General features: G+C 37.9%; 4 protein-coding genes across 4 annotated transcripts; 2 read left to right on the forward strand and 2 right to left on the reverse strand.

Annotated features, from left to right (window-relative positions):
• The first annotated feature begins 33,818 nt into the window (after positions 1-33,818).
• On the forward strand, positions 33,819-37,829 carry LOC143622310 (chloride channel protein CLC-b-like). Its single transcript, XM_077093497.1, has 6 exons — positions 33,819-34,194; positions 34,266-34,466; positions 34,550-34,727; positions 34,830-35,362; positions 36,274-37,417; positions 37,516-37,829. Exons 1-6 carry the CDS (start codon positions 34,010-34,012, stop codon positions 37,621-37,623), a joined length of 2,349 nt encoding a protein of 782 aa, XP_076949612.1. The 5' UTR covers positions 33,819-34,009; the 3' UTR covers positions 37,624-37,829.
• A 2,765-nt stretch (positions 37,830-40,594) lies between these two features.
• Positions 40,595-41,647, reverse strand: LOC143622227 (mavicyanin-like). The gene is made up of 2 exons (XM_077093426.1): positions 41,401-41,647; positions 40,595-40,956 (listed from the first exon to the last, which is right to left on the reverse strand). Exons 1-2 carry the CDS (start codon positions 41,576-41,578, stop codon positions 40,595-40,597), a joined length of 540 nt encoding a protein of 179 aa, XP_076949541.1. The 5' UTR covers positions 41,579-41,647.
• Positions 41,648-48,042: 6,395 nt separating this feature from the next.
• On the reverse strand, positions 48,043-49,806 carry LOC143622311 (uncharacterized). Its single transcript, XM_077093498.1, has 3 exons — positions 49,446-49,806; positions 48,684-48,764; positions 48,043-48,604 (listed from the first exon to the last, which is right to left on the reverse strand). The coding sequence occupies exons 1-3, from the start codon at positions 49,600-49,602 to the stop codon at positions 48,246-48,248; spliced, it is 597 nt and encodes a 198-aa protein (XP_076949613.1). The 5' UTR covers positions 49,603-49,806; the 3' UTR covers positions 48,043-48,245.
• An 8,029-nt stretch (positions 49,807-57,835) lies between these two features.
• LOC143622228 (ribulose-phosphate 3-epimerase, cytoplasmic isoform-like) lies at positions 57,836-59,669 on the forward strand. Its single transcript, XM_077093427.1, has 8 exons — positions 57,836-57,867; positions 57,996-58,118; positions 58,480-58,542; positions 58,630-58,736; positions 58,823-58,920; positions 58,993-59,085; positions 59,167-59,208; positions 59,309-59,669. The coding sequence occupies exons 1-8, from the start codon at positions 57,836-57,838 to the stop codon at positions 59,321-59,323; spliced, it is 573 nt and encodes a 190-aa protein (XP_076949542.1). The 3' UTR covers positions 59,324-59,669.
• The last annotated feature ends 1,333 nt before the right edge of the window (positions 59,670-61,002 follow it).

A 61,002-nucleotide genomic window follows, 5' to 3' on the forward strand; every position in this document is an offset into this window, starting at 1 on the left:
TCATTCCAGTTTCGTTAAAAAAATAAAAAAAAAACAAAAAAACGTCGTATTATACACATATGTATAATTTTATATAATCTTTAGTTACGTAATATACACATACGTACAGTATCATTTATCTTAAATTATACACATGTGTAAAAAAACATGTAAATGTACATATATGTATATATTATACATATGTGTATATAATTTAGCTAAACCGAGTTTTTTTATGAAACCGGGATGATAAAATAAGAATTTTTGTTTTTTTACATTTTTGATTTTTGTGTTTTTTTTATTTTTGGGTTTTTTGTGATCTAAAATGGTTCTCATAGTTCTCAATTTCAAAAAGGTTCTCTCATGATCTTGATCCTATATATATATATATATATATATAGAGGTGGGATCAAGAGAGAACTTGTTTTAAAGAGAGAACTAGAGAACTTCACTTAACACCATTGATTTTAATAGATGAAAGGCTAAAAAATAAAATATTGAAAAAATAAAAAGTGTTGGGTTTTCAATGAGGCAGGGTAAAATTGGAATTAACCAAAATTCTAAATCATCGTTCTCTCTTCCATCATTCATAATACAGATATTCATCCTTGCTTCAACACAGATAACTAGGGTTTCTTCATGTCGTCTAATTTGTCCAAATTTGCTTCAACATCAAGCACAAATTAGAAGAATAATAACAGGTAAACAATTGTAATATTCAATTTACACATTATCTCATCGATTAGCATATTATACACACGATTGAGCAAAACATAGGCTATCATGTTCGATAGGTTCTGTTTTTGTTTTTTTTACTTTAATCGAATAACAATATAGCGTCTGTGAATATTAATTTGTACACTGATTTTGCATAAAAGCCATGAACGATACATAATGTTACATGATTTGCGAAGTATTACATATATGTATTGTTGATGTAATACATGTGTATTCAGTGCTAATGTAGTACATATATGCAGTGATGTTGTAATACATGTATATGCAGCATTGATGCATTACAAGTATGCAATACTGAATAATTTTTAGTTATATTACACATATGTATTGTTAAATGTATCAATATTAATGTAACTGTATACGTTAAGAAACTTTAATCATAATGCATGTGTGTAAATTCACTTGCTTTAGTTATATTGCATATCTTATTGCACAATTTTGGAGATTAAATTATCAGTATAGGCTTTATTTATCATTCGATTCGTTATGCCCTCCAACTGTTTGATGAAATGTCTAAATGAATTCGTTTTTGCAATCACTTGTCTGATTGATTATTGTTGCAGAATTTTTGTTTAAGACTTTAAGCTAATTATTCTTCATGGTAAAACACCTTAAATAAATCTTCTATTGTTATCGTTGTACATTCTAGTTGTTGGCACTTGAACTATAACCTACTATCATGTTAATATTCTTCATGACCGTTACATTTACAATTTTCTAAATATTTATATGTTGTTTTGTGTTGTGACATTGCACATATGATATAGACATGGAAACAAAGGGGATATAAAGAAGCAAAAGTAAAACAGGGGAAGTTATTGGACAATGAAAACGATGTTTATTCAGAAAACAACAGTGAAAATAACATTTCTGATGGTACACTTCAGATATTTCATTACAATTAATGCATGTAGTTTTGTGATTACACACGTTTGTATCAATGACCTTACATGTATTTCATATACATGAAGAACACGAGGTCAAAAAGGTCATAATAAATAAAAAAAATGACGCTGGTGGTTGATGAATACAAGCTTGAAGAGTATGTGATGAAAATAAGGAAGAAGAGGACACCACTTTAAAATACATGGTATATATAAGTTATCCAGGTGCTGATGTATTACATATATGCAGCATTGATGCATTACATACATGTACTGCTTATGTATTACATATACGCTGCACGTTTCTGCAATGCTAATGTATTACATTTATGTAGTACATGAATGACACATTTTAATGCATATTTTAGTTATAATTCTTATATGTAGTGTTGTAGTAGTGTTAACATATATGTGTTACGTTTGCTTGAACAGGGAAATGACAACTTCACGGATATTCGTGTGTTTGGTACGACGTGTTTGGAATGTTTCAAGGTATTGTACTACATATATGCAGTTAAATGGATATGAGCTATGTTGTATTCCACATATGCAATAGTATTGTTTGATATAGTACATGTATGCAATACTTTTGTTTTAATAGGCAAATGACATCTTCATGGAATGATGTGTGTTTGCTATAGATGTGCACAAATCGGGTAATTTTTAAACCGGAACCGGTTCATCTGGGTAGGAACCGGTTCCGGGTATGGTCCACAAAAGTCAAACCGGGTCCGAGTTGGAACCGGTTCCGGGTATAGTCGGGTATTTGACCAGTTCCTTCGGGTTTTTGTTCGGGTTTCGGGTAGGGTCGGGTTTTGACCGGGTATTTCCGGTTCCGGTTCCGGGTCGGTTCCGGTTCTAGGTACGGCTTTGGGGAGAAATCCTATATCTGGTCCTACTCGTGGGTCGGGTACGGGTAGGAACCGGTTCCGGGTTGGGTTCGGACCCAACCTTTTTGTGCACCTCTAGTTTTATATGAGGCACAAGGTAATAATGAAGTTTTTTGCTTTTGGTTTCATTGACGATATTAATCTTCTTTGAACATTATATGATGCGAGTATTTTGCTTTCAGATGCCAACGTATGCAAGCAAGCGGTGATAGAAGATGCAACAAAAAACATAAATGGAAGATCCAACAATGGGACTAGCTCAAAGGGTGTCTTTTTAGCAGTTTTATGTTGTTATTGTGTACATGTAATTTGTGTGTCATGGGTTAGAACATATAATAGGATTTGAGTATGACTGTTATGGTACATTTATGTTGTGATTAATGTATGAAATTTAAAGCCAACTGTTGGTTAAAACTTGTAGTGCATGAATGCATTAAATACGTATATGAAATATAAAAATACATTACATATATGTAATACATACATATAATGCTGAACAAAACTTGTATATTGTGAAGTGCACGTATATAGTGTTTAAAATAAAAGTAAAACAACCAATACATGTATGTAGCTCAAACTTAGAATACAAATATGCAATACCAACATAATGACCAAAGCGTTCCTAACCAAATTCATAACTCTTGTGCAAATACTTAAACAAAAAAAAGTAGTCCTCGTCGACAAATCAATCAGTCTATTTATCGCTGAATTCGTCAGGCTAATCTGATTTTTCCAACACCTGTTTCATGTACATTTGTCTCGAAAGGAATTATCCTCCATTTTGTATCTCCAAATCTTCCCTTATGCCTAGGTATTCCTTTGTCCAAAACTTTAAGAGTATCAATGCATGATCGACATTTATGTAACTTGGCATGTTCTGAAAATGTCTGCAATGCAACAAATTTGTAGCAGCCAAATAAACTACAGCAACCTAATTCAGTACCTAATTCAACCTACCACTTTAGGTCATAAATTTAAAATGTAAACACAACTTAAATAGTGGAAACAAGCCATAAGAGTGGTATGGTAACCAATGAAAAATCACATTTCAGTGTAATACATGGTAACCAACAGGCGATCAACTTATCTATAGTAACAAAAGAAACAGATCATTGCTAAAATGTTACCATGATGTCTACGGCGGAGGCATAAATTCATAAAAAGGAGGGCAATTTAAATATTAAATTGTTTACACTAGGCTCAAGTTTGCAACATGGCTAAAACATAAGTTTCTGCGCCAAAAGTGGAGCATCACACAACCTAAGTGAAAACAATCTCAAGAGGTAGCATCACAATAGCTGTACAAACACCCAAGGTGTGAATAATGAAATTTCAAAATTCTAGTAATACCCTTGTTTGCTAACAATTTGTAGTTGCCACTTAAAACATATCAGATTACCTTTTATAGTTCCCCATTTAAACAAACCTAAAATTGATACATTGACATGTAAAAATCAAACCAAGAGCGCGTAATCCGATATGATCATACGCATACGTTGAGACCGAAATAGGTTATCGAATTGAATCTTTGAGACGCCCTTCGTTTCGTGAATAATAGAGAGAATGTATGCAAACCGATGTAATATTGACCAACTAAAGTCAAGCTAGCATATGTAATTATTCATTATTACATATGACAAACTAATGGAAAACTAACTCCAAACTAACATACAACATTTCAACAAAAGAATTATAAAACCTTAAAATAGATGTAATTCCAAAAATAATGGTAAAATAAGAGTCCCTAAGATAACTACTTTTAATGCCTCAACATATGACAAATGCAACTGTAGAGCTCGGGTCGGTATCATAGCTAGCAATTAGTGTTATCAACACATACAAGATACATACATCTAAAAAGTTATGATTATTCTAATTACTTTTTGTATATTACATAATATGTAATAATAATAGTAATGCATAGATGCAATACACGATATTACACAGTATTACACATATGCAATACTCAATATTCGATATTGAACATATTTAATACCCAGTATTACATGTATAGAACAATGTAATACTATGTATCATGATATTTCTTTTTATTATTACACATACGTAATATTGTTAGTATTACACATATACAATGTTGTTAGTATTACATATATGTAATACTCTGTATTACACATTATTACCCATTCGTAAGACTCATATATCTTCTAATAATGTGTTGCCTCGTGACTAATCAATTAAACCATTATATCAATACATGAAGCATACAAATTATGGTTTTTTTCTTGAGTATTTGACTTACGCTACTTAATTTTGGCCGATTTTGACCTAGAATCGCCTAATTATGGTCGTTTTGACCTAGATCCCCAAAATTCTGGAATTACAGAGTTAATATATAATCTGGTTAAAAGTAAAACGATGAAAATCATTAAAAATACACATGATTAAGGAAGATAAAAGTTTGAATTCAAAAATACCTTTAGATGTCATGCTCAATGGTTGAAATCAGAGACGATTAACGACTATATATGCAGACCCACACACAAACAGAAGATCAATATTCAATATATTTGATGAATTAGGGTTCTTAATCATCAAGTTGTACTGATTAACGATCTGTGGGTGTAACGATTGACGATCTGCATGTGTTTGGGGTCAGTCGCATACATGAAGGTCTCATAGGGGAATGTCGTACAGGGGAAGCCAACAAGTGTTTGAATATTTATTTGGGGTATTTTTACAAAAATAACCCTACACTTAAGAGTTCTCTAGTTCTCTCTCTAACAATGAGTTCTCTCTTGATCCTTCTCTTATATATATATATATGCTAGAATTTAAGCAAATATATCATCTTCAAATTTTAACTTACATAAGCAAATAACAAACCACATAATCCAATCTAAAGAGTCTGAAGAACAGTTCGATTGGCTGAATGAATAACCGGTCGACTGATGAATTGAGTCTGAAAAACCGATCTATTGATTGAATAAATAATCATATCTAATCTCTAGACTTAAATAATGTTGGAATAGTAATCGATAGATGGGGTTGGAATCGGAACGAAATAAGGGACTTAAAAAAGGTATTTGATATGTAGCGATATTCAGTGAATATGCTAAGGCGGGAGATATGATAATTGAATAGAATACTTAGTCAAACGAGTTTTCGGGTTTACTCGAAACCCATTAAAAAGTACTCGGTGCTCGACTCGTATTAGTTCAGGTTGTACTCGGGTCCGGGTTTCATGAGTAGATGTACTATCGAGTTCGGGTCAATAGTTATCTGAGTCGGGTTTCGGGTTGCGTTTAAAATAACATGCCTACTTATAGTGTTTGGTGATTGGTATAAACGAGTGAGAGAAGAAATGCAATAATTTTTTGTGAGAAAATAAAATGTTTGGTTGATTATTAAAATGTAATAAAATGTTATACAAAGAATCTGAATCCTTCTAAGCACATCAAAACTATTCATCCGACCATATTTTTTTCATTCTATTATCTCATTCACTCATTTTCTCGACGCACCACCCAAGCTACCATCACCACCATTTTCGTTATCACCACTGTTGTCCAGGTTCGGCTCCGAGAATACAAAATTTTTTTTTGGGCCAAAAGCAAAAAAAATTTTGGCCCTTAAGTAAAAGAAACATTTTGTTGAGTTTAAACAATTAAATTTTAAGTGGGCTTACTTTGTTATGATTTGAGTTGTGTAAAAAACTTTTGTATAAAAATAAACTTAAAAATGTCTCAAATAAGACTTGACCTGCAATCTCTTGGTTACCTCTTTGCCACTAGACCAAACTAGTGTTTGTGTAATTGTGTAGAAACATTGATTATACATATTTTTTTTCATAAAAATACATATAAATTATTTTTTTAAAAAAATTTCGGGCCTAGCAGGATGTCAAGCCTATGACCGTCGACTACCCTGCCTCACCCTTGGGCCGGCCCTGCTGTCGTCATTTCCACCACCATCACCATCGCCACTTCCACCACTAAGCACCATATCATCACCTTATTTATTTCAATCATTCATCTTTTCTCGTCTACCAAATAACGCAAAGTAATGATTCATTAAATTTCCATATGTTAAACAAGACACTGAAATACTAATGATCCATATTATTCTCTTTGTTCTCTCGTCAATTCCTTTTACTCGTTCTTTTCATTAATATTTACCAAATAGACACTTGATGATTGGAATTTAACTTGAACCAGTTTGGTGTTTCGACTGAATCAAAACTTACAAGTCTTTTCAAATTCATATTCTCAGGGCATTCACCCTTTACATTAGATTCCACATTGTCATCCATATAATTTAACTAAAAAAATACATTTATTCATATAATTTAAACATGTTTAAAGAATTTCACACATCATATTTAGGGCCGTCCAAATCGCTCGTCGCTCGAACTCGCTCGTCGCTCGCTCGGAGTTTGCTCGAAAAATGCTCCCTCATTTTTTCACTCGATTGAAAACGAGCCGCTCGGTTCGGTTCGGTTCGGTTCGGCTCGAATATTTTTAGTTTGTTTTATTATATATATGTACATATAATAGTTATTATTATATAATAATATATACATATGATTATATATAAAGATGTAATTATTTCATAAGTATCTTGAATATTGATAGTGCAATATTGAACAATATTTAGTTTAATATATTTAGTATACTTAAAATATGAAAAAAAATAGAAAATAATAATGTAAGATATAGGGTACAACACGTGAACACACAAACTCTAAATTTCTTTCATAATATGAGCCGCACCTCTTCATCTACAGCGACGCAACCACAAATCCATTCTGGTCCATCATCGCATCACCCTCTCTATCCATGCTGTCACAGTCCATGCCACAGCCACAGCCACAGCCACAACTCCACTCCTCTTTATCCACACCGCACGTTGCTGAACGGAGAACCATAATCGCTCGTCGAAATCGTTATTCAGAGGTTGCTCCCCATCCTAAAGTTGAGTCGTCTCGTCTTCATCATTCCAATTTGAGCGAAAACGAGCCAATCCGAGCCGCTCGTTTTAATTCAGCCGAGTTCGAGCAACGTTTTTTCGCTCGTTTACTTAAATTCGAACCGATCCGAGCCGCTCGGTTTCAATTCAAGCAGAGGCTCGCTCGGTTCGGCTCGGCTCGGCTCGGCTCGTGAACAACCCTAATCATATTCCTTTCATATTTAATCAAATAATACTTATTGTATTTTTATTATTTATTCTCTTTATTCACTTACATCCACTAGCACAAAAATATATATATAATAATAATAATTATTATTATTATAGGAGGTGAATAGTGAAACCCAAATATGAGGTTGTACTGTTCATATCCCATAAACTTTGGAGATGGGAAACAAACAGAGAAGTTGGTGTAGAGTGAAAATGTAAGATTTTTATGTAAATAGAAAAGAGGGTGTTGATGTGAATGGTTTTATACACCATATCTCTCATGTGTAAAATGATGACACATGTAGTGACACCTATGCTCACTTATACCATGTTGGTTTCACATCCTCTAACTCGGAGCCTCCAAGCACGCAGAGCTAGGCTAGCACCCCCCCTATTCAAGTTCAAATTCCATGTTTGTGAACCCGCGCGGTGATGAGCATGCTTTTTATCGTTTAACAGTCATATTTAGTATACTTAAAATATGAAAAAAAATAGAAAATAATAATGTAAGATATAGGGTACAACACGTGAACACACAAACTCTAAATTTCTTTCATAATATGAGCCGCACCTCTTCATCTACAGCGACGCAACCACAAATCCATTCTGGTCCATCATCGCATCACCCTCTCTATCCATGCTGTCACAGTCCATGCCACAGCCACAGCCACAGCCACAGCCACAGCCACAGCCACAGCTCCACTCCTCTTTATCCACACCGCACGTTGCTGAACGGAGAACCATAATCGCTCGTCGAAATCGTTATTCAGAGGTTGCTCCCCATCCTAAAGTTGAGTCGTCTCGTCTTCATCATTCCAATTTGAGCGAAAACGAGCCAATCCGAGCCGCTCGTTTTAATTCGAGCCGAGTTCGAGCAACGTTTTTTCGCTCGTTTACTTAAATTCGAACCGATCCGAGCCGCTCGGTTTCAATTCAAGCAGAGGCTCGCTCGGTTCAGCTCGGCTCGGCTGGTGAACAACCCTAATCATATTCCTTTCATATTTAATCAAATAATACTTATTGTATTTTTATTATTTATTCTCTTTATTCACTTACATCCACTAGCAAAAAAATATATATATAATAATAATAATTATTATTATAGGAGGTGAATAGTGAAACCCAAATATGAGGTTGTACTATTCATATCCCATAAACTTTGGAGATGGGAAACAAATAGAGAAGTTGGTGTAGAGTGAAAATGTAAGATTTTTATGTAAATAGAAAACAGGGTGTTGATGTGAATGGTTTTATACACCATATCTCTCATGTGTAAAATGATGACACATGTAGTGATACCTATGCTCACTTATACCATGTTGGTTTCACATCCTGAAGAGGTAGGTCCCAGCAGAGCCCAGTTGGACCCGCAAGACTCACCTTAAAAAGGGACGTCTGCGCAGAAACCAACTGGATCCGCAGGACCAACCATGGTCAGAGACGTGACGTCCTTACGCGCAGTACGCAAGCTGTTCCCGCAGGAAATGCCTCCCAATGGTGAAGTAATCTGCCTGTTCCCGCAGCTGCGGATACAAGCCATCAGGGAAGGCCACCCGCGCAGCAAGGCTACACGCACAAGGCACTTAGCTCTCAATCACTCAGTGTCACCTGAAGGAATGAGCAAAGCCGGGAACAATCCCGCACAAAGGCGGGAGGGGGAATACTCCCGCCCAACTAAGCCAGTCCGTACGATACGGGAAGATCTTCTGTACTGTACCTGACGAGGTATGGGCAAAAGAGCTGACCAAAGATACGACAGCTTATTGACAACAGTATGGCGAGCAGCATGCTCTTGTACTGTATGTCACTATTAGCCGCTGCCTACTCACCAACTCCTGTCATACCACGTGCATAGCCGGCAGTTGGTGGAAAATGAATAGTACACAGCAAGCCTGGTCACTGTCAGCCGCTGCCTACCCACCAACTACCAGCAGGGCACGTGCGTAGGCCACAGTTGGTAGAACAGGAATACTATTCAGCCGGCCACACCTCCTTGGAAACCTACCTTCGGCTATAAATACCCCAAATGGTATGATCATCTCATCTTATCACATTATCATCATATTATCATATTATACCTGATATCTGCTCTAGCAATCTCTTAATATACATTTATATTTAAAGAGCAATCTAGTCTGATTCTCACGCCGGAGGGTGGTCACAAGGAGGAACCCCCCTTCTCAGTGACAAGCTCACGGTGTCTGTTTTGCAGGTTATCAGAAGAACCATCTTTGCTGGGTCTAACCCCTCGTGGGAAACATCTATCTAACCCCCAGGTTACCCGTAATCTGCCCGGGGTCTGGTTAGTGTTTCTTCATTGGCGCCATCCGTGGGACAAAGCTAGAACTTCATTTCTTTTCAGTTTTTTCAAACTTCTGGAAAGATGGTTAAAGAAACTCTGATAACCACAACCCCAGCTACTGGGGGAATACCGGCGACTACACAGTTTTTACAAACACTACCCCGGTTACCTAAGCCGGGGCAAGTGAAGTAAATTTTACGAACACTACCCCAGTTACCCAAGCTGGGGCAAGTGCAGTAAATAATCGCTCACTGGGATTCACCGATACCCAGTTAGAGAAACGAACAAGACTCCCCCGCCAAACACTCGATGAAGTTAAGGCATGGGCGGAGGCACGTCAGAAGGAATTCCAAGCTGAGTTGGACGAACGCTTGCGTTCCGTCCAACAGGCTGACGAATTCGAAGAATACTTGGACGATGACTCGGAGGAATCCGACACCGACGCGAACCCTCGCCATAGGGCAAAAGGGAAGCGTAAGGAAACGGACTTCCAACCGAGAAGGCGTTTTGGAGAAGCCTTCAAACCAAAAAACACAGGTGGAAATCCACGTGACTTCTCCAAAACATTCAGACCAACTGTGGCAAATGCGGGAACGTCCAAATTTGCAAGGGACATTGCGGAAGCAATCGCCCCAAAAAGTGCCAAACAGATGTCCAACATCGGCACTTACGATGGTATATCTGATCCAGACGATCATTTGAACAGATTCATAGCGGGGGCAACCGTCAGCAATTGGACGGAACCTACGTGGTGTTACATGTTCCAAATGACGCTTGTTGGGCCAGCTAGAGCGTGGTTCGATCGTCTACCGGTCAACCACATCTACGACTGGGCAGACTTCCAACAGAAGTTTAGCCAACACTTCAGCCAACAACGAAAGTATACCGAGGAGCAATGGACAATCCTCAAATGCATTCGAGAGGAAGATGAATCTTTGCTAGACTTCATCACTCGCTTCAACTCAAAGAAGCTTAGTCTGGGTAATATCAGCGAAGATCTTGTTCGCGCTGCTTTCATCCAGGGCGCGAACGACCCAGAGCTCATCCGCACCTTAACGGGTAAAGATGGCATGCCATCCACATGGGATGCCATCATGACAGCAGCTAAACGCTTTGCGGAAACGGAGAAGCAACTGGGTAGAGATCTCCCACAGAGCACAAACCTCTACACCCAGAAAACAAGAGAAGACAACGTCCTTACCGCCCGATTAAACAAAAAGCGGAAGCTAGGCATTTGGCAGTCAAGGGTAAACTTTGACACCTCATCCGGCTTGCAACATCGGTTAGGCGGAAGTGATAACGTACGGTCGAACCAGAACTCCAGATGGACGCCACTCACCAAAAGCGTCACTGAGATATTCGCCACTGAGGAGCTCCCATGGCCAAAGGCTCCAATAATCCGACATCGTCCCAATGCTGATCGGAGCAAATACTGTGACTTTCACAGGACAAAAGGCCACAACACTGAAGAATGCACAGACGTAAAGGACATGGTCGAAGCATTTGTCAGAGATGGGACGCTCGCGCACCTCGTGGCGCAATAAACGCTGAGCAGGCTGATGCGTGTAGAACCCCAGCTGGGGAAAACACGAATAAAATTGCAGCTTCAATGTGGAGACTACATGCTGCGTAAAGAACGAGATCCCGAACCAGGTGCATATCGGCTCGATGGCACTCCCATCCCAACAACATGGAAGGGAGCTCAATTACACAGTTTGCATATAGATCAATTCCAAATTTGTAAAGAAAAGGCCCAGAGCCACTTCTAATGGAAATGATTCTCCTTAGAACATCAAAGCTGATGATTTCACATTTATACTTTTATGAACTTTCAACACTGATGCCGGTTTTCACCGCATACATAAGTGTGAAAGTCGTTGCGTGGGGAAGGCGGCAAAACCCGCATAAACCCAAAAAACGGCAATCACGCAGGTTAGTTGAAGAGTAAAGTTCAGTCATCCCACTAAATGAAAGTGCCGGTCTATCCGCATGAATCATGAGAGGAAACTGCACTAACCTATTAACAACCACGCGTCGAACGGTTAATTTATTCAACACGGATATGCCGGTTTTCACCGCATAATTACATGGAAAGTCGTTGCGTGGGGAAGGCGGCAAAACCCGCATAAACCCAAAAAACGACAAACCTTCACGCAGGTTAGTTGAAGGGTAAAGTTCAGTCATCCCACTAAATGAAAGTGCCGGTCTATCCGCATGAATCATGATAGAGGAAACTGAACACTAACCTATTAACAACCGCGCGTCGAACGGTTAATTTATTCAACACTAATGCCTGTTTTCACCGCATACATGTGTGAAAGTCGTTGCATGGGGAAGGCGGTAAAACCCGCATAAACCCAAAAAACGGCAAACCTTCATGCAGGTCAGTCATAGGTAAACTTTGGTCATCCAACTAAATGAAAGTGCCGGTCCTAACCGCACAAATCATGAGAGGAAACCGAACCTATTGACAACCGCGCGTCGAACGGATAACTTATTCAAAAGAGAATTTCTAACAAAAGGATGAGGAAAACCTACACGCAGGTCAGATGTAGGTAAAGTTTAGCCATCCTACTAAGTGCAAGTGACGGTCCTACCCGCACAATCACGAAAGAGGAAGCAAAACTTCAACCTATTATCTACCACGTTCAAAGGTTAACTTATCCTAAACACTTAGAAATTTCAAAAAAGATGAGGAAAACCTCCACGCAGGTCAGATGTAGGTAAAGTTTAGCCATCCTACTAAGTGCAAGTGACGGTCCTACCCGCACAATCACGAAAGAGGAAGCAAAACTTTAACCTATTATCTACCACGTTCAAAGGTTAACTTATTCTACACACTTGGAAAATTGCTAATTTAAACTAAAGTATGCAAGTCATATAACGTTTATAAAGCAAGGAATCCAGAGAAACTGGCGGTCTTACCCGCACAAAGATTTATATTTCATAATATTCATTACAAGAATGGCCGGGTAACTACCCGCCTACAAGAATATAAATCTATACAAGCTAAATCTATCCTAGCAGTGGGAAGGGATCTTCAGGATCAAGATTCAGGGCCACTTCCACTTGGACCAGCACCATCAGTAGAGCGTGGCAGTTCAAGGAAAGCTTTAAGGATAGCTAGCCCATCATCAGCAGCAGCAACTTCATTTACCTTCTCCACCACCGGATGCGGGAAGGCGGCATACTGATTCACTGCTTGGTCGTATACAGCTTCAGTATCTACATTATACAAAGGGAAGTTGGAAGGCGGGATGCCTTTCTCAACGAACCCTAGACCAAGCAGGAAGCCGGCCTTTTCCCCATCCTCGTGAGAAGCGTTGAGGGCTGCGCTCATAGCATCGTCATAAGACGTATCAGCAAAGACCCGATGCACAACCTACAAGAAAAAATACAAGTATCAAAACCTGTTCTATTTATAAAGAAAAGCGTGAAGACATGAAGCTAAACATACCTGAGACAACGCTTCTCGAAGAAGCCATTCCTTGGCAACCAGAGCTTCTTGGAGGGCGGCTTGAGCTTGGTTACAGGCGCGTTCGGCTTCACTTTTATTAAGGTTGGCAAGCAACACTTCCTTTGCAGCAGCCTCTTTGACGCCCTTTAGCTTCCGCTCAGTGTGGTCAAGCACGCCCCTCTGGTCCAGGATCTCTTGGAGCTTCTTCGCGTCCTCCATCGCCAAGGCATCATGAGCCTGCTGGAGAGCCTCTAATTTGGCCTTAAGTTCCTCATTCTCCACGCGTAGAGGCTCAGCAACAGCTTCAGCCTTGGTGGCCCTTTCAGTTGCGTTCCTAGCAGCTTCCTTAGCCAGCCGAAGCTGTTCATTAACAGCTTGGGCAGCCTTGGAACGGGCCTCGAGACGGGCCTGAACCTCAACTTCAAGGGCCTTGAACGCCTTCTCCTTCTCCGCGGCCGCGGCGGAGAGCCTCCTATTCTCCTCCCGGACAGCCCGCGCCTGAGCTACTTCTTGAATGCGAGCTGCTTTTAACTTGTCGTTTTCACGACAAAGCAGCTCGACGCGCGGCTGCATCCGGGCCAGGAGAACCCGAAGCTCATTGGTTAGCCTACCCTCCTGGTAGCTAGCCATGGCTTCCCCCAACGCACCACTGGGAGCTGCGTGACGAGCCCATTCCACGCACTCCACAGGTGTGCGAAGGGTTGTTCCTCGGCGGATGTTCCATCGTGGAACATACACTTCATTGGAATCCGACACTGCAAAAAACAAAGCAGTTAGGAAAAGATGATAAAAATATGAAAAGGGCCAAAAGAACCCTACGCACCTGTAGGGTCAACAACAGGCCGATAGCCGCCGAACCCATCACCTGAACCCAAGGGAAATCCATCCAAGAGGTCAGGCAGATGGGAAGGAGGTAGAGGTTGGCGATAAGCCCCATGCATACCTGAAGGATCGGCCGTCGTTGCCGATGACGGAGGAGGCATGGTAAAAGCCGCCGCGGTCGCGGGCCGCGGAATCCGCAGCAAAAGTAACCGCCGGCTCAGTGAAAGATGCGGTAAAAATGGCACTGACAGCCGGCGGTGATGTCATCACAGCTGGAACAGTCGGCTCAACGGAGTGAGCAACTGAACCAGCGGAAGCAGGCGCAGGCGCAGCCGCCTGGGTCGTCGCCTCAGGTAGGCTGACCAAGCCTACCGTCATGGGCGGAGGGGTACTCCTCTGCGCTCCACCCTGGAATGCGTCAACATCCACGCCTGCACAAAGAAGATAGTGTTAATGAAAAGCTATGAAGTTAAAAATAAAGTTTGTACTTACGGGTTTTCTTGAGCCAGAAAGTGCAGACAGGCGGGGACAAACCCGATGGAGCCGGCCTTTTTGCGCTGCTCACCGTCGTCATCCGGGGCTCTCCGGAGGTGACAGTCGCAGCCTCCGGAGCAGTGGTCCTATCACCACCCGGGTTCCCCGCCACCTCCTCGCTCTCGGCCTCTGAGTCAGACCGAGGCACCGGATCGGCAGTGGAGGCCACATTCTCCTTCCCCTTCCCGCCGGCAGCCTTCTTCTTCCGCACCAACGGAGGACCATCTGCGGATTCCTCATCAGAACATAAGATTAGAGGAATTCCAGCAGAGGTTTCAACATTGAGGGGTCGAGGGTTTAATAGCGCCTTACCTGGCCGCCTGGCGCTCAGGATCTCGTGGCCTAGGGGATAGACCTCCACGAACCGATCCGCCGTTTGTTCTAGGATGGGCAACTCGTTCTCGTCTAGAGCGCGAGTACCCATCCGAGCGGGACTGTCAGCCTCCCGCGGATACAGGAGCGACTGTAAGTCGTTCCCCTCTGAAATAAACAGGAAAGAAGTTAGAAGAAATTCTAAATCAACAAAAAGAAACAGAGCATACCGTAAGGAACAGAGTTCGAACCGTATTCAAGGACGATTGGGATCTTTTGCGCATCCGCATCCTTCCACACCCGGCTCATCCCGAGCATCACCATCCCGGACTCCGCAAACCGGTAAACCGGAGATTGGATTTGGGATATCTTCGAGAACCATTCCGCCTCCTGGTAGTTGGAGGCGTGAAGGCTGGGAAGTGCTTGCCCATTCTTGAATTTCATGGCAAGGGGGATGGCTCGAGCGAAGATGTAGAAGAACTCCCGCTTCCACGAGCGAAGACTGCGCTCGGTTGCGCAAATCTTCAAACCCTTAATCCGGGTTATCAGCGTATACCACCCCTGGATGCACCTCCAAGAGTAGAAGGTCATCAGGCGGTCGACATAGAGCTCAATGCCCAGAATCCGGCACGCCCACTCGAAGTGGCGAATCTTCGCGATCGCCATCGGGTGCACCTCGGTCAGGTGCACACCGTGCCTCTCCATGACACGGTACACAAACTTTGTCAATGGGAACCTAAGATTCCCATAGACAAAGAATGCAGCATAAACCCCGATCTTGCCTCTGGGGGCATCATACACCGTCTGATGGGGTTCAGGAAACTCAGGCTCGAGAGACTCGAGCATGAACTTCCTGACGATGTACTGATACAGATCGACAGGCAGAGCACACTGGCACTCGCCAGCAGTACTCTTGTCATCGGCGAACACCCCAGCCTCCTGGGCTGTAGCTTCGAGATCGTGAGAAGACATCTTGCAGATGAAAGAAGAAAACGATTTCAAGAGAATGCTCGACTGAAAAGATGAGTATTCGCCGGAAATCGTTTTGAAGATGAAGAGAAAAGTGAAAGTGTGGATTACAAAGAACCCTCTCCCCCTTTATATACTAATCGCAATTAATGCGATGAATTTAATACGGAAGAGAGAGAAATCGAAGGTGTAATGAAACTATGACACGTGGCATAAAGCAAGCTGGCAACAGCTGTTGAAAGGACGCGTACCATTAATTTCGCGGCCACGCGCCCGAAAAATCGCGCCCACGCGCCTGAAAAAGCGTCTGGAATAACCAGGTACTGTCACGTCACCATAACTTCCTGCACGTCCTGACACAGTCAGAAGAAACCGTCGCACGACGTTTCAGAGGTTTGGACTATTCTTATCCTTTCACCAACCCTTCGAATTTCAAAAATTCAAAAAGATTCAAAAGTAAGCGGGAAAATACCCCTTACCTTGGCAACCAAGTAACCATAAGACGGGTGCGGGTACAGTGTTAAGGCAAAACCCTTCACATACTTAGCACCTGCAGGGAATTGAAGCCAAGAATACCTCGGCAACCAAGTAACTATAAGACGGGTGCGGGTACAGTGTTAAGGCAAAACCCTTCACATACCTAGCACCCGCAGGGAATTGACGCCAGGAATACCTTGGCAACCAAGTAACCATAAGACGGGTGCGGGTACAGTGTTAAGGCAAAACCCTTCACATACCTAGCACCCGCAGGGAATTGACGCCAGGAATACCTTGGAAGTAAAGTAACCGTAAGACGAGCGCGGGTACAGTGTCAAGGCAAAACCCTTCACATACCTAGCGCTCCGCAGGGAATTGAAACCAAGAAGGATCTTCTGGGCAATGCTTGCGGAAACGGGAATAACATCCCCGCATAGCGGGAATGTCGAGAACTACATTGTTTGAAGCTCCATGATGGAATTGGTGGTTTTAACATAATTGATCACTATGTTCAAAACTACCAAAACCTCATGGAGAATCCACAAGTGGGACTCAACGCTCCTGACTTGCGAGGAGGTTACAGACCTACCCGCATCATACCCAAAGATCAAGCAGGAAAGTCGGGAATTTCTGCAAGTGACAAGGACTTCCGCGGGAAGAATCCCCATGGAAAACCTTAAAACTAAACCCTTTTCAAAACCCTTTGCTTAAGTCCAAAAGTTCACCTCACTTTATTAAACATTCATGAGAAGAACATTGGACTGGGGGGACTTGAAGATGTAGGTCCCAGCAGAGCCCAGTTGGACCCGCAAGACTCACCTTGAAGAGGGACGTATGCGCAGAAACCAATTGGATCCGCAGGACCAACCATGCTCAGAGACGTGACGTCCTTACGCAGTACGCAAGCTGTTCCCGCAGGAAATGCCTCCCAATGGTGAAGTAATCTGCCTGTTCCCGCAGCTGCGGATACAAGCCATCAGGGAAGGCCACCCGCGCAGCAAGGCTACACGCACAAGGCACTTAGCTCTCAATCACTCAGTGTCACCTGAAGGAATGAGCAAAGCCGGGAACAATCCCGCACAAAGGCGGGAGGGGGAATACTCCCGCCCAACTAAGCCAGTCCGTACGATACGGGAAGATCTTCTGTACTGTACCTGACGAGGTATGGGCAAAAGAGCTGACCAAAGATACGACAGCTTATTGACAACAGTATGGCGAGCAGCATGCTCTTGTACTGTATGTCACTATTAGCCGCTGCCTACTCACCAACTCCTGTCATACCACGTGCATAGCCGGCAGTTGGTGGAAAAGGAATAGTACACAGCAGGCCTGGTCACTGTCAGCCGCTGCCTACCCACCAACTACCAGCAGGGCACGTGCGTAGGCTACAGTTGGTAGAACAGGAATACTATTCAGCCGGCCACACCTCCTTGGAAACCTACCTTCGGCTATAAATACCCCAAATGGTATGATCATCTCATCTTATCACATTATCATCATATTATCATATTATACCTGATATCTGCTCTAGCAATCTCTTAATATACATTTATATTTAAAGAGCAATCTAGTCTGATTCTCACGCCGGAGGGTGGTCACAAGGAGGAACCCCCCCCCCCATTCCCAGTGACAAGCTCACGGTGTCTGTTTTGCAGGTTATCAGAAGAACCATCTTTGCTGGGTCTAACCCCTCATGGGAAACATCTATCTAACCCCCAGGTTACCCGTAATCTGCCCGGGGTCTGGTTAGTGTTTCTTCACATCCTCTAACTCGGAGCCTCCAAGCACGCAGAGCTAGGCTAGCACCCCCCCACCCCCCCTATTCAAGTTCAAATTCCATGTTTGTGAACCCGCGCGGTGATGAGCATGCTTTTTATCGTTTAACAGTCATATGACCGTTTATTTTTTTTAATTCAATTAACCAATCTTCATTCACTTTATACGAGCCGGGGGTCTCACCGGAAGCAGCCTCTCTATCCCTATGGGATAGAGGTAACGCTGTCTACGTCTTACCCTCCTCAGACCCTACCATAGCATTTGCTATTGATGGGATATATGAGTACGACGATGATGATGAAACTAAAAAAACTGTATTCTATATTCATTTTCAACACAACCAATTTATTCAACCTTTTAATTTGATTCTTGATAGACTCTCTAAGTGGTGACATAGTTGCTGATAATATCATGTCAGGGGTGTGGAATGAACAAATACACTTTAGAGTACGACAAGATCTTGTGACACAATATATTCTCTACCGGTATTGAACCTCCCTGATTAGTTGTTTGTTTTTAATTTTTAATTGATTTTAGTTATTTATGTTTTTTTAATTATTGTACTTATTTTTATGTAATATTAAGATTAAGTACTTTTATTTATTTGATTTAATTATCAAATTTTATTTTTTAAAATGGTGTGTAGTGGGCTTAAGCCTTAGGGGGCGTGTTCACCCTCAAATTGGGTTAAATACATAAATTGAATTGAAGTGAAATGACATGTTTTGATTGAATTACGATATGGATTTATTTGGGTTTAAGAGAGAGTGCATGTCACATCCTGACTAGGTAAATACGGAAGCGTAACACGGGAATGTTACATACACTTCTGGTATCAACTACATTGTTTATAAAAAAAACATTAACAAACTAATTTACATTATATTACAACATTCTAACTTTGTTTACAAACTAAGCGTTACACAACGTTAACCAATTCAAAACTGCTTGATTCGTTATTATATTTTGCTTCCATCAACAATTGTCTTATTTACTCCCAGTACATGTAGCACATAAATTTTTTTGAATTATTTTTTTTCATATGAATTATGTTAATTTAACGTGAAGTATGCTTGTCTTAACATATATATATTATCCAATAATTATTTTATATTATATTTAGCATGTTCGATTACTCCCATAGTACTCCGAGTACTCCCTACAAGGGGGTCGCCCGTCTAGGGACCGCCTAGCGAGTTTTACAACATTGATACTACTACAATCTTTAAACTTAATCAGATTTTATATCTAGTTTGGGTATGGTTGTTACGCCCAGAACATGTCAGTAATCTTAAATTGTGACGTTGTACAATGTCTAATAATCAAAATCGGTTATGGCTCAGTTTCACCGTTTTCCGTGCCTTGCCAAGTTGGTCGTTTACTCGTTTTGGAAATAGGTAAGATCACACAAACTTGAGTAAACGTACTATTTTATAAAATTATTCGTTTTATAAAATAAAATTAGGGTTTCAGTATCTAGATCGGCCGTAGGGTTCGCTTCCGTTTTTATACGAATTTGATTGCATACAACGCGTACAATTTATCCGAATTGTCCGGGGATCTAGTAAAAAGTTTGTTTTTACTAAATTTATCCAAAATATGGCAAATGACCGCTTTTGATGTTTTGATATACCAGTCAGCTATTTAATCATAACGTTGTCAGTTTTATCAAAACTTATCTTCTTTAATCTTTAAATTATTATAACTTTTAATACAAATATATGTAAATTATGAGAATTTTTATACTAACAAATATTTAGAGTTTTATAAAAATAATTCCAGAATTATTAAACTTGTTTATTTATTTATTTATTTATAAAAATTCGTTTTATATGTTATTTTTATCCAATAAATCTCCCGTTTAAACCAAACGATACCCGAAAAATCCGATTATTTTTCTGAGTAGTTAAAATACCATTAAATAATCCCTGAAAAATTTTCAAAACTTAACTCTTTAGCTTAAATACCTTTTTGCGCCTAATTCGGCTGTTAAAACTCGATTAAACGAGAATCCACAAACTATATCTATACTTCTCCAATTGACCCAAAATTTTCTGTGTGATCTTAAAATAATATTTATGAGTTCTCCACAAAATAATTTTCCAAACTGTTTAAATATTTTTCCCAATAATTCACCAATAAACGGTAATAAAAGCGCCCAATATTCTTCATTTACCAAAAAATCACCAAATTTGGACAGGGACTCATTCATATGATCCCTGATGTCCCTGAACAGTTTCATAGGCTAACAAAAAGCACTTCACAATCTAATCCTAAACAGCCCCTAAACGAGTGTTTCGGGTGTTACCTTTATGTTTTCCGGATGTTTAGGCCTTTTTATCGCCTTTCCGGGTTCTTGGTTCTCTAGCCAGTATATATACAGGTAATGTATCACAAAACCAAGCATATAACATCAATCATCAATCCTTGTAACATGGGGTTTTTATTAGGGTTTATAATCAAGTGTTTAAACCATAAAAACGCGATATAAACCTCATAATCCGTGTTTTTGGCCAAAAAAACTATACGATTCTTATTTGTAACCATGTTTAGGATCAAAACATGTTTTGGATTATTTTAAAGATTTTTGTCTGGTTAAACATGGTTTTCACTAATCAAGTTATAATCTTTATGTTTAAAACAAGCTTAAACAATCTTAAAATTCATCAAATTTAGCTTGTTACCTTAGGGTTTTTAGACAAAGATGGAGAGAATCAGCTGTTCCAGAAGTGGTTAAGTGTTTTGGTGTGAAAATGATCAAGAAAGTTGCTTAAACATGAAGTTATACTGGGGGGGTGTACCCCATGTTGCGGCCGCCCTATATAGGGGCCCATTGGGTCTCTCTTTTGGCCACTTTTGTCTCGTTTTGCGTGCCCAACGTGAAATCTCTAGTCCAAATTTAGTTCTGGTTTGTTTTTTATGCGAAAAATAGTCTGGGTGTGATAAACAGTACAAAAACGAGTGTTTTTTTTGGCTAATTTTTGTAAATTAATAATAACGTCCAACTTGTTGTAAAAAACCAAAATATTTTCATGGTTTGCTTAAAACATCTCAAATAAATGTTTTATAAGTGTTTTCGGCTTGACAGATGATGCAATGCTTGTTCTGATATATACGATCCGGTTGAAGTTCACAGCGTATTGAAACGGTTTTGCACATACTAGGGCTATAATATCAATATGTTAGTTGTTATAATATATATATATATATATATATATATATATATATATATATATATATATATATATATATATATATATATATATATATCACTTGTACATGCCCCCCACCCCGATATACCTGGGTCATAATCAGTATTGTTCGGTTAATCGTTTACTCGATACGAAATAACCGATTAACTGTTTACTCGTTACGTAATAAATAAGGTGTACCTCATTTTGTCACGAATGTCACAATTCCCCTCTCACCCTAATGGAGATAAATTAGTTAAGCATTACTTGACTAAGAACATAAATTGGGGGATGTATGTTAGGGTTATTCTTTGCAATTTAAGTCAGGCGGAAAATTAAAGGCAAAAAAAGGTTCCGCTTTAGTCAAATGGAAAAAGAAGACAAAGAAGAAAGGAATAAAAAGAAAAAGATACATGCTAGTCGTTTGTAACATCCCAAATTTCAAATAATAATATCTAAAATATTTATTTGTCATGACGGAAATTTTACTTGAAGTAGTAAATAAAATAATAATAAAGATGATAAGATAAGTAGGCTATTAGATGGAATTAATCATGGACTAAAAAGAAAAGATGGGCCTTAGGTCCATGGGCTTAAGGGAGTATAAATACCCCTTAAACCCTAAATCTTTCCATTTCCATCCATTCCACACCATAGCCTACACCATAAAACACACACTTAAGCCTAAAGCACCTCTATAGCCGTCAGACACCATCTGAGCCATAAACCAAGCATCATAACATAGGATCTCGATCATACAAGTGAGCTAGCAAGTCCAAGATCACGTCTCAAGCTAGCCGTGACCTTACACACGTCTAAAGGTATGTTCTTTACGTTTAAAGGCTACGTTTTTATGAACGGTTTGCCACGAAACTTAACCCTAGAGTAAATCGGGTCTAGATTTTTCATAAAAATGCAAACTTGATGATTAAAATGGACTTAATGAACTCATGGCTATATACGATTCATAAAGGAAACCATAGATTTAGCTAAAACGTTTTAACACTATAAAGATTTAAACTTTATGACTAGACGGGTTAGATCTTGAAGCCGTGGGGTTAATGGGTTGATAACGGATGTAAAACAGTTAGGAAAATGGGAAATAGGTGGCTAAAAGTGTGAATATGGACCGTTAACCGGTAGTATAGCCTAAAATGGATTTTAAGACAAGAAAATCTGAGCTGAAAACTTCAGACCAAAGTTCTTGGCGACCTGAGCCTCCATATGGGTTCTCGGTCAGTTTGGGTTTTCGGTCAAACGGAGTTCTCGGTCAACGAGAGTTCTCGGTGACCAAAGATTTCGGTCAAACACGAGTTCTTGGTCAAACCCGAGATCTCGGTCAAATAGGAGTTTTCGGTCAAAATGGATTTTAGGTCAAATCAAGGTTCTCTGCCTTGAGTTCTCGGCCATCCAGTTCTGTTGGGACTGAACCTAGTTGGGCTTAGATGCAACAGCGGACAGTTGGGCCTGATTTAATTAAGTCCACAAATGTTAAGCCCATATCTAATATAAAGCAAACTGGCCCATTATCTTAGGCTTAGCAGATAAGCCCAACTTAGAAAATAACAATAAAATGTTAATGGAAAATGTGTTAAGACAGTTAATGAAAATAAAATTTTTCCGAGCTGACCTGGCAGCTTAACCCCAGCCAGGGGCTCTGCCCCTTGGACCCCGCTAGGGGCTGCCGCCCCTAGAACCCCGCTTCTAGGGGCGCTGCCCCAGGACCCCCTTTCGTTGTGGATTATATAAGATAGAAATACGATACGAGTAGTAATAGTTAATTGATACGTGTAATTGTTATACAGTTAGTCGTGCACAACTCAAGAAAGGAATAACTATAAACGGTGAAAGTAATCGCATTCAGGTGAGTTTCTAGCCCCATTTCCTTGTTATGTTTTCGGGGCTGTGTGCATACTCAATGTGTTTGTTAATACATTTATCCTAAGTGATAAACGTATGGCTTACGTGATTGTGTGAAAAGTATGGATGATTGCTTGTCAGTACGTTAACGATGTTCGGATATTGCACGTATTGTCGAGTTGTAATGTTATGTTAAATAATGATATGATATGTATGATATATGAATGAATGTAAATGATGTATGGTTGTATGGTAACGAAGAGGGAATCAAACCCTACTAATATTCGACGAAAGAGGGACCGAGCTCTAATAATACTCGAGGAAGGAGGGACCGAGCCCTAACAATACTCGAGGAAGGAGGGACCGAGCCCTAATAATACTCGAGGAAGGAGGGACCGAGCCCTAATAAGACTCGAGGAAAGTAGGGCATAATGCTCTTTATAACGTAAGAAATGAAGGTAAGTAAGAATGAGATAAAGATATGAAAGTATGAATGAAAGTATGTAAGTATATATGTATTGTATGTTATGTGATTAACTAGAACTCACTCAGCGTAGCTGACTTTTAGTATGCACGCAAGTGAGTAGGATGAGGCAGCTCGCTTGAGGGGAACACATGACATTGAATAAGAGGCTGGCATCGGAAGACTATGACGTTTATGTTTAATGTTTGATTACCTTGAAAGACAAGATGTTGTTTTAAGACAAGTTATGGATCGTTATAAATTATTTTATGAAAGTTTTTATTTTCGGCGAATGTTTTTATTAACTTTGATGATTAGAACTATGTTAATGAGTAAATCAAACGTCCAAATGCGGGGTACCGGTAACGGGGCCTTACATCGTTCTTCTTTGTTCTTTAGAAACTGAACCTTTCTAGTGAAATTGGAAACAAATGCTATGATAAAAATTAGACTTGTATACGAACCAACCGTTCAATGAATCATTCGGTAAAAGTTCTTTCATGTTTGTTTATTTAATGGATGACCAAATATGGAACAAAAACTCTTGTTCATTTAGTTAAACGAATGGACATGAACACGTGTCTCGGTCATTCATTTATGTTCATTCACGTTTATGTTCGTTCATTGCCTTTGTTTATGTTTGTTACTCTACGTTTGTTTCCGTTCTTTTGCGTTCGTTAATATGTTTCTTTAAAATTTTTTGGCCCATTGCTGTTTTGTTTGGTTTTAATAACTTCTTAGGCCCAAAATACTATTGTTCACTTGACCTTCCAATTGGTGAACTCCTCGTTTATACTGTTGGCAAATGAATATGAACTCGCTCGTTTTCTTAATCAACGAACCAAACAAGAAAACCTTGTTCGTTTAGTTGTTCATATGTGAGCTTTTGTTTGGTTAAAGTTAAACGGACAAACACTACGTGATAGTGTTCGTTTGGTTCATTTACAAGACTAGGGATACGCAGATGATTGGATTTTAATAATCCCAACTTAGTGTAGTTGGCCGATAATAATCTCAACTTTAAAAATAGCTGTCACTAGTCCCAACTTTCACACTATTTGTTTTCATTGGACCTCCGTTAAAAAAAATTTAACGATGTTAAGTTTTTTCAAATTTCAGATTGATATTTTAGGGCTTTCGATCAGAATGAGAATATGAATCGACTGATGTAAAACTTAACTCGAAATGGCGTTTTAAACAGTTTGATTTTTGTTAATTAAAAGTTTAAACATCGGAATTGAAGCATCCTTTAGTCGTTTGGACCTCGTTTGATGGTAAGTTTTACATCGATCGACTCGTATCCTCATTCCGATCAAAAGCCCTAAAATATCAGTTTGAAATTTGGAAAAACTTAACGTCGTTAAGTTTTTTTAACGAAGGTCAAATGAAAACAAATATTATGAAAGTTGGGATCAGTGACAGCTATTTTCAAAGTTGGGATTCTTATCGGCCGACTGCATTAAGTTGGGATTATTAAAATCCAATTTTCCTATTAAAAAGACATTATTGTTTATTTGTGTGTCCAACATTTCAGATGTTATACTCATATTAAGAACTAAAAAGGTCAACTACATGTGTTATATCAAGAAACTTTGATTTTTATATAGTCGCTAAGTGATTAAGACCATGTGTAGTCATAAAGCTCCACTACCAGGGGTTATGCGCCATGTGGCGCCCAGTCAGAGTTATGGTTTTGTACAAAAACAGGCTGTAGTCATAACTCTCCACATCCAGGGGTTATGCGCCACGTGGCGCCCAGTCACTTTTACACTTTTTGTTTTTTTTTTTAATTTTTAATAAGAATAATCAAATAACAATAATATTTTATTAAATAAATATTACAAGAAAATAAAAAATAAAAAACTATTCGTCGTTGTCGTCGTCGTCCTCGTCCTCGTCCTCATCGTCGTTTTCATCGTCGTCGTTGTCTTCATCATCGTCTTCATTGTTGCCCTCGTTTTGATCATCGTTTTCACCAGGCAGAGGCCGATACATCCAAAGATGTTGGACCAAATCCTCCTTTAGTGCGTTATGTATCTCTCTTGACCGCACGGAATCCGAGTTTTCGAGTCGTTGCTCCATACTTGCCGGAGTCCGTTGTGGATCCGGGTCCGGTATGAAAGTTGGACATATTGCTCTTCCCTCGTCCTCGATGATCATGTTATGCATTATGATACACGCATACATAACACATCTCATTCTTTCTAAAGACCACAGACGACAAGGATTTTTAACATAATGCCATCGTTGTTGAAGAACACCAAAACACCTCTCGATATTCTTTCTCGCAGACTCTTGCACTTTCTTAAAATACTGTCTTTTTTCATCCATCGGGTCTCCGAATTTTTTAACAATTATCGCGAACTCTGGATATATTCCATCACCTAGATAGTACCCATGATCGTAGAAGTTATCGTTAGCCCAAAACGAAGCGACGGGAACGGTCCCAGATATGTAACTCTCCATCACAGGAGACTGCTCTAAGACGGTTATGTCATTGTTGGAACCGGGAACACCAAAGAATGCCGACCAAATCCAAAGGTCTTATGAAGCGATCGCTTGAAGGCTGACCGTTGGTCCCTTTTGGTCACCTCGTGTGAATTGACCTCGCCATGCAGTTGGACAATTAGCCCATTCCCAATGCATACAATCTACACTTCCTATCATGCCGGGGAAACCATGTACCCTTGTGTGTGCCTCGTAAAGACGTTGTAGATCGTTAACGTTGGGCTCTCTCAGATAATGTGGTCCATATAGTTTAAATATTCCTATATTTTACAAAATTTTTATAAAATAAATGATCACAGTAAACAAGTAATAAACTATTTAAAAAAAAAACAAAACGTACCGTAACAAAAATACTCCAAGGTGTCCCGAGTTGCTTTTTCGGCCATCTTTAAATACTCGTCGTTGATGTCGGTCGTGTTTCCGTAGGCGAGCACGCGCACGGCTGACGTAACCTTCTGAATAGCCGTGAATCCTAGCGTCCCTCGAGCGTCAGGCTTTTGCTTAAAGTAATCAAACTCACGCTCCAAATCATTGGTGATGCGCATAAATAAATTTTTAGACATCCGAAAACGACGCCTAAAGGTCTTCGGGTTCTTGTATCTCGGCGTGTCGTAGAAGTAATCCGCCATCAACCGGTTGTTGGCTTCGGCACGATCTCGTTCGATATATGCTCTTGTTGAAACGGGGGGTGGAGAGCTAATGGCACCCGTAACGGAACTCATATACTGTGTCGCGAGCATAATCGCACTCGTAACCGCCCGTTCCTCCACGTCCTCGGCTTGTTGGTCGGGCCCGAAAAACTGTTTATATATAGATGGAGGATCCATATATAGTGAATTTGGTGTAAAGGAATTTTTATAGAGTTGAAAGAGAATTTTTATAAATTTAATGAGGTTTGATTGGGGATGAAATGGTTTAATATATAGGAAATAATTTTATTTTTTTTTTAATTTTCCAACGGTCAATTTGCAACGGTCAACTTTGGATTTGGTGCCATTCTCAGCGTTGTATATACAACGCATGCAAATTTGAAATCAACATAACGCGGGGGGGGGGGGGGAGCCATAACGCAGGTGGCAAAGCCACCACTACGGGTGGTCTAAACCTTAAAAGAAAAAGAAAAGACAACCTTCACTCTCCACTATTGCGTTCTATACACGTTTCCGTCCTGCCAAATAACCTATCATCATTTAAGCAAAAAGTACTATGTTACGCATTTAAGCCCCCTCGGCTTCTAGTCTTCTACTTATATTATCTCATATTTCTGAAGTGACATCGATCTCTTATTTAATACCAATCTTTGAATCTCTTTGATATTGTTATTCTAAGTCTTTCATTTATTTTGATACCAAGATATTTTTTTTTCCTTTCCAAATCACCTGGAAACACTTCATTAAGAGCATGACAACCCCCTTGTCCATGTAACAGCATACACAACAACTGAATATTAATTCTTGGATAGCAAAACCACCAAACACAAAACAGTTCCTAAATAAATGAGCACAACACTGATCATTTTAAATTTGTTTCATTATAATATAAACTTAATAACAAATTTGACATTTAAAAGTAAATCACACATCCTTTGAAGTTACATGTAACTTCTTATACTGGATTAATGGATAAGCAATGAGCATATGCTTGTTATATTCTCATACCATATAATATAATAATAATAATAATTAATGGATGAAAAGGTTACGTTTGTCATTTTAAGTTGCTGAAAAGGATTTGTGATAATGTTTTTTTCTTTTTTGAGATTAAGATCCTCACTCTTCGGGTTTTCTTTCTCCTTTTACTAACTAAAAAAATTACGCTCTACACTCCAGGTGTCAAAAAAATATGTGGTATGAATTCTGGAAGGTCCAAATAAGTATATTCAAACCTAAAAATGTCAAATCATGATCCAAAATGGACACCTCATTTCTTTATCTTAATTATTCAATTTTTTAAAAAATGCATCACCTGCTTTAAGAATTAAGATAAGATTACAATCCAAAATACTAACAATACTGATTTTTGGATTTCAAACATTTATATTTAAGATTACGATCCAAAATACTATCAATTAAATAATTCTATATCAATCATGATTATACACGACTATAAAGCATACATATAAAAAAAATGTTTTTATAATCACAATGATAAAAAGTTGTTTAACAAGAACACCAATATACCAAGATTATGTACTTTCATAATTTTCTTATTAATCTATATATCAAATTAAAAAACAATTGCGTTGTAAAGAAATATTTTTTCTACTTCATAGACATGTGCTTTAATACTTTGACCAGAGAGTTATTGAAACAACCATAAAAAAGTTAATAAGTTAGAAAATGGTTAAATTTAAAACAGGCATAAGTTACTTTTAACCTATTTAGAGTTATAGAGCCAATAATACATGGAAACAATATAACAAGCCTATTATTGTAACAAACAACTGTTGGTTTATGAAGGCATTTGGGCCGGTTTTATTAGGAGGCCCGGTTTTGGTTCCTAATTATGTTTAACTCTAATCTTGTTTATTATATATATCCCATCGTGTAATTGTAATCTTCGTTATGAGCTAATAAGAAAACCTAGTTGCAGCCCGTGGACGTAGGTCCCCTCGCGGGGACCGAACCACGTTAAATTCTTGTGTCGTTTATATTTTCGTTTATGCGTGTTTATCGTTGTGCATGTGTGTGTTGTTTCGCTTCCGCGCGCCGCTTTGTTCCTAACAAGTGGTATCAGAGCCTTGGCTCGTTGAACACACAGGTTGTTGCACTGGTTACGATTTCACATATTAGTTTTGGATTCCGTACGATTTCAGTTTTGTCGAAATAGAGTTTCGGTTTTGGTTTTGGCTGTCGTGTTCGAATCTGAGAAAGTCGTGGGTATCCCTTGATTTCGACTGTGATTTTCTGGTTCGTGAAATAAAGGTTGCAGGTGTGACTGTTGCGAGGTGGCCGGCTCATCAGTTTTCCGGCGATTCGGCGAAGGAGGAGCAACCGGAGTTGACCAGGTTATGTTAGCCGGATAATGCTTTAAGGTCGCTGAACAGAATCGTGTTAACGATCGCCGGTGACGGAGGCTGTTGGGCAGTTTGCCGAATGCCGAGCCACCGTGGTTCGACGGCAAGTGTGTTAACCAGATATGTGTAACAGAAGTTGCAAGTGCAGGTATCAATATTTTAAACCCTAGGTGGGCCATAGATTATTTTGTTCTTTTGCTGGACCATGTTTGAAAAACAAAAAGGAGCTAGTGGAGTTTTTTTTTTTTTTTGAAACTAGGCCTTTCTTGTTTCACTGTTTGTGCCAAAAAGAACATCAGGACATACAACTTTTAGTTTGTGTTCTTTTTATGGTTTTTGGGTTTTGGTAGTATTTCAAGTTTGGGTTTTGGCATTATTGTCAACCATAATTAGTTTAACCGGGTTATGTGAAGACCGTTTGGGTTCGGGTTCGGGTTCAGATTTGTCCGCAAGTGATTGTTTGAGGTAACTGTTTATAGTTACTTGATTTAACGGTTATCGCGGGAGCAAATCAGTTTAAGTTGACAGTGTTAGGTATAAGAGCTGTCAAGTTCAAGGTCCGTGCCATTGTTGTGTCTGTTCACTGGTTCCGATCTGTTCATGTATGTTATTGTTATAGTTGAAGACGGGATGGTTGTGATCGGAGTGTTCAACGGTTAATTATTTGGGCTGGTTGGTTTGTCAAAGGGAACTTGGATATGGTACTGATATGGGGTAAACTTGGAGAAAATGGAACTAGCGGGTGTGCTGGTGACGACATAAGTGAAAAAAATGAGGTTAGTGGCAAGTCATGTGAACTATTGCTCGTTTAGATGATCTTTCGGTTAGGGTTTGAGTTAACTGATCGTGTGTACGGTCATAGAACCCTTGCTACCGCTTGTTTTCCATGAAAGTTCTACTGTTGTTATAATTGTTTGCATGTTAGCTGGTTCGGAACTGTGATTATTACTTCTTGTTCGTTTAGACTTATGAAGTTATATCTTGTTTGGTGGTGATCAGTGATACACCATTTGAGAGGTTCATGATCTCGTGTTGGGTAAAGTTATTTTCCGAGATAGTACGAATGGGGTTCATCTCATGGAGTGTTGGTGTGGCATGGGTTGGGATAACAGAAACAGTGGGAGCTGGGCATAGTCGACTTGGTAGGTTGCGTAGAGGTGAGACATTTTAAGAGTCGATGTCGAAAGGTTTGGAATTCTGCTTTTGAGAATGTATCTGGGGTTGATGCATTGGGACTCAATGAAGGCGGTGACGACTCTTGGGTTCAAGATTATGGTATGCTTTATTTCTTGTTACTCACTTCAATGAAGCATTGTTGAATCTTTTAACGAGTTTTGGAAGATACGAGTTTTGGAAGATACGAGTTTTTTTTTTGTATCGTCGGAAGAAGTGAACCAACTTCCGAGTTATAAGGTATTGGCTCGCTGAATCAGGTAGAGCTAAGGGGTTTCAGTTTGCAGACATGAAGCCTGGAGCCACAGTGATGTTAGTTTGAGCGTATTCGGAGGAGGTCTGAACATGTCCTGGGTTTTGGTAACAGTGGGAGCACGCGGTGTGTTCTAGGTTCGTTTCCACAGGGACGTTGGGTTCGGAGGACCAGGAATCCGAATGTGAAAATCTCTCCTGATATAGTCTGCTGATTTGGAGAGTGTTTATCCTCTGGAAGTCTTTGGAGCCGGTAGTGTGAGTAAATGAGGGCCGATTAAAATTGAGGATGAGTCATTGGCGGGTTTTGTCATGGTTGGGTCTGTGATGACCGGACTGGAGCTCTCGGGAGCTTCAATGAGCCTTTCAGGTAACTGATGAGAAGGGTCGATGCAACTAGGGTGTGGATTGGTAGAAATCTTAGTTTGTTCCTAGAGAACTGAAGGCTTGGAGAACTTCTTTTGTTGAAGTTTTAGCTTGTTTTTGAAACTGGAGGCTTGATAGATTTATGTTACTAAAGATTACTAGAGTTAGTGGATGATTGAGATTGTTATTTGCTTGGATGGCAGGCTGGAATTTATCTCAAGGCCTTCAAGTGGAAGATTGTTGGGTTATGAAGGCCTTTGGGCCGGTTTTATTAGGAGGCCCGGTTTTGGTTCCTAATTATGTTTAACCCTAATCTTGTTTATTATATATATCCCATCATGTAATTGTAATCTTCGTTCTGAGCTAATAAGAAAACCTATTTGCAGCCTGTGGACGTAGGTCCCCTCGCGGGGACCAAACCACGTTAAATTCTTGTGTCGTTTATATTTTCGTTTATGCGTGTTTATCGTTGTGCATGTGTGTGTTGTTTCGCTTCCGTGCGCCGCTTTGTTCCTAACAACAACCATGTGCGGTTTGCCCCACTCTTGGACCCAAATCTCCTCATTTGGAGCAGTGATTTAAACTTTGACGGGTTTTTATTTCTCAACTTTAACTTATTTGTTTAGTCATGATTGTAAAAACACATGAATCTTAAAATTTATTAGTATACCGTATGCACGCTTATTTTGATTTCAATGCCAAGATACCAATATTTAATTTTCAACATTGGATAATCCTGGTTTATTTCATTTGGTAACATATCAATTTTCTTTCAAAAGCATTTATTTATCTTATGTTTTGTGTAAACATACACGAGGTTTTGACTTATGTAACCTGTTAGAACAAGAAACCAAATAAAATACATATGAATGGTCCGAAGGCTATGGTGCCACCGTCCCATAAAAACAATAAAAAAGCATACACATGAAAGGTGCCAAGATCATGATCCTCATTGGGGTATTAAATTTCAACCAAAGGTTGGTCTACGCCACGTGGACCAACAACAGAACACATGTTCATCCGATCTGTCTTGATTGGAACTGTACAATGTAGCTACGTGAAAACGATTAATAGATGCACATGTGGAATCAATGACCTTTCACTTGCCCCAAGAGCCATTTTATTCCCAGCCGTCCGATTTAACTTCAAGAACTTGCATTTTGGTGACTAATCATTTCTTTAACTACTGTTTTTATATGTTTCAAGTATTATGTATTGGGCATGTATCTCGTGTTGCGTTCATTTTTCTAGCTCATGAAAAGGACTTGACGTACCGTCTAAGTTATCGTCAAGGCTTGATTTTGATCCGGATTGTCAAATTGTTATGACCGACTGGTTATTATATCAGTTGTCTTACAGGTTCAAATAATTTAAAAACTAATATATATAACTTATTTAAAACAAAGTATAGAAATATTTTATATTCTTATGTGGATTTGCATTGTTAACAAAACATGAAGTCCGGGCTAGCAAATTAGATTGTGAAAGAAAAAAAAAACATAAAAACAAAACAAGTCAAAACAATTTTAAATTCAGTCCAATCACCGACCTGGTTTGCAAGTGGTGTAACCAGTCGGCAACCGACCCAAATAAAGGTGGTTCAAGAACACTCAATTAGAGCGGTTTTCTAAACGTATGAGAACGCCACCAAATATGAACATGCTATCTACGGATAAAAATTAGTGTTCGATTGTAACAGTTCCATGAGTTTAGGAAATAAGTATTAAGTAAAGAAGTTTCTAGTTTTAGATAAGTATAATACCAACTTGATCAAATATTTGATTATTTCATGTTCATGAATCATGACTCGACTGGTACAAATTCTAGTGGAGCATCCTAGATGTGCCATTATTCTTTTGGATTTATTAATCATTGTGTAATTAGGCTAAGGGTTTTGGGGGGCTCTAATGGGGGCTCCAGCGGGGGCTCCAGCCAATAATATTATGACGTGTGACAGAGAGAGAAACTGGATAAGGGGGGTGTTGGAGCCCCCGTTGGAGCCCCTGGCCCTGGTGTGGAGGGGCTCCAGCAGGGGCTCCAGCGAATTTTTTTTTTATTTTTTTACATACACGTTCAACTCTCTCTCTCTCTACTTTTATTATTATTATTCACACTCTCTCTCTAGAATTTAACACCCACCAGCTGTCTGTCGTTGTCTTCTTCTCTTCTACATCTTCTTCTAACACCACACACACACAGTAATTATAATTACACCTCTTACACCTCACTCTATCTTCTTCTTCTTTTTGATGATTCAATGGATACCAAAGGACGACTTATTGCAGGCTCTCATAACCGTAACGAGTTTGTTTTAATCAATGCTGATGAAGTCGGACGAGTAAGTCAACTAAACTAAACCCTAATTTTATTATTATTAATTAAATTATTGCAGGCTCCAACGGCTCTTTAACGGCTCTTTTCTCTTTCTTCTCCCGCGACCAGCCTCACGCCTGCCTGGATTTCCGCGCTAGCACCCCGCTCGCGCCCCGGCTCGCTCCCCGGTGGTGTGGTGTTAGCGCCCCGGGGCGCGAGCGGAGGGGCTCTAGCGCCCCGGTTAGCGCCCCACACCCCTCAGCCTTAGAATAGACCACTTTGCTTCATATATTTCCAAAATCCTGAAACAGACCATTACCAAGTTGTACATATGGACCCCCCAGTTGTTTATTTAATACTTTACACTTATTGCTAATGCTACAACTTACAACTCCACTCCTCTTATTATATCCTAGATCTGATAACAAAACAATGGTCCACCTTTTTGAAGCAAACCTATCTAGCCAAAAGTCCTAGTAATACCAATAAACCATAACACATCATCACTGCATTATATGCAGCATTTAGTGACCTCTACAAACTATAAATAACAGAGAGAGAAAGAGAGAACTTGCAACTGAATCTGATCAAATGGAGAAAGATTCAGATCAAATGGCTGGGACTACAACCACGGAAGAACAAACGAATCAACACGAAAGAGACCTGGAAAGCAATTCGTTACAGCAACCACTTCTTAAAAGAAACCGAACACTTTCGTTGAGTCCACTAGCACTTGTTGGCACCAAAGTGTCATATATTGAAAGCTTGGATTATGAGTAAGTTTCATTAAAGATAATTTGTGTATAATTGGCAACATAACATGCTCATCAAAACAAACTTTTTACAGGATCAATGAGAATGATCTGTTCAAGCATGACTGGAGAACCAGATCACAAGCTCAAGTGTTGCAGTATGTGTTTCTAAAATGGTTATTAGCTTTCTTGGTCGGGCTTTTAACCGGTGTCATAGCGACACTCATCAATCTTGCAGTTGAGAACATTGCAGGATACAAATTACTGGCTGTAGTCCACTACATAGAAAGAAAAAGGTGTTCTACTGTTTTAAATATTATTATGCAATTTAGAATAATGATAATTCAACAGAATTATGTAATTATGATGGTGGGTGCAGATACATGATGGGGTTCTTTTTCATGACTGGGGTTAATTTCCTGCTGACACTCGTTGCAACTCTTCTATGTGTGTTTTTCGCACCTACGGCTGCCGGGCCCGGTATTCCCGAAATTAAAGCTTACCTAAATGGTGTAGACACTCCCAATATGTATGGGGCCACAACAATGTTTGTTAAGGTAGTATTAATTGAAAAGGAAATTAAATATTAATCATTAGTGTTAAATTGTAGTAATTCTTATATGATCTATGATGGCTAATTGGTTCTAAACTTATAATAGATAGTTGGAAGCATAGGAGCAGTGGCTGCAGGGCTGGACTTGGGGAAAGAAGGGCCTCTGGTTCACATTGGGGCCTGCATTGCATCATTATTGGGCCAAGGTGGGCCCGATAATTACCGGATTAGATGGAAGTGGATTCGTTACTTCAACAACGATCGTGACAGACGGGATATTATAACGTGTGGGGCGTCATCAGGTGTGTGTGCTGCTTTTCGGGCCCCGGTGGGAGGTGTGTTGTTTGCTCTTGAGGAAGTGGCAACATGGTGGAGAAGTGCTCTTTTGTGGAGGACTTTTTTTAGTACAGCAGTTGTAGTGGTGGTGCTTAGAGCGTTTATGGAGTATTGTAAATCAGGAGAGTGTGGGCTTTTTGGTGAAGGTGGGTTGATCATGTTTGATGTCAGTGGTGTTTCGGTAAATTACCATGTGGTTGATCTCATACCGGTTACGGTAATTGGAATCATTGGAGGTGTTTTGGGAAGTCTTTATAATTGGGCCCTTCACAAGGTCCTTCGTCTCTACAATCTCATTAACGAGTAAGGATTTTTAACCCTTCATACATGATATTACGCATGCGTTAGATTTAGGGTCAGAAGTCAGAACGGGCCAGTTTAACAAAGCATTTGTTTTGGGACGGGTAAAAATGAGTTGTTTTTACCGTGTTTCAAATAAAAAACAAATTGGTTGTTTTAAAAAACGTATTAGACAACCAAAAATAATAGCTATAGGGACCACATCAAGTAAAATGCTATTCTATTGAAAAAACAATATCAGATAAATAAAATTTCCTGAACTAATTCTAACTAGTTGCATCAATTTCGACCCATTTACTTATGAATGGGTACCATTGTACCAATTTACATTTTTTGGAAGGGGTCAAACAGGCTGAAAGACACCCATATATATTTTAAATGCATGAATACTACTAAATCGTTTTTTATTCAAATATTTACACAATTATTATCATAGTAAAATAATGTTTATCTTACTTAACACCTTTAATATTAACAACATTCTAGAAACTAGACAAAAAAAAATGTGTTCTATATCAAACAATGCTTTTTATATCAATTTCAACCATATTTACTTATGAATGGGTCAATTTGGGTCCTATTGAAATAACAAAAGTTAAGTTAAAATGGGAATGGGTCAAACAAGTGTTGAAAGACACCCAATATATATTTTTAAAGCATAAAACCCACTGAATCATTTTATTCAAATACGTAGATTATTGTTAGATTAAATTCATTTAGTTAATCATACTTAATACCTTCAAGTTCAACATTTACAAAATTTTAAAAACTAGACAAAAAACAGGGTTAACAGGTCAGCCTGACCCAACCAGTTAGTACTGAAATGACCCGTTACCCAACATGCATGACCCACTGATCATCTGATTAAAATTGCATACACCATCCTCTCCTAAAAAAGCTATGTTTTCTTGCAGAAAAGGGAAATTAGCCAAAATCTTGCTGAGTCTGACCGTCTCATTGTTCACATCAGCATGCTTATATGGGCTTCCGTTCCTCGCCAGTTGTACGCCTTGCGATCCATCTGCTTTGGACTCTGAGTGCCCGAGCACAGGAAGAATGGGCAACTTCAAGAAATTCAACTGCCCGAAAGGACACTATAACGACCTGGCAACTCTCCTCCTTACAACCAATGATGATGCAGTCCGCAACATCTTCTCCACCAACACTCCAAGCGAATATCGAGTATTCTCACTCGTCATTTTCTTCATTCTTTATTGCATATTGGGCCTCTTTACGTTCGGGATTGCAGTCCCCTCGGGTTTATTCCTTCCCATTATTCTCATGGGCTCGGCTTATGGTCGCCTGCTTGGTATGGCAATGGGACCCTACACAACCATTGACCAAGGTCTATTTGCGGTTCTTGGTGCAGCTTCATTGATGGCAGGTTCAATGCGGATGACTGTTTCCCTTTGTGTAATATTTCTCGAGTTGACCAATAATCTACTTTTACTCCCGATAACCATGCTCGTGTTACTAATATCCAAAAGTGTTGGAGACTGCTTCAACCCGAGTATTTATGAGATAATATTGGAACTTAAAGGGTTGCCTTTCTTGGAAGCTCACCCCAAGCCGTGGATGAGAAACATAATGGTTGGTGAGTTAGCCGATGTTAAGCCGCCTGTGGTCACGTTTAGTGGGATTGAAAAGGTTGGGAGGATAGTGGAGGTTTTGAGGAACACGACTCACAACGCGTTCGCGGTTGTGGATAACACGATGGTGCCCACGGTGGGCCAGATGAGTGAGGTCCATGGGCTTATTTTAAGGGCCCATTTGTTACTAGTGTTGAAGAAGAAGTGGTTTTTGCAAGAAAGGAGGAGGACAGAGGAATGGGAAGTTAGAGAAAAGTTTACTTGGGTTGATGTGGCGGAAAGATGGGGTACGATTGAAGAAGTTGCGGTTACAAAAGAGGAAATGGAAATGTATGTGGATTTGCATCCGCTTACAAATACAACTCCTTATACCGTGGTGGAAACCATGTCGGTTGCTAAGGCGTTGGTGCAGTTTAGACAGGTGGGGCTGCGCCACATGTTAGTGTTACCCAAGTACCACGGCCCTTCGGTAAGTTAGCTTTCTATCTCTAGAACTTATAAACCATAGACTAACGCACTAACATTAATATGTTATTGACCTTATGTTATAAATGTTTCTTGTTATAGGTGCCACCAGTGGTTGGGATTTTGACCAGGCAAGACTTGAGAGCCCACAACATATTGAGTGCGTTTCCTCATTTGGAAAAATCGCATGCGAGTAAAAAGGGACGTTAAATATTCGTGTACAAGGGAAAATGATGATTCGGATAAAGGGAGTGTACTTTCTGTTTCCAATTTTGTATTCTTTGTGAAGTAAAAGAAGGTACTGAAGAATGTAGATTGGCTACATCAAGAACACTTAAAGATTGGATTGTTATGTTGGTTATAAATTAAATAAGTTATTCTTATCAATATAAAGAAACAGACTATTTTTAGGCCAAATTCTTGCAATTAGGATATAAAATATGAGGGATATAACTAGCAATAAACATTATAAATAACCAAATAAAGATGGAGAAATTTAGATGTACCAATTTACTTGCATCTTTAACAACCGGATGGTGAAAATGGTTCTACTGGTTGCTAAAACTTTTTTTTTTCAAAGGCAATTAAAATGGTAACTAGAACATGCGGTACAAATAAAATTAACCTACAAAACATACAGATAACCAGAAACTAGAGTGATTATGATATAAAAATTAAAATAGTGTAATAATAATTACAATAGTTTAAAAGTTATTAAGTAATAATAATTACACTAATAAATTGGTTGTGACTCAATGGTAGAGCACTCACTTTACCAGTGAGATATGAGGGATGAGGGTTCGAGTCCTGATCTCACCCGGTTTTACCGGCTCTTTGTTGTCGTGCCGTTTGACGGGCGTGGGGGTTGGGTTTTATCCGGTGAATCCCTCAATAGGTGGACCGCTATGGGCTACGTCCGTCCAGACTAGTGGCCGGCTCGGGCTACCTTTAGCCAATGGGGGCCGCGTACGGAGTACCCGGCGTTACTTAGTTGGTCGTTCAAAAAAAATAAAAATAATTACACTAATGTTAACATAATTACTTTAGTTATTTGTACCAAGTAATTTGTATTTGATCCAAACACCTAAAAACATGTATATACAGACAGACAGACACAAGTAAAGTTAGGGTTAGGAAGTTAAGAAGGTACCGGAGGTGTGGCTGTGATTATGAAAATTGAACCAGTGGCTGCAATGCGATAATGGATATGGTGAAGCGGTGAGCTGTGACGGGCCGGATTTGATCAGTAGCCGGCCGCTAAACGTGGGTTTTTGGCGTGGAACCGTCATGCTGATACATTGTCAATTGTCAAATGACGAATGAAAATGGAATCACATAGATCGAACAAATTACCGAATTTGACCCCAAAAAGCCACTGACACATATAATCAAACCCAAATTAAAATTAATTGCAATTTTTTTTTTTTTTTTTGAAAGAATTACAACTAGCAAATAGGATCTGTGTTGCAGCTAGACAACAAATTTGCATGTTAAACTGTGGATATAAAAGAAGGCTGATGACGGTCAAATAATGCATGAAAAAAGAAAAGTGATGCTAAAAAAACACTCAAAAGATGAACTCACGAGATAATGCATGAAGAAAGAAAAGTGATGCATGATGAATACAAGGCGATGCATGAAGAAAGAAAAACGTTCACTTGGAGCGGCAACGCGAAAAAGATATCGAGCTCCTCGCAAAGGATCTATCGCATCTAGATCCGGTGACGCGAGTGTTTTTGAAGAAAAAGAAGAAGAAAAAGCAAGGATAATGGTCAAATACGCAAATGATGACGACGATGAATATTAGTTATTGTTTTTTATTTGTAAGTTTTTTAAAATTTTATTAATATGTTTTTATATTTAATAGTTTGTATTTATATTATCGTATTGGTTTTTTTGTTTTATATAAAAAAGAAAAAAAAAAGTTTAAAGGAGCTTCGATGCCCCTCATCATAGAGGGGCGTTATAGGTTGGGGTTACAATGCCCCCGGTGTTTACGTGGCGCTAACGTGACATTGTGAAAGGGCATTGATGCCGCTCCCCATAAAGACCAGTCTAATAGATTCCAAAAAAAGCCCGGGGTTGGGGATATTGCTAATTAATGCTATGGAAATAATTGTATGAAATGTTTTGAAAAATACTTCGAAGACATGTTTTAAGGCAGTCTATGTTTACCTGAGGTGTTAAGTTAGTTGTTTTAGGTCATAACTACGAGATACATAACACCTTTAATGGGCTAGTTAGTCTTCGGTTGAGAGGGGCATGGCAGGGTGACCAAACCATTTTGAGGGTACAAAGAGAACTAAAATCTAGGGGCCTTCCAAAGACCATGTAAATAAACATATTATACACACTAGCACATAAAACTAAGAACAATAGCAAAAATTGGAGAGTAAAAGTTTAGGACACGTCAATGAGATTCGTGCCAACATCTTTAACGACACAAGAGTGGCTTTAATAACATTTAAATATATGACCCCCATTGTATCACCAACGTTGTTTCCTTTTTGTGTGTGTGGGGTAAAGGCAATGTTGTTTTCTTTGCTCACAAGGTGTTTATAAATTTGTGTTTGTCAAGAGGTCACTCATTCTGATATTGTACTCTTACTTGAGCACGCTTAAGTTTGAAGATTTCTTCTAATTCACCACCGTTAAATTCACAACGTGTTAATAATACTTAAGGCTAGTAATTCTTTGTGAACTAAGAATCTCTTATGTTCGTGATTAATATGGTATTTGCATAGGGTCTTATAGTTAGTGCCTCACTAGTTAGTTAGTTTCCTTATTTGCTTTGCATTGGATGACTCTTGTATTTTCATGAATGATTAAGGAAGAGAATATGAATTGAGTCCTAAATCTTCCGTTGTTTTTTAAATTCTCTCTTACCTAAAATGATAGTATGATACCGTATTAGATGAATATATAATTATATATATTATTTTATCAAACCCAAACTCGATTGTAAAACTATATTATAATATATATATATATATATATATATATATATATAATAGTTAATTTTATTCTTAACGTGTACAAAATGAACAATATGAATTCCACAACAAAACGAATAAAGCGAAGAACACCATGGCTCAACCTATTCCTCTTCAACAACTCAATACCAAATACCTATAAATAATAAATCCGTAAAACCGTATCGATAACGTGACGCCTTATCCCTTTATAACCACAACATGTTCACCAGCGCCATAAATGCAGCCGCGAAAACAAGCAATCCAGAAACAAGATTAGTCGCACCCGAAGTTGAAGTCGAAGCAGGTGTTGTAGATGATGAAGATGACGGCGATGAGGAAGATGAAGGCGATGAGTCTGAAGAAGCAGAGACCGTAGTGACCTTCAACTTCATACCCTGTTCACAGTGTCCCGCCGTACCACATGCAAAGTACCTCGTACCCACCTTTGTTAACTTCACCACACTGCTGCCATCGCTCATTGAGTTCGTAGCCGATCCCACATCGCAACTCTTGTATTCGCTCTCGCTGCCGAGCTCAGCAACGGTATGAAGTGGACTATATTTGAATACTAGCAAAAAAGATCCAATAATCATGCATGTTAACAATATTAAATACTTGTCTCTAAATTCACTCATTTTTCTATAAATATGAGACTAACCATTCACACACAGAAATCAAATCCTACATCATTTCAAATGACTGTTAAGATAGATGTCGGACAACCAATTTGACAAAAAAAGTTTCAAAACTTGAACGTCTGTGGTTAGAATGGCTGTCCGGATAGAGGTCGGACAACCTTTATGATAAAAAAAATTTCAAAGTTTGACTGTCTATTGTGTCGAATGCCGATGGCTGGCCTGACCAATTAATAATTTTCAAGTTTTGACTTTTTTTTGTCCAAAGTCCAAACGGTCATATGTTATTTTGTGAATGGTTGTTCGATGGTGTGAGTGCACATGGGGTGGTGTAGCTATAGCATGACCATGTATTACAATTAAGTGTGGTAGCTTACCAAGTGTGTCGCCGACCTTAAAAGTTTGACCGGAAGCCCAAGAGTCAAAGTCCGTGGATTCGTCCCACCGTTGTTTCCCTCCAACGACATGTTGCTCGGCGGATCCTTGTGTGGATATCATTAGCAACATTCCAACACAACCCACGAACACTAACATGGTATATGCGTTTTTCTCCATTTTTGTTTGATCAGATGATTTTTTTGTGTATGGAACCAAACGTGGTATGTATGTGTATATATACACGCACACTACAACGTTGGACCAAATGTAAATACAGATCATATCGTAACCTTGTTTTACAACTTTGCCCCTGGGTTTGGTTTGTTGGAATAGAACTGACATGTCTTGTCATTGATGGTATAGTTGTAATTTCATTATTTAAAGATACTAATTTATGTTATTTGTTAGGTTTAATCAAACAATCTATAGACAGGTGGATAAATTGTGATCAAAGCAAAATCTTTTATGTACTGTTTTAGAGTTTGCTTGCCTTCGAAACTTATCATAATTGAATTTGGTGTTGCTTTTCGTTAACTTTATTATCAAGAAAATGAAGTAATGATTGCAAGAACAAAAGATCGTTACAATTAATTAATTTCAGTTTACACCCACATTAATTTCATATGATAATCTTCGTAACATGCCACTGGTAAATTCATTTTTTTTTAATTAGCCGAATGTGAACTGCATATAAAATGGACAATGCATTTGTACATATACCTCATCAACAAAAAATGTGGCAGCAGCAACACCAATCGCAGACTCGCAGTGGTCATACCGCTCAGGTATGCTATTGGGCTTAATGCGGCCGATTTCATCTTGCCGATTCGTTATATCCTTATAGAAAGATGCCATGCAACCAAAGTTCCATACAATGGGAGCAAGATATATAATATCACAAACCTCGAGTACTTTCTCTTTCAAAAATTGTGTACTTTCTCTATGGGATGTGTGTACTATAGTCTATAGTACATAAAATGGTACGAAAGCGCCCTCCATTACCTAAGCACTATGGAACGATTGTACATGCAAGTGTGTGACGATCAAAAGAAACATGTACTTGATTAAACGAGGTTTCTACTTCCTAGTCTTCGGTGACAATATACTATTCTTTAGGTAATTAACAATACTAAACAAATTAGTATCACCAGCAAAGTTTTTCTCAAAAATCCCTTGACGAAAATGGTTAGCGATGAGATTCCCTCGGTAATACTCGCCTGGATAATTTGGTTACCGATGGATCATAGAGGTACAACGGTACCTAGGGATATTTACAAAGGGATCTTATAAAAAGAGATTACCGATAGTTAATCTCTAGTGGACATTACGTCTTTTTCAGTGAGCCACAAGTCTTCTCTAATGACTTGACTGACACAATATTAGGCTATGTGTAGTGGATGAGCTACAAATTCGGTGAATTGCGACACGTGGCGCTTAGTCAGCAAAGGGTATAAATTTGTTTTTGATGTGTAATGGTGTTGTAGCCCCTCCAGTGCCGCGTCACCATTTTTTATTATTTTATTTTTGTAATTAAACTAAACAAACAAAAACCATTTAAGTTGATGAAATTTATTAAATTAACTAAATACAAGAAATATAAATTATAATCAAAATAAAAAAACACACCAAAAAATATAATAAAAAATACATATAAAATTACTAATTTATTCATTATCTTCATCTTCGTCCTCGTCTTCATCTTCGTCTTCGTTTTCCTCCTCGTCTTCTACTTCAACGGGACGATTATCCCACACGTGTTGAACCAAATCCGCCTTAAGTTGGTTATGTATCTCACTTGATGTGAGCTCGTGAGTGTTTTGCGTTCGTTGCTCTGCGGTTGGTTCAGGGAACTGTTCTGGAACGCTACCTGGTATATTGTTGACATATTGTTTGCCAGTGTCTTCTAAAATCATATTATGCAATATGATACACGTATACATGACATCGCTCATTTTTGCCATCGTTCATACACGACATGGGGTTTTCACATAATGCCACGTTTTTTTAGAACCCGAAACACCTCTAGATATCCTTTCGTGCGGACTCTTGCTTCTTCTTAAAGTATTCTCTTTTTTCTTCGATCGGGTCTTTAAACGTTTTGACGATTATCAAGTACTCTGGATATATCTCATCTCCCAAATAGTATCTATGACGATAGAAGGTATCGTTGGCATAAAATGGTAAGACCGGTATGCTACGGCTGATGCAATACTCTACAACGAGGGACCGTTGAGAACGTTTATGTCGTTGTTGGACCCGACGGAGCCGAAGTAGGCCGACCAAATCTAGAGGTCGTGTGAATAAATGGCTTGAAGACTAACAGTTGGTACTCCATGGTCACCACGAGTGTATTGACCTCGCCATCATGCGGTTGGATAGTTGCCCCACTCCCAATGCATGAAATCTATACTCCCAATCATGTCGGGAAAAGAATGTTTGCTTTGTGTACATCGTATATGCGAGTCGGGTCGTTAGAAGTTGGAATCCTTAAATAACGATCAGCGTATAATTTATATTAAAAACAATAATTAATATAACAAATTTAAATTTTACCGATGCAAAAATTCTCCAACGAGTCTCGCGTCGTTTTTTCAGCCATCTTTAAATACTCGTCGTTAATGTCGGTCGTGTTGCCGTACGCGAGGATGTGTAGCGCCGAAGTACACTTTTGAATGACAGTGAATCCTAGATATTCTCTTGCGTCGAGTTTTTGTTGAAAATATGTATGCTCTCGCTCCAAATCTCCCACGATGCACAAAAATAAACGCTTAGACACCCGAAAACGATGTTGAAACGCATCGTCGTTAAATGTAGGTGTGTCGTTGAAGTAGTCCTTCATCAAACGATCGTTCGCTTCGTTACGGTCCCGAAGGATATGCGATCGCCTACGTGGCGATGAAGAGCTAGTAGAGCCAGACACTATCTTATTAACAACGACCCGCATTGTGCTGATGACCTCTTCTGTCTCCTCCAACGCTCGTTGCATTTGAAAATTCTCTTACTCTCCTTAATTACTTGATCCCAAATGTCGGAAAAGTTCAGGGAGTCCGGGGAATCCATTTTGAGATAGTATGAAATGAAAATGTGAAGAAGTATGAAATGATGAAAATGGTATTTATCTTTGATTACGTGAAAATGTTTGAATTGGTTTGGTATTTATATTAAATAATTTAATTAAATTTTGTTTTTTTTTAAACAAATGACCGTTCAACGGTCACTTTTAATATTTAACTATTCTTTTCACAAACTCAGCTGGCGACAAATACATTGCGCCCCCCCCCCCCCCCTTGTCACCCCACATTTTGGCGGCACAAAAGTCCAGCCATCTCTATGAATAGGGGCATAGCCACTCATAAGTGAGGGGTGTCCCCCGTCCTCTGTGAAATTTTTTTTTAGTGTTAATATATCGAAAAATTTCCGACCGACCCCTGTAAAACTTTGAAGCCGTACTCTGTATAATTTCGAGACGACCCTCATAAGATTTTGAGACTAACCCTAACAAAAAATACAATGAAAATTTTATAAATATAATTATATAGACGTTATATAAACAATTATTCTTATTAAATTTGACTTTAATATTAACAAGTCTATTAGTCTAATATCCAATCCAATTTTTAAGCCCAAAACCCAATTCAAACCCTACTCAATTTTTAACCCAAAACCCAAAATCCCATTCTAACTTCTAAAATTTATTTTTTGACCGCCTTTGCTGCCTCACTTCGTCCTTTCATCTCACCACTCGCCGGAATCGGAAATTCCGACCAGGGGGTACGGCGAACTCAGTCACTCACCTTTACACCTTATCTTCTCACACAATATCACGTCCACTATTGCACTACATATTGTTTCCAAGTTTCCAACAGGCAACAACCCTCACGTCCACTAAAATTGTTTCCAGCCTTTCAGGTACAGTATAATATATTTAATTTATGTCTAATTTAGTTTGGCTTTTAGATTTTTAGGTTTATGATATTTAGACTACTATGTAAAAAAATTTGGGGGAATTTGGGGTAACATCCGACTTACTTGTTTCGTTGAGTTGTTTAACTCCTTGTGATAATTTTCGGGCATTTTCTGTTCCAAAAATATTACGATTAGTCGAGTTGTATCCATATGATTTTGATGAAAGTGATAAAAGAAGACTCCCGGTTGAACTCGCGACATACATCGATAATTTGAAAGGAGATAAACGATTTAAAAACTTGAACGGTAAAAGCAAGTCTTGTTCAATTGATGGTTCAAACAAAGAAACACCATTCCTTTGCATTGGTTCAAACTTGAATGGTTTAGCTCTCGTATTACCCGTCGCAACCGCAACCGTTGAAAGATCCTTTTCGGCAATGAAGTATGTGAAGTCCGATTTGCGTAATCGAATGGGTGATGAAAATTTAAGCGACAGTTGTATTTCAAAAACTTGCTTGTCAATGTTAAAGTAGATGATGTAATGGTTAGATTTCAAAAAATGAAAACTCGTAAAGAACAACTTTAATATATTTGTTATCTAATATTTTGTTTGGTAATTTTTTTTATATATATGACCCGACTCGGCCCGGTTCGACCCGACCCGATTTGACCCGACAGTTGTATTAGTACCGACCATAAAAATTCCCGACCCCTGTGAGAAAAATTTTCTGGATCTGCCACTGTCTATGATTATGATTAAGTCGAGCATCAAAGGCACAAAAGTCCAGCCATCTCTGGCTTATGCAATTCTCGTTGCGTATTGGCACGCGTCTCTCGTGGCATCATGGTACTGTTCGTCAATGGCTTTGGCTCATCTGTGGTAGATCGCCCCATCTAGGTTGGGATGTCACCAGAAAAGGGACTCAACATACATACACTTAATTAGTAAATGTTAATTATATAAGAAAAAATAAATAGTCACATACAAACAAAAATTAAATATATGCTTACATGAAAGTTTTCCGCTGGGACATCCAATAACACTAGGGACAAGCAAAATAACTCTTCAATATGCTTGTTACCAAATGGAAATCATGGCAAACTATATTGACTTCCAAAATTTCATTAAGGTGTACATCTTTAGTATAAGAGTTAAGACGCATGGGCAATTTGACAATCTTGTGTTGAATCATTAAGAGGTAGCATTTGTGTTGAATCATTCAGCATGTCTCTGAAATTTAATCATTAAGAGATTCTATAAACCATTGACAATTGTCTTTTTTGTGAACCAGATACACTCTAACCAATTTTACCTAACAGCAGTTCAATCAGTTATATTACTAGACAAACTCTTAACTAATCTAATTCAACTTTGGGCTTCTATGTGACTCCATTTGTGTTAAACACATGGACATGAATTTATATCTCCTGACCCAATGCTTAACCCAAGCCTACTCGTGGGTACAAAACTTACAAATTTAAGCCTCATCATTCCCGTTAGCACCTTTACAAATTAACTAAAATGGTCATTGAAATCAACAATTCAACATTATCCAACTAGACTACTTGATTCACCAATTTTGCATTTGGAGACTATTCTTACAACAAGCATATTTTTTTTAAATCAAAAATTAAAATTTCCACAATTCAACCACATATTTTGATTTAAACCAATTCCAATGGAGATTATAGTTAAGTCTCATCTATTAGTGTTGATTGAAATACAATTTTACCCAAAACCTCATTCAAGTCAAATTTGATCGAATTTGACCAAGTATTTATATAAGCCAAATTTGTAATTAGGACAGATATCTCGTATCTGTTCTTATGTTTATGTTGATAAAACTAAAAGTATGATCTTATTGAGTTATTTCCATGGGTTTGAATTTGGATCAAAATAAACACAATTGGGCCTCCAAGTCCAATTTATTATACCATGGGCACAAAATTTCAATTTAAACTTCCTACAGACCTACACTAAGTGATTTTTTTTTTGGCATTTTAGTGCAAGGTTCACATTATTTAAAACTAGTATATGTCAACAAGTCACAAACCTTAATTTGTTGTTATTGCGTCAAAATTTAAGATGTTGCAGGCCATTTTTCGAATCGTCACCCCTAAATTGTAAAAACACGGTTGGAATTTGGTTATGTAAGGAAGAAAACATGTCGATGCAATTCTAACAAAATTTGAGCAGTATTGAATTTTCTAGTTTCGATATTACTTTGCTAACTGCTTCATTGAGTTTGATCATTTCAGTTATGTTCATACTTGCGTAACGAATCACGGCCATAGGATATTCACCGGGGTTTATTCCCTAGACTTGAAATTTAGGCGTTTCTGTATGTGTCGATATGAACAAGACTTTATATCATCTTGTTCTATACACACAACATCAAATCTTCTTTTTTTTTACTCTACTTTGTAACGACTTTTAATCAAACAGTCTAAAGACAATGTACATGAATTGATGAATGACCCATGATTATGTCAGAAATTTGCATACAACCATACCGCCATAAGGCATAAGATAAGGAGAAGACACAAAACAACATTAATGCCGATGATGCATGCCCATAAATCTCAACATCTGAGTTGACTCACCAAAGCATATTTATATCAAAAGTATGTCTCATGTAGTGGGTCAAGTCTAGTGGGCCAAACTGAGTTGGGCTAAAACATGCTTTCTTGGCCCAATATGAGGGTACTCACTTTTACATTCTACACCTCAACTCAAAAACAAGCCAATCAATGCATAACCATATCATAATTAAGACTATTATTGAACACTCAAAATAACAAAAATCTTGAAAATACATATTTCCTGCCGAAAACATACACTTTTTGTATATCTTAAATAATCAACCTCAACACAAGTTATTCTCCTTTACATATTCGCCTTTACTATACATCAACCCGACGCCTCACGGCTAATTCATCACACCGCAACAGGATTTGGGCTTGGGCTTGGGCTCATCATCTTCCTTCCATTCATCGATGAGCTACGACTCGAAATTAAACTTGGAAAACAACTGCCAAACCTCTCCCTCTTCGTCTTTAACACATGACCACCGTTTGCCACCACATCACCGCCACTTTTCACTGCCTCACCATCATCTTCATCATTGTCAGAATCATCGTTTCCTCTTAAATTATCTTTGAAAAGATCAGAAAGTCTCATTTTCTTTTCTTGACCATTTGGAGACGGTTGGCTAGGGGAAACCGCAACAGGAGGTTTATTATTGCCTGCAGAGAACTTATGGTGGACCGGTGTGCTACCTCGTGATGGAGTGAATTCTGCATATTAGCCACCACTCAGATACCATTCATTTAGATTAAAAATTAATAACATAATTTGTGATTAAGTGCAACTTACCGCCTTTAACGCTCATGAAATCATCGTCACAATCTGAATCTAACCATGCTTGTGTGTCAAAAAATGTTTCATCTTTACTACCTGGAATGTGACATCAAGAATAAAATAAACAATGTGTATCATGCATTGTTTGTTACTTTATTATGTGTATTATTCCATGGTAAAGGTCAAGAAAAGAGGGATGGATAATGAATGAACTAAAGATAACTTGTAACAATTAATCATTGATCATGACAAAATGTATCTGTGGGCCATTCTTCACCACTAAGTTTCCACTGATTCCTATTCAAGTTTTTGTTTTCTAGTCAATTTTTTAACACCACCAAACAAGACCAGCAAATCAAGATAGAATTAGTAACTTTAACTTAAGAATGAAACAGTACAAAGATGTAATTAAATAGTGCTTTAAACTTTACAAAATATTTCAAGATCAAAACTTTGAACATAGAAAATAAGAAGTCAACAAATCTATTGTGTAATCCACAAGCAGTACATAACTTTTTCTTAAAATAAACAAAATAATTAAGTTCACAGCATCTTAAACAGGAAAATAAAAAAGTAAACACAGATATCAAATCTAATCCCATTAATTATGTCAAGAACAAACCTTATTAAAAAATAAATATTTGAGCTATTTATTTAAGATTTTCTTGATTGAACAGAATATGCAAATATTAACCATAACCCACCAAAATCACACCGACCCAGATGAAATCAAACAAAACCCATATCAAATCAAGATCAAAGGAACGAAATTTATACCAAAATCTTTAAAAGCAGTGGTGGATTTGGCGGGAGACCAGTTGGGTTTAGCAGCAAGATCGCCATTGATGTTGTGTATATCATTATTAGATGGTGCAAATAACCCCTTCACCTTCATCGCAGAAGGCTTCTGGTGATTTGAAACGCAACCACCCATTAAGAAGAAGAAATTGATGAAGAAAACGAGAGCAGGAGTTATAAAGTATGAATGAATGAATGGTGTGATTTAGCGTTACGTTTAAGATAAGAAGAAGGAGAATAATAAGATATTGATAAAGAAAAGAAAAACGGTTTTGAGTAGAATTAGAATTAGAATTATAGAATAGAACCCCAAATGTGACAAAATCGAGAGGAAATGAAATGGAGATGATTTGATTAAAAGGGTAGTTGTTGTTGTTTGTTTTTATTATTGTTAATCAACCATCAACTATTAACAGAGACATTGGTCCCCATTTTATTGAAGTTGATTTACAAGTGTATCTATTTTTGTTATATAGTCCTGATATGACTTTTAAGATATTTTTATTTTGTGTTACATTATACACACCTTAATATAGTTTGGGTGAATTTATAAATAGGTGATTATTGTCTAATTGAGCTCAGAAAACTCGAATTTTGATTTAATGCAACTTTCGTATATGAATTCAAATTTGAATTTTGATTTTTGAATCAGTTTTAAGTTTGAATCGAATTTGAATTTGTTATCTTCATAGTAAATTTAAATTTGAATTATATATAATATGATATTTTTAAAGTGAAAAATATCATTTTTAATTAATTTTGATCAAATTACTTCAAATTTAGATTAAAAATCTTAGAATTCAAATAACTTAATCCCTGATTGAGTAACTTGAAATTTGATTCTTTGAACAGCTCTAACCATACGGTCTTCGTAGTTTGCCTTTAACGTCACGAGATACAATATTTTCAATAGAATTGCATATTATGAATGTATACATCAGGCCCGAGTTATCTCGATACCCCTTAGACCCCACACATGTGGGAGTTCCGTGCACCGAGTTTTCTTTTTTATACGACTTAATATAAATTATTTTTGTTGTTTTTAGTAGTTATAAAGTACGAAGATATTTTATAAATCAGAATTAAAGGTTTTCAAATTGTACGGTTATTCTTATATACTTGTATTACAAACAATAATTAAGTTACATGAACGCTCATATAGCATTTTTTTTTATTTAACTTCTTTCTAAATTTTAACTTATGTCAATCAATCAATCAATCATACCCAGTAAAGTCCCATCAACAGCAAAGCTATAGGTAGGGTATGGGGAGGGTGGGATGTAGGCACACCGTACCTCTATTCAAAGGATAAAGAGGTGGGAGAGACCCTCAGCTCTAAAGTATATATATATAAAACAATTCAGAGTAAATCCAAGTTCAACAGTAATAATAATAATAATAATATATATAGAAAGAATATACTAATATTATATATATGGGTAGAATGATACTAATAATAATAATAATACTAATACTATATATGTGGCCAAAATAAGGTAAATAGAAGTCCTAAGGAATTCCTTTCTTTCTAAAAATCCTTAACCTTAATTCTATTTCTCCAAGAGTTCCTATCTTCAACCATGTCATCGGAAATGTTTAAGTCTATCAAATCATGTTTAATCCTCTCATCCCACGTCAATTTAAATCGTCCTCTACCCCTCCTCCCTTCTCATAAGTTAAATTTTAACTCATGAGAAGTTATAAACTTTATTTAGTGTTTACAGTCACGCATATAACATATACATAATGAAACGAAATGTTATTATCTTTCTATTTAAACTATGATGATGTATATTAGACCATCAGTTATTACTAATAATTTTAAAGAGTTTTATAGTTTTATTTTAATATTTTGATCAAACTCTATACTTTTATAATTCTTTGTTAAGTTATTATTTTTTAAAATTAATAGATTAAAAGAATATGATATTATAGAACTTTTAAATCGATAAAATGAAGTTAAGACATGTGATATGAGTGGGCGTAGCCAAAGGCATGTGGATGGCGCGGCAAACCCGGGTCTAAACGGCAGACACATGCTGAAACACCCAGCTGCTTCTTTTGTATAGTTATGACCAATCATATCACATTCCTAGCTTGTTACAAACTTTTTATTCTGTTTTATGCAATAAAGAATGGGACTCATGGAGCAACCTTCAACAAATTTATTAATTTAATAAAAGAAATTCTAAATAAGTATTTAAATTTTATTGTTTACAAATATTAGGTAACATTTTTTTTAATGACGATGTCCTTGCTACCGCACTCTTTAAATTTGGAGAGCTTTGATGTTTTATTGTGGCCAGCCTATGTTGTCTTAACTAGGCTCACGCCGGCTCCAGAATTTTGGCTTGGGCGTTTCCCTTTGAAATCACATCGCCGACTGCCAATTGGCAGTCGTTGTGTCACCACAAGAGCAGAAGTCTTTGACGTAACACATGGTGGGACAAAATCCCGGGTGGGCTCAGGGTTCGAATTGACAATTTTTGCACAATGCATAACTCAAATCCTTCATTGTCAATATCCACTAAAAATGACACAAGTGAGATTCGAACTTGAGTCTTCACAGGAAAACTCAAACCTTCTACCACTAGGCCACAAGTGGGGGATAACATCTAATAAGCAAAAAGAAGTGGAATGAAATTATACGAATTTCATTAAACCCATTACCCTCTCATTGCCGCCGCCACCACCATTGTCGCCTCCGCCACCACCAACCACCCACCACCATCTTTAACCCACCACCACCACTTACCAGCAACGCCCACCACCAACCACCACCTACTATCGCCCCCGACTATCACCGCCACCACAACCTGCCACCACCACCTATCCACCCATCGCCACCAACCATCACTCCCCGCTTCCGCTTATCGCCACTGTTGTCCATCACCAACATCACCCACCACCATTACTGCTTGCCACCCACCATCACCACCACTCACTACCATTTTGTATTTTATTCCGGCTTATACGAGCGTACCAAACAATATAAAATAATAATTCATTTTATTACCACATGGTAACCAAACATCTCAATAGAATTGTAACAATCTATTCCATTACCTCATCCATTTTCATTCCCTTTTATCTCCCATTCCCTTACCCCATACCAAACTTACCCTTATATAACGAGTGATTTCATTTTTCATTTAAAACAACATATTTTATGTTAAAACTAAAGTCGTAAACGGTTTCGTAGCAATTACTTAGAGTGTGAGTCATAAAAGCTCGTCTAATAAATGAGCATGTGCTCAAGTTTCACTTACGGAGATTGTTATTTAATATATTGAGTTTATTTGATATGAGATAATAAAATAGAAAATGGATTAGAATGGATGAGGTAATGAAATAAACAAAAGAATGGAATGAATCAATCCCATTCAATTGTTTTCTTAGGTTACCACGTTAAAATGGAATGAAAGTAAAACAAATAAAATTAATGGCGAGTGGCGACGATGGTGGGTGGTGGTGGTGGCAGCGGTGGTTATTGGTAGGCGATGGCCGATGGTGGTGGTCGCGGTGGTGGGCGGATGGGTGTGGCGGTTGGCTGCGACGGTTGTAGTGGGTGACGGTGGTAGGTAATGGTCGCCGGAGGTGGTTGACGGTAGTGGCAGGGGCAAAGGCGGTGGTGGTGGTGGTGGCGGTCGGTCATGGCTGTGGTTAGGGGTGGCAAAACAAAGCCAAATGAGTTGTTTTGGATCAATATGGATAATTTTTAAAATTGAAATGGGTTAGGATGGATTAAAAGAATTTTTCGAGTAGGTCAAGATGAGTTGAGAAATGCTAGTGACTTTTAGTTATGGGTTAGAATGAACTAAAACAAGCTCCATCCAATTTTATTTTAAACAAAACCCACAAACCAAATAGAAACCGAGAAATCAATGAAACCGAATAGATACCGAAATCGACCGAAATGAAAAAAAGCAAAACCGAACCGAAAAAAAAACCCCGGAAAAATCGAACCTGAACTGGTAAAAAACCGTTTTTCTATGAACGAGAATGACGGAGGAAACATTTTGGTTATTTTACATTTTGTATTTTTGATCTATATTTTGAGTTATTATTATTTTTTAAGGGGTTTTTGAAACTCTTTGTATTTTAACCTTCACTTAGGTCAAGAAGGGTTAACTTTACCCATCTTGACCCATACCCATACTAGCCCTCTATTTTAAAAGTCCATCATGACCCATACTCATTCTAACTCATCACCCAAATCCAAACCAACCCACTCACATTGCCACCTCTAGCTGCGGTAGTCGGAGGGTGGTGAGGATGACGTAGGGTGGTGGTGTGAGGATGGTGAATGTGATGTAATGTGAGAGAGTGAATGAAAAAAATAAGGGAGTAGATGGAGTGAAATTAAGGTATTTTATGGGAGAAAGAAATGAACTTGATAACGAGTATTTTATTTAATTTATCAATCAAACACTTTTTTTTACATTCCACCGTAATTGTCTATTCCATTTCGTCACTCATTCCAACATACTAAACCAAACGCTACCTAAATATATATTTGGATAACAACTACTTACGTACCCGTCGAGTTTAAGCTCTAAAAATATATATCATTTTCGTCATCCATCATGCTAACGGCATGAATATGCCATTTTTATGTGTGGGTAACCAACAATTACGGTTTAATATTTTATTATTGTAGATGGCAATTATTTCGTAGTCGAGGTTGGTTATCAAACACCATGAACAAGACATTTTAATATTATAATTAAGACAATGAAAACGAACCTGGACTCCACGCCAATCTGAAAAAGCTTTATTATTTGTGAACTTATTTTTTATTAATTTTAAAATACCCATAGTAACCAACGTAGCTAATTATCTACCCAAAAAAAATATTCTTTAATTTGGCTTGCTAAACATGTTAAGCATGTGCATGTCACATGACACTTAAATCTATCTATCCTCGTATATAATTGTCTATTGATGTTTTCTGTTGCTCCTCCCACCTCCCATATATAATCTATCCTCATATGTAATTTAACCCGTTTTGAAATCATTTATGCATTTATGTTATAATGAGATAACAATATCTAATATATTTGTGAAATAATCCATTAATCATTAAATAACAGTTCATGGATTATAGGTCTTTCAAACCCTGATAACTTTTAAACGGATTATAACATTTAATTTATTTGTGAAACTCTTTCATCATTTAACCCAATTTTAATTTATTTCCTCTACGTATTCTTCATCACCGGTTAACTTGACGATTGCCACCTACCATCGTCAAACTCCCCTCTCATGCATCAACCACCATCGTCACCTACATCAACCACCCATTTTTCATAAGACAAATATTTGTGTTCATGTTTGTTTGTTTTAAAATCTAAAAAACATGCACATCTCAATTAAAATAGCCCAAATGTTAAAAAAAACATAATGAACATAACAAACTAATATATACGTATTAAATCAAAACAAAATTATATGAAAAGAGGGAGGATGTGCTGAAACTAGCTAACAGATATACCTAATCAACTCTTGTAGTAGCTAACTCCGTTGTTATCCTCTTACGCTCTTATCGCCCTTTGCTAATATATGACATCGTGAAGGGGTGGTGATGGATTCATGAAACGTCACTATGTTTCAGTTTTTAAGGTCGGGTTAAGTGTCAAAATTGACTGAAATTTCAATCACAACATGTATTTCCGCTTCTTTCATTTTTACGGTATTATTTAAATATCAAACACACAATTATTTTTATTGGTGTAGGTATAATACATCGACCCCCAATCAGTTTATAATTTGAACTAAACCATCTACGTAGAGTTTATGAAATAACTACCAATTAATAGTCGGTCACATTCCCATACCATCTTCACATCTTCGAATCACTTTGAAGCAAAGACTTGTATTTTGTGTTTCTTTACAAATTAACAAGTGGATTTTAAATATCTTCGAAGGATACGTAAATTGAATAAAAAACACGTAAAGAAAACATACAAATAAATAAGGTTTCGAATTATGATACCCTTTTAAGTTAGTTAACAAGTGGTTGATAAAATAACAGTTTATGATTGAACTTGGAGTATATTTTCATATAATTTGATTGAAGATTTTCACCTCTTTAAACAAAGAGGTGTTACAAGAGAGAATGATAATAATATTAATAATAATAATAATAATAATATTAATAATGATATAATATTTATAAACTTAGGATAAATTACTAAATAGTCAAATAAGGATGTAATTCAACTCATATGACCCTACAAGCTGAACGTGTTAGCTAAGCAATGTCAACTTAGATCAACGAGTGTCAAATCGAGCCTCTTATATTATGAGAATTAATACATAAATCACTGAGATGAATTAGATGTGATTTATAAAAATGTTGATGGATTAACGTTATAATAAAAACCAAACTTTGGGTGATATTTGGATAAAATAATAAATTAGGCCGGAGGATTCCATGATTTAGAAAAGTTGAAAAAAATTAGTTTTGGTCAATATAAGACTTATTAACCTGGAATATATTAGAAAACCATGTATACAAATACACATCATAGAAAGAAAAACGAAAAACTTGGTGTGTATGTGGGTTGTGTTTGTTGTTCAGAGGAGTTTTGGGTTAATCACAAAATTGAAGTTCAAAATCATGTCCTCGTCAATAAATCATTAGCCTTGGTGTTTTGATCAACTATAAACGTTTTAGGTTGAAAACTTTGAATGTGACGGTAATAATGATTTTCCAGAAATCGTATCTTATACGGATAACATTTAGCCGAGAACCTTTTTATGTTTGTATATGGTTAAAACATACCTTTTGTAGCTTGTTTAAAAAACAAGATGGTGACAATGTAAATACGTGACATTAGGAAGGCTTTTTGTTACATTTCACTTGGTCTATATTTTAGGGCGAGACATGCAATATTTTATGCATTTTAAAATGTTATTATCAATTGTTGGAAATGCTTGATGGTTCTTGCCTAGGCCAAACCATGCCAAGACGCATATAAGATTCTGATTTCAGCATGGCTTCGAACATGCATGCATGTTACACAAGATATTTAGAGAGAAAATCTTGGTCAAAAAGGATACTTTTCAGCTGGTAACCTATCTACCTTACCTAACTATAAGCAACTATCAAGATATTCATTGAAATAAGTGGCTTCATAGGAAAAAAATAATACTTATGTGACTAAAAGATGTTCTCCATGTTTCATTGTTGGAATTATTTTTGCAATCCACGGAGTAGTTCTTGCCCTTCAAGCTTGGATTTAACATATAAAAATCACTAACAAAAGGGTCGCAAAATTGTAAGCTTGTAACCTTAAGAACCATCATCTTATGCCCAAGTTAGTATGCATCAGATATGTTGATAACGTAGGTTTTGTAGCTTTGAATAACTTACATAAGTCTTTTGAATCGTAGATTAATTATACTCATATTAAAGTAATTTAGTTGTACTCCATATCTTTATTCTTATCATTCAAAATAAGCCAATAACAACTAACAAGTATGCAAGTTTTGTTCTAAAACGTACCGGAAATTAGACCAAAGATCATCCTTGTATAAGTGGAGAACCAATATAGTAAAACATTGCAATTCATCGTGAAAGTGTATGTGTGTTGGAGGTTATAACCATTAACGGTTTTACATTTAAACCACTGAACTCTTTTAGATGGATGAGTTACCATTACTCAAAGTTGTCATTGCCAATAGATTATCGCTAATGCAAGGCCGGCTATGAGGCAGGGTCCGGTTGTCAACCAACCCCGGCCCAACACCTCGATAGGCCCGAATTGTTTTAAAAAATATTTATGAAAAAAAAAGATTATCTTAATGTTTAAACTCAGTTGCATTCGACACAAAAAATATTCATGACGGCTTTGCGCTAATGCACAATTCCTCAATTTCTACTTGAGTCGATTTAATATGTCACACATTTGATGATGTCGAATAAAACAAAACACTCACGAAGTGAGGTTTAGGGGGTGTTTGGCCTAGCTTTTATTTTTTAGCTTATGCTTATATTTTAAAATAGCTTATAACTTATTTTCTATTATTTGGTAAACTCTTTTTAAGTGTTTGGATTAGCTTATATTCTACAAGTTAATTATACATCTTAATAAGTTGTTAAATCCATCATTCTTTAATTTGTTTTAGTAATAAGTTGCTTCAATATTATTAATCCATCATCATTTGAAGGCAAATGAGTAATTTACCCCCTTAAACAAATAAGTTAAAAAACCATCTTCAAATAAGCTTATATAATCTTATAAGTATAAACTAAAAAAGCTAAACCAAACACTAAATTAAACTTATTTTATAAAAAAAAAAAAGCTAAATAAGCTATAAGCTTTGGCCCCCTTATAATAAGAGTTTGAGAAAGAGAATAAAAAATGAAGAAACATGATGATGAGAGTAGCAGTAGGTAAGATCATCATCATCAGCAGCAGCAGCAGCAGCAGCAATCGTAGGGCATTTGGTCGCCTGTCGTCTATTTCAACCAAAACTCATAATAATACTCGTATCTCCGATCACAAAACCCTACCGCTGAAGTTGGAAAAAATGGTATCAGCGAAGATCGCGCCATCGATGCTGTCGTCGGACTTCGCGAATCTGGCATCAGAAGCTCAACGCATGCTCGGCTTTGGTGCCGATTGGCTTCACATGGACATCATGGTCGCTACTCATCAAATTAATTATTAATTCATGCCTTCACAAAGTACTCGGTACTCAACTTGAATTACTATGGGTCGGATTCTGGTTTGTTAGATTTGGGTTCGGGTTACATGAGTATAGGTACTTTCGGGTCCGGGTTAATAGTTATTCGGGTCGGGTTTCGGGTTGTGGATAACAAATGACAACCCTGGCACTTTTAATTGAATTTATACTTATAATTGTCACTGATAGATTGATGTTAATATGCAGGATGGGATGTTTAAGACTTTGCTAAAGCTCTTATGTTATTGTCCCTCGTGTGCATATTTATCAGAAACTAGCAGTTGTATAACACGCACGCCATACATAACATTTTATGCAGCCATTTTGTCCCAAATCTTACAATAGGCACCCCGGTCATCGAGAGTTTGAGAAAACATACCAAGTAATGCTTTGTTCTTATTCAGTTTTTTCCGTGTTCAAGTTTTGGCCTAGCTTTATGGCAATGAGATTATTATTTGTTCTTGTGCAGTGCATATCTGGATTGCCATCTTATGGTCACAAATCCTCTTGATTATGTTGATCAATTTGGAAAAGCGGGTGCTTCCGGTTTCACATTTCATGTTGAGGTGTCCAAAGGTGGGATTATAAATTATTATGTTTATATGTTACTTGCATTGCCCTATTCATATTTTGGTTTTACTCAAAATAGTTACCTGTTGCAGATAACTGGCAAGAACTTGTTAAACGAATCAAGTCCAAGGGAATGCGACCTGGTGTGGCATTAAAGCCCGGAACACCCGTTGAGGAAGTGTTTCCTCTGGTATCTTATCATCATCTGTTCATAAAATATTTTTCTTCTGTAGATTATTATTTTATTTGCACTGGTTTATAGGTTGAAGGTGAAAATCCTGTTGAAATGGTTCTTGTTATGACTGTGGAACCTGGATTTGGTGGGCAAAAGTTCATGCCTGATATGATGAACAAGGTACATGAGCCGTGTTTTTAGAACTAAATTTTCCATTTGGGTTTTTTAATTTGTTTTTATTATTTCTTAATTTGGTTTTAGGTACGCACGCTGAGAGAAAAGTACCCAACACTTGATATAGAGGTTAGTTATTTCATACATGGAACGTTAATTGTATCTACATGTTTGAACATAGACACATAGTCATACTTGTACATTGAAACCTGTTTAATTTGGGATGCAGGTAGATGGGGGTTAGGGCCTTCAACTATTGACACAGCAGCAGCTACAGGCGCAAACTGCATTGTTGCTGGCAGTTCAGTATTTGGAGCTCCAGAACCAGCTCAAGTTATATCCCTACTGAGAACAAGTGTGAACAAGGCGCAAAAAACTTGCTGAAGCATATACAAGCAACAAGCTTTCCGAATGATTGATGAGTGAGCAACACATTTACTATATATGCGTTCTCGTTGATGTCTTAAATATGTATGTTGCTGTTTGATTTGCTTTGAATATTCTATACATGCACTCCTGATGTACTTTATGATTTAAACAGAGAAAATGTATGTGTTTTAATTTCCTTATTTTTTCTTTATGATTTGCACACGATGTTAGGTACTGTGTGGGGTGTGAGTTTATGAACCTTACACGAAACCCACATGTTTTGGTTTAGTCTAAACAGGCTTGGGTTGTTATGTTTGGTACTTGCATACAATAGCCAATGTATCTTGTTCCTCATATTTGTGAAGAATTTACTCATGATCTAGTTTGAGATTGCTAACTTTATTATTTGGAAACGACAGTAAAAATAGTTTTTAACGAAAATGATTCATTATGTTGATGGAAGGTCAAGTGATTGTTAAACTCAGTTAAGATGTTAGGATAGGGTGTTAAGCTTATTAGGGTCAGTTCATTTGCGAGGGAAAGTTAAATGAGTGTCCGAACAAGTCGAGATGGACGGAAGTTTTGCAAAACCTGGGTAGTAAACTTAGTCGAGTGGTGCTTTGTGTTCGTGTTCGATTAGCTTGCTCAACTCTATAACACCGCCTGCTCTACTGCTGTTGATTTTTTGACATAAAACCACTTGCCAAATGTCTGTTTGGATGTTACTGCTTAGAGGTGCACAAATCGGGTTCAAATGGAAAACCCGAACCGGTTCCAAACCGGTTTTTTTACACCGGGTTGTAAAATGGCACCGGTTCCAATCAAGAACCGGTTCGGTTCCCGACCCGAACCGATGCCCAGATATGCGAACTTTTAAGAACCGGGTAGGGTATGAACCGGAACCGGTTTTTACGTAAAAACCGGTTCCACCGGTTTTTTTTGAAATTTAAAAATTAGAGCCGTTAGGAACCGGTTCCAACGGCTATATAGCCGTTTTTGACCGTTGGAACCGGTTTTTTAACTATAAATAGGTTATTTTCTTACTATGAATAGTAAGGTTTGTTTGTTTACTTGTTAAACCACTTCCAAAACTATAAAACACACTCCAAACCACAATTAACCTTAAACCGACAACAAATGGCAACCAATGATGACGTTGTTATGGTGATCGAAACAACAAGATGCCCCGATGTTTGGGTTCATTACGATTTGTGTCTCATGACCGACTCACATGAGTTGGCACGTTGCAAATATTGCTCGAAGTTTCTTAAAGCAGGGTCCAACTCGACATTACGAAAACATACGAATAAGTATTGTCGAGAGAAAAGAAGATTGGAAGCTAAAAAAACGGAAATGGGAGAGTCGTCCGGCTCTACAACCCAAAAATAAGTATTCCCGGATTAAAACGACGGACTTTGTTTTTTATGTTTTAGTTGTTATGTTTAGTATCGTTTATGTTTTAATAATGTTTGTAATAGTTAGTTTTTAAATAAATAAAATGTTCGTCGTTATTAAAAAAGTAACAAAAATTAATCATGAGTAACAAAAGTAATT

Source organism: Bidens hawaiensis, unplaced genomic scaffold (genome assembly GCF_021521415.1).
Source record: "Bidens hawaiensis isolate Kalapana, Puna unplaced genomic scaffold, B.hawaiensis_p1.1 tig00003115_1, whole genome shotgun sequence".
Lineage (NCBI taxonomy): Eukaryota > Viridiplantae > Streptophyta > Magnoliopsida > Asterales > Asteraceae > Bidens > Bidens hawaiensis.

Bases quoted from the DNA above. Each gene is read 5' to 3' on its own strand.
- LOC143622310 (XM_077093497.1), top strand. From the start codon at position 34,010: ATGGAGAAAGATTCAGATCAAATGGCTGGGACTACAACCACGGAAGAA. The intron at 35,363-36,273 runs GTAAGGATTTTT...GTTTTCTTGCAG, and splicing joins CTCTACAATCTCATTAACGA to AAAAGGGAAATTAGCCAAAA. The intron at 37,418-37,515 runs GTAAGTTAGCTT...TTCTTGTTATAG, and splicing joins CCAAGTACCACGGCCCTTCG to GTGCCACCAGTGGTTGGGAT.
- LOC143622227 (XM_077093426.1), bottom strand. From the start codon at position 41,578: ATGGAGAAAAACGCATATACCATGTTAGTGTTCGTGGGTTGTGTTGGA. The intron at 40,957-41,400 runs GTAAGCTACCAC...CTTTTTTGCTAG, and splicing joins TAAGGTCGGCGACACACTTG to TATTCAAATATAGTCCACTT.
- LOC143622311 (XM_077093498.1), bottom strand. From the start codon at position 49,602: ATGGGTGGTTGCGTTTCAAATCACCAGAAGCCTTCTGCGATGAAGGTG. The intron at 48,765-49,445 runs GTATAAATTTCG...GTCACATTCCAG, and splicing joins CACTGCTTTTAAAGATTTTG to GTAGTAAAGATGAAACATTT. The intron at 48,605-48,683 runs GTAAGTTGCACT...GCTAATATGCAG, and splicing joins TTTCATGAGCGTTAAAGGCG to AATTCACTCCATCACGAGGT.
- LOC143622228 (XM_077093427.1), top strand. From the start codon at position 57,836: ATGAAGAAACATGATGATGAGAGTAGCAGTAG. The intron at 58,543-58,629 runs GTAATGCTTTGT...GTTCTTGTGCAG, and splicing joins AGTTTGAGAAAACATACCAA to TGCATATCTGGATTGCCATC. The intron at 58,921-58,992 runs GTATCTTATCAT...ACTGGTTTATAG, and splicing joins TTGAGGAAGTGTTTCCTCTG to GTTGAAGGTGAAAATCCTGT.